The sequence below is a fragment of the Zingiber officinale genome, chromosome 3A (genome assembly GCF_018446385.1).
Source record: "Zingiber officinale cultivar Zhangliang chromosome 3A, Zo_v1.1, whole genome shotgun sequence".
Taxonomy (NCBI): domain Eukaryota; kingdom Viridiplantae; phylum Streptophyta; class Magnoliopsida; order Zingiberales; family Zingiberaceae; genus Zingiber; species Zingiber officinale.
In genome coordinates, this window is record NC_055990.1 from 7,157,973 (window position 1) to 7,219,067 (window position 61,095).

Below are 61,095 nucleotides of genomic sequence, written 5' to 3' on the forward strand. Positions count from 1 at the left end.
CACATTCAATTGACTATTACTTGAATATGAGCAATTGTTTGCTAAAAGACCCTATGGTTAAACACTCAAATCTACATCAATGTTGAAATTGTCAATAGGTTCTTATAGATCATGATATTATCTAGTCATCCTAACGAATTCAAGGAGGTTGTGTGAAATGTCAACTAACTAAAGTGAATCCATCAAGTAGGTTGTGTTAAAGATCCTACTTTTCAACTCCTCTTTAACACTAGGCACTTTCAATATTAAAACACAAAAAAGCTACAATGAAAGAATCAAGGGAGGTGACTGCTAGGACTGGTATGAGTTGGGTCGGGGCGCGGCCGCCAGGGGGGAGTGAATAGCTCACTTCGTTTCTTCGATTTTGAATGGCAGTAGAAATTTGAAGCAATGCTGACGCCTCAATTTACTTGGTATCCACCTCCTTGAGATGACTAATCTAAGTGTTTGACTCTCTCTCTCTCTCTCATAGTATCCACTAAGAAAATCTCCTTCTCAGAATTCTTCCAAAAGTGGAGAAACCTCGTACAATCTTGAGCACAAGAAATATAAAAAGAAAACAAGAAAGCAAATATGAAATACAATCTAATGCAACTTCATAACAATGAACCTTGCTCTATTTGCTATTTTCTTACTTTGGATTGTCTCTTATTTTGTTGGAAATGCAGCAACATTTCTTCCTCAACCCTCCAAAAATTGGCCTCTCGAAATGTCCACAACCATCCCCCCCCCCCCCAGTTTTCTAGGATTCCTTTCAGACTGAAAAACTCCTGCCAATCAATTGGCCTTACTCTCAATCGATTGTCATGTTAGATCGACCATTAAAAATCTATAGAATTAATGACTCTATTTTGCCCAATCAATCGATTGGTAAGCCATATCAATTAATTGATAATTTCTAATCAATCGCTCCAAACGATTCAGAAGCTTTCTATTATTCGTGAAACTATTTCAATCGATTAACCCCTGCTGAATTGATTAGGCTAATTGATTCAATAATCTACTGTGCTTTGTAAAAAACAACCTTCCAATTGATTGGTAATGCTGACTTGATTGAACTGGTTAATTTAGCAAGCTTCTATTAACAAATCAAAATACTGCTTAATTGATTATCCCACTTAATTGATATTGCCTAATCGATTGCCCCATTCAATTTTGACACCTTTTGACTCTAAAAAAAAGTTTCTAATCGATTATATTAATCAATTACCCAACCCTAAACTCTGAATCCAAGTTTAGGATTCCTTTGCTCAACCCTAAAGTTATACGTAACTCGTTGAGACTTTCCATTTCCTAGCATTCAGTCAACCTTGATTTGCTAGGATTTCTTCACCAAGCGTCCAATCAACTTTTAACCCACTTAGAATTTCTATCTAGTGTCAAGTGTTCAGTCCTCCATGACTTACTTGGACTTTCACTCGTGTCAATTGTTCGGTTCTCCATAACCCACTTGGACTTATCATCTCGTACCAAGTGTCTGATCCTCCTTGACCTATTTGGACTTTTCATCTCACCTAGCCCCGTTAGAATTTTCATTACCTAATTCTCAAGTAGGTCTTCCATTGTCTATAAATTGACAAAGAAGACTTTGTGGTGAGATGAAAGTTTTCTTCTTTTTGGACTAGAGAGTTTGTGGTGTATAAGTCCAAAAAAACTTTCTAACATTTTTCTTCTTTTTGGACTAGAGAGTTTGTGGTGTATAAGTCCAAAAAAACTTTCTAACATTTTTCTTCTTTTTGGACTAGAGAGTTTTCTCTCTAGTCTAACAACAAGACTTTGTGGTGTATGAGTGTGTGTTTTCGGAAAGGAAGTTTTTTTTTCTTCTTTTCAGAGAAAAGAGTGTGTGTGGGATTTTGAAGAGGAGTTTTCTTCTTTTTGGACTAGAGAGTTTTCGGTAGCCATCCTTGGAGAATTAAGGCAACCCCTACTGAGTTGTCAAACCCTTCTCAGAGAAAAAAAGATAAACATCTTCTCCCTCTCTTCCATCAAAAAATCTTATCGTCTTGTTGTTGCTTCTCCTTTTCGAGAAACATTGTTACCGTCCACCTTCTTGCAGAATTTCGGAAAGTGTAACCTCTTGTTGAGAGCTATTAGACAACTCCTTGTGAAGGGGTAATTGGGCAACCCCTTCCTCATCTTCGAGGAAGACGTTTTAACCGTCTCGATGAAAAACAATACTTGATCTCTAGTGCGATCAAGTGTTGGAAAGATGACTCTGATCGTGGACCGGATTAGACAAAGGAAGTACGAGCTCGTGACAACGACTAAGAGTTATTTCGCTACAACCGGAATAGTTGAAGTCATTCCCAAACACAGGTTGTTTGGAAGATATGTTTAAGCTTGTACATTGATTCATATGTATATTGATACATGTGTTAATAATTTTATTTAGATTTTACTTAAATGATCTAATATGTCTATTTTGGATAGTTTAGCATGTCTAAATAAAATGATTAAATTAATATTATATGAATTAATCACATGATAGTTTATCTTTGTTATACTTTTAGGATATTACTTATACGGTTAGATTGTAATGCATGTTTAGATAAAGATCATGCTTATGTTTATTTTAAAAATCATACGAATAATCCTTTGATTTAATTGTTAAATCGTAAATAAAATTTTAAATTTTCGCTGTGCATAGGAGTATAGAAGCACGATGACCGAATTTCGAATTCGGTACCAACAGGCATAGATGAATCATAAGAGTCATGATGGTATTTCTTGTGGAGCTTGTCGCGAGTTCACGGCCAGCTCCGGCCCTTCTACAGAGGAGGCTCGGGGCAGAAAAAAAAAGGTCCAAAATAAATTTGGGCCCTAACTACTCAGGGCCCCAATTACATGCCTAAAAAGATAAAAGTAAAAGACAATATCAAAAAATTCTAAAATATAAATTTGGACCCAACTATTCAATGTCTCAATTATATGTCTATAATACATAATACTAAAAAAAAAAAATTTAGGCCCTCTCAAATTATGAGCTCAGGGTCATCGTCCAATGCCACCCTCCTCGCCCTGTCCACGGCAAGGCCATGATGGTCACGATGAACATGGAGAGGTTGGTCTTGGATTGTGCGTGTTGGCGTTGGTGGTAATGGACCAGGCATGCCAATGCGCGGAGGATCGCCTCACCTCTCGCAAAGGCCACCGTGCACATGGCGAACTCACATTGGCCGTTGATTTTTAATTTACTATAATTTTTTATGATAATCCAGTGTCTATGATTGCGCCTCACTGATTTAGGAGGTGGATGGTCTTTTCCGGGGTTTGTCCATCGAGTAAATTTGGAAGCACCATCAGTTCGGTGCCCAGCAATCGACATTCTCTGCATCCGAGTCACGCTGGAAAATCACCCACAGTCGGGAATTGACATGTGATCCCTTATTTTTCTACCAAAGCATATTACCACTGAGTTATACCTGGTTGTTCAAGATAATTATTAGTAGACGGCTAGGAGGGATGGAATGTTTGTTTCGTCCAATTTTGAGACACACAAAAAAGGAATAAAAAATAATTTCATCCATCAATTATTTTTTTTTATGTAATTAGAGATCGAGTGTTTCAACTATCATTTAATTCATCCTTTTTCAAATCCGTGCTTCAGAGTACACAGGGCATTAAAAAAGATATTAATAAGATGATAATCCAGCGGTTATAAATTAATCTTATAATTTATTTCTCTTCGTACAATTAATGTTGTTAAGGTGAATAAAAATCTCTTCCATTTCTACTCTTAAACTTTCAAAATTCCTTTCGACCTTAGTGTCGGTGTAATTCCATCGTACACATTTTGAATATTATTTCCTCACATATCACTAACACTCCCTCTTCTAGCCAAGGACGAAAGCTAAATCTCATCATTATTGTCCACCAATCGAAGATATTACAATAAATAATCCTTAAAGACTGAGTTGATGCTCTGTCAACAACAACTTCTGCATGATTAATTAATATATTGTTACAGTACTAAGCTAATTAAGTGCTGACATCTAATTAAGTGCTGACATTATTGTCTCTGGGCCGCTTTTTGCAGTTCAAAAGATGATCTCTTGATATGGATTGACGAAGATTAATAATCCCCATCTATTTTATAAATAAGGATTATTCATTTCACAAATTTATGCTAAGAGACCATTCCCTAATCGTAAAAAACGGTCCAGAGAATCTGTCCTCTGACATCTATCAACTAATATGATCTTTACAGGAGATTGTAACCTAATCCACGTCTGAGCACATCTGTCTCATGCTAATTAACAACTTAATTATATATTTATATCTAATTAATTAGTCAATTAACACAAACCACTTGTTTAATTGTTTGCCTTTCTGACGCAGGAAACCGAAAATTGCTGTCCACGTCTTGCGAGCTCAACTTTTATTCTCAGCCGTAGATTATCTCTCAGACACCGAACCCCAAGTATCTAATCCAACGGAAGAAACGACGCCCGCATAATTTTTCGGACGCAGTGTTTCCGTAGCCCGCATGCACCACGGAAGCGTTATCTTGTACTTCGAGAACAATGTAGTCAAAAAAGGAGATTCCTGAGACTTTGATCTGACGGCTAGGGTTTGCCATACTGGAAGTGGCTTCGGATAGTGAGTTGATCCACGGGAGCAACGGACGTTTCAATTCGTGTTCTATGGAGGAGATGAGTCACTTTGCCAATTGCGAGCCAACAGCTTGTGGATCAGCGGAGCGAGGGAGGAGGCCGAATGGCTTCCGTTCTTCGGAAAAATGCGCTGATCTCATTGCTGTTGATTGCCCTAATGCTTGTTATTGTTGCAGGTAATCGATTTTTTTCTTTTGGTTGTTTTTTTGTCGTCGATTTTATTGATTTTTTTAAAGTCGCCTTTATCTGGGTAATGGAAGGTTTAGAGGCGGAGAGCATTGGAGACGCAGGGAGTGACTTGTTGAGAGAGATTCTTAGGGATGAAGCGGTGGAAAGGATCAATCAGCTCGCGAAGGTGCGGAAAGTTTCATTTTTTTATCTTTGTTTTTGTGTTCTTACATTACAGTCTTCAATAACGTTAGATGGACTTGGATGCCAGTAATAGAAGATTCGTCAAAAATATTCTTTAAAAATATTTATAAATAGAGGTTGTCAAGAAGATTCTGCTTGAGTGAATTTTTCATTATTTATTGGTGAAGTCAACATCGAATGCTTTGTACGTGTATACCTCGCCGTTGGTCCCTTGCTCTTTACATATATTAGTATTTAAAATTGATCCACAATACTGGTAACAAAGTGTTGTACGTGTTCTTGAAATACCATTCTCAAAAACAAGTATGATATAAAACCAAAAAAATGATATATTCTTGATTACTTGTAAATAATTATATGTTTGCATGTGTGATGTGTCGAAATAGGCCGTTCTTGTGCCAATTTTGTTGTGCTCTTGTTGTCTGGCTGATTACACATATTGATGCCAGTAGTTGTATGAGTTTGATGGTTGATGTGGACATATGGTTGCTTTAGTTGTTATGAGATCCATCATAAGAAACTATTTGATATTGAAAAGTTGATTCTTTTGAACAGATATCTGATGCTGATGGATATCTTGAGAGGACATTCCTAAGTCTAGCCTCGAGGAAAGCTGCAGAACCAATAATCAAGTGGATGCAAGATGCTGGGTTGAGGACGTATTATCTGGCCTTTCTGCTTGACATCATAATCTCTTGATATGAGCATCTGACTTAATAGTTTTGGCATTTAGGTGGGTTGATCAAATGGGAAACATACATGGCCGAATTGAGAGTGTTAATAGAACTGAAGAGACCTTGTTAATTGGATCTCACTATGTAAGCCTTCATGAAGATCTCTTATCCGTTTGTGTTTTTGAGTTTTGTGAATATAATAATCATTTTTATAGGTTTTCCTGGCTGTAACAGGACACTGTTGTTGATGCTGGAAGGTTTGATGGATCATTGGGCATTATATCTGCAATCTCTGCTTTGAAAGTTTTAAAGATAAGTGGGAAATTGCTCAAACTCAAGAGACCAGTAGAGGTTAGTGTATCTTTCTTCTTTGTTGTTTGTTCATAACATTATAAATTGCTGATATATGTAAGAATGCATGCCAACATAATGGAATGAAAGAGTATACAAGCTATCATGCTCTTTGATACTCATCATTCTTTTTGTCATCTCTTCGCAAGTAGCTGATTTAAAATATTATCGTAATTTTTTAAACAAACACTTTTATTTAATTGATGAATCCCCTCACTTTATTTTTCGCATGTATCTTTAGTATTATAGATGTTAGAATGGCCCCCCTTAAACTATTATTCTCCTTGTAATTGTGCTTTAAACCATTTAAGGTGTTAGCATCTCTTATTAGTTGAATATGAATCTTATTCTCCATTTCAACTCAATATTGTAGCATACTCTGCTCAAACTGCCATCCCCCATCCTCCTAGAGGAGATAACATTACTGCCAATCTATAAACTGTTCATTGTGCTATAATACTATCACTATATACATATAACTAGCCCCAAGGGCATAGCTGAGTTGATATCCAAGTAGTAGATTTGCATCAATGGACAAGGGTTCGAGTTGCGGCTACGGCAAATAACCCTCCCACTTAGGGGGTCGTACCTGATTTACCTCCCTTAATCTCACCGTGGGGCCGGCGATGAAGGGTGCTTAGCTTGAGCGTTATCACGTTTTTGCATCGCTATATACATATAACTCCATGGATAACATGTACCCTCGCCACAGCCATATCATTCTTCTTAGAGGAGAATTAAGTCATTTTTATGCAAGTAATGATCAGTACATGTTAAGATAGTTGCCCTAATTTTGACGCATGATCATGTCTTAATATATTTGTTAGTTTGTTAGCTAAAGTGAAGGCTATTTTGATAAAAACATGACCTTTTTTGAATAAGCACAATTTGCCAAAATCAAAATTATTGAACCAACTACTGAATGTTGGACAATTGTTGAGGTTAAACTAGAAAACCAATGACTGGAACCTATCTCACATAGGTTCGATATGAAACAAAAACTGGATGAAAAAGATGTCCCATCATATTTACGAATCAATTGCATGGTAAATGAAAATTCATAATAATCATTTTTAATTATAGTAGAATATAGATGACAATTTGAAAAGTTACACACAATTTGAAAAGTTATGCAGACATAATATTAGGAAATTGCACCTTTAATTGTTTATGGTTTATGAGAGGACTTAGGCAAAATATTCAAAGGGAAGACAATTTATTTTTTGTCTACTTTAATAGAGGAAGCTTATTATATACAACCACGAGCATTAAAAAAATTATAGTGTATGCTGCTCTGTAGAATATCCCAAACACCTGCGTTATAGACAATACCTAAAGGCGCTATTGGCTTAAATATAAAAAGCATGTAACTTAACCCTAAATGTATCTTGTGACAAGTTGTCCTTTAAAGAACATGCCCACCAACTTATTATAAACAATCTTACAATCTCACCATGTGATACCTCTCCTGATCTCACCAAGTGATATCTTTCCTGGAATACAAAACACTTAATTGAGCCTAGGATGACCTTAGAAGATTGTCTTGATGACTTTACCTTAGAATATTTCCTTCTAAACTTAACCCTTATAAAACAATATCTAATATTACTGATCATGACTTAATTTTACATATCATAACTTCATTTTATCCTAAGATACCAAAACAAGAAATTGAAAAAATGAAATAAAGATGCAGGACAACCATTTGAAAATTAACATATTAGTTTAATTACAAATCTAAGCACATATGCCTAGGGAGATGATTTTCTTGTGTACCAGCCACCATCCTGAAACTTATGTTGAGCTAATATGGGAGATGTATTCTGATACATAGAAACTAAGTAAATAATTACTACAAAATACTTAGTGCTGTGATATATTATTTTTTTGGATTCATGAACTTTGAATTCATACTTACTTCTGACATCTACTCTAAAACCTTTATCTTCATTTTATTCAGAGTATCTCATTGAGAGAAAATTGAGTCTTTGTTTTTTTCATGTTGACTTTGTTATAGGTTTCCCTTTTATGCTAATGTTCTTATCATTTTCAAACTCCTTGAGAATTTTGGGTATGCAAACACCATTTTTTCTGTGTGTTAGTTGCGACATTTTTTATTCATTGAAAGAGACAAATGAATAGGAAGAAGATGCCAACAAAGTCAATGTTTAGTTCCTCTTCCTCAACATCCCAAAACAGAAACCAAAAGGAGATACTTGAGCACCTTAGTATTGGAAATGATGACCAAGGAAAAAGTTGATAAAGGAACCATGCTAAACATAGTTGGTGAAACAATTATTAACAAGAGCGAAAAACAAAACTCTCCTAGAGTCAAGTTCTACTTGGCAGAGGAGATGATAATTCGTATGAAGAATTAATTTCAAAAGATCTAGACTTTGTAAAAGCTCATTTTGGTAGATCCTTTATATTGGTAGATATTATTTAGTCATTATCTTATTTAGAGAAGAAGATATTGGACAAAATTCAAAAGAGCATCTGCGTTATGAAATTGTTGATAGACACTCCTTTTGATTTATCATTGAAAGGTTGCCCCACTAAGTGTATTATGCAAAATTTACCCTTTTAATCTCATTGCACCACCCAAAAAAAATTAAACCATCCGCCCAACCGTTCTAACCCGCTTGCCTAAGTAAACTCATGCTACATTAATTATAAAATTATAAAAAATATATAGAGAGCAAAGTGATATAAATTTTATAATATAATTTAAATTTTTTTTATATGAATTATAAATTAAAAAATTAAACATAAATTTAAAAAATATCACAAAAAATATTTTTTTTAAATAACAAATATCAAATGCAATTTTTTGAACAAATTATTTTTTTAAAAAGTGAAATATAAATTCAAAAATGAGATAATTTTAGTCAATTTAGCTATATAGCAGTAGATTTATCAAAATTAAACATGTAGCAATTTTGATGGAGTTGTCTTAATCAAAACTTCTTGGCCAAAAGTGTTATATAGCTATTTTCACATTGTTTGGTTATTTTGAAATTGGGGAAAACTCCAATGACTTCTTAGAAGGCATTTAGCTATTCAAATTCAAAATTTAAAGAAAATAACCATATAACAATTTTGACAAAGCTTTTATATGACTATTTTTAGTCAAATTTTGAATTTCAATTTACCTGCTATATGGTCATTTTCTCCTTAAATTTTAAATCTAAATAGATATATCCATGTTAGGGAACTATTGCTGTCCACTCATGCTTTTAACATAACCAAATAACCTAAAAATAATAACATTTTCAATTTTAGTTAAAATTTTAATTCGAATAGATGATGTATTTTAGGACCATTCGAGTCTGCCCATGCTTTTAAAGTAACAAAAAAAATCTAAAAATGATGATATAACAATTTTGTCCAAAGCTAATACACGGTTATTTTCTCCTTAAAAATGACTATGTATCCACTCTAATGGCCATTGGAGTTCAGTTTATGATTTCAAAGTGATCAAACGACTCAAAATAGTTTACTAAATATCTATTTTTTAATCTAAAATGCACTTTTAAGGTGGCCATTGCAGTCCATCTACTTTTAAAGATGCCAAACAATTCAAAAAATGGTCACCTAGTCTTTCCAAAATTACTTACATGATCAAATGACTATATGCACCCTTCGAGGTGGAGTCCACATGTTTTGAAAATGATCAAACGACTGAAAAATGATCATGCAGTAATTTTGAATAAATTTGTTATATGACAATTTTTTTTAAATCAAATTTTGAATCTGAAATATATAGATATATTCATTGGAATCCACCCATGCTCTCATAGTTACCTTAATAATCAAAAATAGTTTTGGTCAAAATTGCTATTGAGTTTAATTTTGAATCTGAATAGATAAATGTATTATAGGATGCTATTAAAATCTACACATATTTTTAAAGTGACCAAATCCATGTCTATTTTGCAAAAATCGCTACACTACACATGATTCCAAAGTGAACAAACGACTCAAAAATAGTCAGGGTTGTTCAAAATTGTCACAAGGATTTTATCATTTCTAACCAAGATTGCTACATGGCTAGTTTTGACAAAAAATATCACATTTTCAAATTTATACTTCACTTGCTTATAAACTTAGAGAATTTATATCATTTTGATAATTATTATTTTTTAGAAGTTTATTTTACATTTTATGATGTTAAGGTGGATGTGTGGACATACGAGGATGAACAGAATAAGAAATGAAAGCATTAAAGGGAAAGTCGAAGTTGTATCTATTAAGAGAAAACATTGAGAGACACGTTTAAGATGGTATGACTTATGAGTATGAACTTAAACAACCAATAAATGCTCCAGTTAGGCGATGTGAAACCATGACAAACACGCACATCAAACGAGGAAGAGGAAGACCAAAAAAGGATTGGTTAACAATAATAAAACAAGATAAAATTTATTGAAGTATAGATGATGATATAGTAGGGGATAGAGTAGGGCTGCAAACGAATCTAGCCGGTTCGCGAGCTTTTCGAGCCGGCTTGAAAAATATTCGATTCGTATTCGAAATTATTAAATTCAAGCCGAACTCAAACATGTTCGAATATTTTTTCGAGGTGAATTCGAACATATACTATTTTGTTTAATTGTTCACAAGCTGCTTGCGAGCCAAACTTGAATTGAATTCTAATTATTTTTACATAATTTTAACTTAAATATATTTAAATTAAGGTTCGAATAATTTGAACCGAATTCGAAAGGTTCAAATAATTCGAATTGAACTCGAGCTCGAATTTTATTTTGAATCGAGCTCAAGCCAAAACTATTTGTATTTTCGAGTTTCGAATATCATATATATTTTCAAGCTTGAATTCAAATATCAATGTTTTTATATTATTCTGATCAATTCAATTCGTTTGCATCCTAGGACAAAGCCCAATGGCGTACAAGGTTCCATATAACTGACCTCACCTAGCGAAATAAGGCTTGGTTGTTGTTGTTGTATTTTATATTTTATGATATATTTTTAAAATTTATAACTCATGCAATAAATTTTAAAAAAAAATTGCTGATTTTTTATTACTTTTCTCTCTACTTTCAAAAGATTTTTTTTAATAGATTTTTTGTTTTATATATATGTATGAATTTTAACTAAAAGTGATGTATGATTTTGCTTAGGCATGCATGTTAGACCAATTCGGTGGCTTTTCTGCTTAATTTGAGCGATTAGGTGAGCGTGTAGCATGAGGGTAAAGGAGGATTTGAAGGGTGAATTGGTAGAATATATCAAGTGAGATGCCCTTTTGATGATAAATCAAAAAGGGAGCTGCTCTGATAATTCAGTAAAATGGGGCATCCTGTTGATTTTGGCTAGAAGATATATTTCTTTGATTGAGTCCTTTTGAACATAGAATTATTTTTCAGAGAATATTTGGTTTATTTTAAATTGTATTTGGCTTATAGTCTTTAAAAGGGATCGCAATCCCCCATTTGTTAATCGAGAGGGAGATGGCACTTCAGTGTGGGTATCGAAGGTAATAACTAATCTTAACCCTCTTTGGTCTTAAGGGTCAGATAGTTAAGATGTGAAAGTGCCTCCCGAGGCCACTAGGATGATTCCAAAGATATACCTTCCTTGCCTTCAAAGCAAGCAAGATATTTAGATTTTCTTTCCTTATTAGTGTTACCTCCCTCATTGCTAGACAGGGAGGGATTCTTACATTTTAATGATATTTCTTTTCGTCAGTTTATTCTATGCATAATTGATGTTTCTCATGTGGCATTAATAATATTTTCTAAAGCTTGAGGAAATGGGGATGAATCATATTCTTTCACCCCTTCACTAATAATAATAAACCATGAGAAATAAAAATAAAAGAATTTGTAATTATCAAATTTCCTTTTGCGTTGGATGATTCTTTTAGCCCACTCACAAATATTATTGATTCTACTGTTTCATATTAAGACAATGCTTTATCTTGATGTCTATGTTGCACAGAGTTTACCAATAGGTTCTCATTCTCCAGCACATTCAAATCTTCTAGCTTTGTAGCTGCTGGAGAATCTTGTAGTTTCGAAGGTTGAGCCCCTACCTTTTATCCTTCATGCACTTATTATGGCCTAGCCAATCATTTGCCCATTTGTTGGTAAAATATGCTTTGGTTGTTTCTCCTCTTACAGCTTCCGCTATTTTTGCCACTGTCCGAGTGATATCTGTTGGGACCTTGACGTCCGCTATAGGGGGGGTGAATAGCGTCTCACCCAAATCGATCGCTTCCTATAATGTTAGTTCACAGCGGAAATACAAAAACAAATACTAACAAGAGAAAGCAAACCTAACACGTTGATTTAACGTGGTTCGGAGATAAAACTCCTACTCCACGGCTGTCCGTAAGGTGGACGATCCCGATCCGTCGGTGGATGATTCCCCGGAAAACCTCCGGCTAGCTCAAGCTCCTTGTCGGTGGAGAAACCTCGCCACAAACACTTGAATACAAGCACACCGATCGCACGAAGGCTTGGGAGGGAGACTCTAATAGGCTTTAACCAAGTCTATTTCGTCAACCATGCCCAAGCACCTCGAGCTCTATTAAATAGAGCTCGAGAGGAAAACACTGCTGTTTTCCCGCTACCAGTCGACTGGTATATGCACTAGTCGACTGGTCCTTTAAGTGAAGCCGACCGTTACCCAACGTTCGGCTACCAGTCGACTGCTACAGTGTACCAGTCGACTGCTACAGTAACCAGTCGAATGCTACAGTACTGCTACAGTGTTACAACAGATCTACTACAGTATCGCTATAGTACTACTACAGTGTCGCTACAGTGCTGCTGCAGTAAATCCTAAACCACATAGAATTTTGCCCTGAGTACAATCACTCAGCACTCGTCCTCGCCCGACCAACCTAGACCTAGCCTTCTAGCCTCCTCCATCAGCCTCGCGTCCCTCGGATGTCTCCCCATCCTTCACGTCTTGCCTTCTGGAGCTTCCTTCGGCCTGTTCATATTGTCGGGTCTTCCTTTGCCAAGAGACTCCTCACCTCCGGGACTTCATCCATTGCCAAGTCACACTTGGACTTACGTTGCCAAGACTACATGCTTGAACTTACACCGCCAAGACTCATTCTTGGACTTTCCTCATTTGCCAAGATCACACTTGGACTTTCCTTGTTGTACCTGTATCCTGCACACTCACAATGCATATCAAATACAACAATAAACCTAACTTAAACCTTTGCCCAAACATCAAAACCTAGGGCACCTAGATTGCTCCAACAATCTCCCCCTTTTTGATGTTTGGCAACCTGTTTAAGTTAGGGAAACATAAATGCAATACATATGCAAATCAACTCATGCATAAATAATGGAACCTAAATCCCTAGGCTCCCCCTTCACCTAAGCTCTCCCTTGAGCTAGAATTTCCCGCAAAGGTAAACTTCTCCCCCTTTGGCTAAACAATCGCTCCCCCTTCACCTAAGCTCCCCCTCGAGCTAGGATTTCTTTCAAAGGTGTATAGGTTTCCCACTTAAATCTAAACTTCTCCCCCTTTGCCATACATCAAAAAGAGCTCCAACAATATCCCAATTGTTGAAAACATGTCATCCAAATTGACCCTAAACTCATGTATTTATCCCCCCATGGATCTCATACATTTAAACGAGTTGACACGGTCAAGAACAACGTTGAAAAACACTTTTAGGCTGGTATCAATCGACTGAACTAGGTACCAGTTGACTGCCCCTTCGATTTCCACTCACAAAACTTTTTGTGTTCGAAATACACTGTTACCAATCGACTGGTATCGGAACCAGTCGATTGGCCTCATCAAAATGAGCTTACAGAGACATTCTGTGCTCAAAAACATTGTTACCAGTCGACTGGTAAATGTACCAATCGACTGGTAACTGTACCAGTCGACTGGTACTCTTTTTGGGCAAAAATCAGCCTTTTTTACTTACTTTCAGAAATGCGCCAAAAATTCCACAGACCTCCAAAAAATTCCAAATTTTTTGGAGAGGTCTATTTTATCCATGTCTACTTGGGAAAAATATATATAAAAATATATTTATTACAGATCCCAAGATTGACACAAAATTCAAAACTAGCTAAATAGTTCAATTGAACATTAACCTAAAGTCCTAGTTTTTGCTTCCTCTTGATGTATCTGCCCATACTAAACCACAATACTTCCCTAGCATGAGTTTATATGACATCTATACATCAAAAACTAATTTTTATGCAATATGACCCCCAATATCATATTTTCATGCATGAAACACATCCCAATTGTGCTAACCCACTAGGTTAGAGACTTAAGTCCGTCTCCTAACCACTTGGCACATTTGATAACCCATCTATCATGGGTCTCAAAGCTCTTCCTAACCTTAGGAATCTTAACCTTAGTCACCTCCCTTGGTGACTCATCCACTATGGCTAGGCCACTTCGGTGCACCTCGGGTGACACTTGGCCTACTAAACTCACCTTCTTAACCTTAGACACCTTGTCTTTGATTAATTTCTTCTTGTCCTTAATCTTGGACACTTCATCCTTGCTATAATTATATGCTACCCTAGCATATTCCTTCTTATTGGCCTTGGATGACTCTCCCTTGTCCTTGGTAACACCTCCCATACCAATGTCATGTGCTACCTTAACACTTGACCTCCTTTTGGTCTTGGAAAAGATTTTTATGTTTTCAAAGAGTAACTCCCCCTAAAAACATGGTCAAACTTCTATCATTGCACCAACAATGACTTGGGGTTCCTAAATAATTAGGAAAACCAAAACTCGAAGTTTTGAGGTTCAAAATTCAATAATGAAACTAAACCTCAACCGAAACTTCACTTTGGTTTTTCTTAACCAATCCATACTTGTTTTCATCATGAAAACTCATGTTGAAATTATTTAGGGTATACTTTATCAGGGAAAATAGTTTTCTATGAAAATACTTCCTATTTTCAAAGATTGACACAAATTTGAAAACTCTTGAAAACTTCAATGTTTTCTCCTAATTTGTGTCTAACTTTTCAATGATGATTACTATCAAAAGATAATCTTCACCAAGGTTTTTCAAAAGCATTTTGAAATCATTTTCAAAATCAATATCCAACCACGTTCTTTGGGCTCAATGCACATGACTTGTACATTAGCTTTCCCAATGATTGGAAGGCACATAACTATGTGTTTTGATGAACCTAAAACTCAACAAGATGCACTAGATCAACATCTTGAGTTTTGTTCACCATCTTAACATCTCACTTGTATCTAACGTGTATTAAAACACATACAAGTCGCCTTATAGTTCTTTGTGAGATGTATATTTGGTCTTGCCCCTAAACTAAGGGATCATGCATCTCTATCTAGGCATTGTAAAAATCATGATCATCCATCTAGGATGTCACTTGATATGATCCCTCTTGTTGGGACACTTCCATACATAATAAATGTCTTTTGTCCTTAATTATAAGGAAATTGACATACTGCATGATGATTAATGGCATACATCAAAATAAGCAATTTTCAAAAGCAAAGCATGCTATAGCTACATGATGTATGTATGACATGACATGATATTTTTGTATTTTTCATAATAAAATGTGAATGCAAAATATGATGTCATGGCATATGATGGGCAAACAATCATGGCAAGTTAGCATAAATAAAATTTACCTAGATTACCTATCTAAGTATTCTTAACTCTAGCTAACTCAAAATTTAACCCTAGATTGCCCAATTTCATCAAGAAAATGTCAAACCCCAACTTGACATTTCTTTAATGTCTTTCTAAATTTGTGCCATTTTAAATTAAACAAATTCCTCAAAGTATGACACATTTTACTCTTTCCAAGAGTAAATGAAATCAAATTAAGACTTAGATTTGCTTTTAACTTTCTAAGAAAATGTCAAAACCCCAACTTGGCATTTCTTATCCTTTTCTAAATGTGTCAATTTAAATTAAGTTCAAAACCTCAAAGTTTGGCACATTTTACTCTTCCAAAGAGTAAACATCTTACATTAGGACCTAGATTTTCCTTTAATTACCCTAAGAAGATACCAAAACCCTAATTTGGTATTTCTTATGTTTTTTCACATTGTGCCAATTTAATTCCTTAAGATTTGGCACATGTTACTCTTTCCAAGAGTGACAATTTGGATTAAGGTTTACATTTCCCTTAATTCCATAAGAAAATGCCGAATTCCAAATTTGGCATTACTTTTGCTTCTCTCTAGTGTGTCAATTTAAATTAGATTTAACTCCTCAAATTTTGACACATTTTGCTCTTCAAGGCTGTAATCACATTTGATTAAAGCATGAGTTTTCTCTTAATTCCTTAAGAAAGTATCAAAATTCTAACTTGATTTTTCTTATACTTTTCTTAAGTGTGCCAAGTTAGATTAAATTCAACTCTTCAAATTTTGGCACATATATTACTCTTTCAAAGAGTAACCCTACAATCCTTTTCATTTTCAAAGGTTAACAATAACCTTGAAAATGCTCTCAAGTGTCAACTTTAACAAGTTTGGGTTAACTACCCTTCCAATTGGAGTTGACACTCTCTAAACCTATCTAGGGTGTAGAGAATATGCTCCTAGGAACCCACAACCTATTGGTGCTCCTTGGATGCTCTAGGTACTCACTGTTGGTGCAACATCCCTCAGGTCAAGGTTGACCTGGTTGACCAAGCTTGAGTCTTGGTTTGGGTTTCGATGTTTGACAATACAAGGTTGATTGAAGAAGAGTCAAGTAGGTCAAGGATGACCAGATACTTGACTGGGAAGTCCTAACTGGGATGTTAGGCAGAAGGAAAGACCTAGTGAGTGAAGCTAGGCAGTGAGGAGAATCCTAGTAAGTGAAGCTAAGTGAAAGTCCTGGTGAGTGAAGCCAGTGAGTGAAGCCAGGTGAAAATCCTAGTGAGTGAAGCTAGGTGAAAGTCCTCGTGAATCAAACCAGATGAAAATCCTGGTGAGTGAAGCTAGGTGAAAGTCCTGGTGAGTGAAGCCAGGTGAAAATCCTAGTGAGTGAAGCTAGGTGAAAGACCTGGTGAGTGAAGCCAGGCAGAAGAGAAGTCCTAGTGAGTGAAGCTAGGCAGATTGGAAGTCCTAGTGAGTGAAGCTAGGTAGATTGGAAGTCCTGGTGAGTGAAGCCAGGCACGGGGAAATCCAGATGGGTCAAGGTTGACCAGACATCTGGTGAAAGTCCAAGTAGGTCAAAGGATTGACTAGATACTTGGCACGGAGAGATCCAGATGGGTCAAGGTTGACCAGGCATCTGGTGAAAGTCCAAGTAGGTCAAGGTAGTGACCGGATACTTGACAAGATGAAGAAAAGTCAAAGTGGGTCAAAGGGAGTGACCGGACACTTGGTGAGGGAGTCCTAGCAGGTCAAGGGTGACCGGATGCTAGGCATGATGAACCAACATGTCAAGGTTGACCGGATGTTTGTTTGGGAGGCTTGGGACTTGGTTTTTGGCAAAAACCAGAAGCCGAATCGATCAGCCGATCGATTGGCTGGAGCCCAATCGATCGGTCGATCGATTGGGGTGTCCCTGCGAGAAGCCTTCGTCCCAATCGATCAGTGGATCGATTGGGAGGAAGTCGCGAAAGCACAGATCGCCACGCGATCATAAGGTCCCAATCGATCGATTGATCGATTGGGAAGGTGTCAGTATCGCGATAAGCCTGGATCGATCGGCGATCGATCCAGCGTATTTCCGAACAGGGCGCTCGGATCGATCCGTGGATCGATCGAAATCTCCGATCGATTGGAGCAATCCAATCGACGGATCCGTACCGCGCGAGATAAAGGTCGTTGGCGTGCGTCTTCTTCGGCAGAACTTCTACTGTTCAATCACGATCTTCACCAACAACTCCACAGCTCTCACTAAGCTCCAGATCGCCAGTTCTTGAAGGTTCTTGGAGGTTCTTCCAAGTCAAGAGGCAGATCAAAAGCAAGAAGAAGAAGCTAGGGTTAGGGCTTTTGTACTCATTGTAAGCTTGTGCTTGTATTTCATTACCTTTCCCTTTCTTCTTGTATTGAGAGTCTTGTAGGGCTTCTCCGCCTTTGGTAGTTACCATAAAGGAGTGTTTCATAGTAGAGGGTGCGTGAGTAGGTGTGGATCCTTGGACTAGTCACCTCTTGTGAGGTGGATACCAAGTAAACCATCCTTGTTAGCGTTGCGTGTTTTTGTTTCTTGTATTTCCGCTGCATATCTCTGAAGAAACAAGCAACGACGAGCACCTAGCACGCGACGAGCTATTCACCCCCCCCCCCCCCCTTCTAGCTACTTTTCGGTCCCAACACTCACTAGGGATGACTTCCCTAGACACCTTCCTAAGGACCTTTCTAGGCTTCTTAAAAGCATTGGTCACCTCTACTAGGTCACTTCTAAGAATAACTTCCCTTGTAACTTTCTTTGTGACTTTATTAGGCCTTTTTGGAGCCTTAGTCACCTTTACTAGATCAACTTTAGGGATGACCTCCCTTGCGACCTTCTTTGTGACTTTGTTAGACTTCTTATAAGTCTTAGTCACATTTGTCTTATCAAAAGTACTCTTAGGGATTCCTTCCCTAGTATCTTTGACTTGATCTCTACATTTAGGGTTGGCCCCATAGCTATATGGAACCCTATGAAAGGAAGTCACATCTTCTTTGGCTTTAGGTTTGTATCCCAAACCCCTATCGCCATTGGATGGTTCTTGTCTAGCTTTTCCTAGGTTATGCTCATTTTGATCCCTAAGCATGTTTTCCATTCTTGCTAAGGTCCTTTCTAAATTATCAAGTCTTGTCCTCAAGACTTGATTTTCACTCCATAAATTCCTAGATTTTGATTTTTCATTGAATCCTTGAGCATTTCTATTTTTAAACATATATCTAAAATTCTTGGTGTTATTGCCTAAATTGTTATTTACCTTCCTAACCTTAGGTGTGGTAAATCTAGCATGAGGAGGAATATATCTATCCTTAAGGTTATCATGCCTTCTATTCTCATGATAAATAGCATTAAGATGATAAGAGTTATTTCTAGCATGCTTTTTATCATGTGTCAATGGAATGGATTCATTAAATGATACCTTGGTTTTTACCTTGGAAGCTCCCTTCTTCTCCCACTTCTTCAAGTGCACCAATTTCTTGAGCTCTCCTCTCCTTGGACACTTTGTGTGGTAGTGGCCCCACTCACCACATGTAAAGCACCTAATGTGCTTCTTCTCCTTCTTCTTCTTCCTACAACTCACATTAGTTTCTAAATTAACTTTAGTGAGTTTAGGGTTTATCTCCTTTACCTTCTTGAGCGAAGGACACCTACTCTTGTAGTGCCCCATCTTACCACACTCAAAACATTTGATGTGGTCCTTTGTGCTCTTCTTGGTAGTTGAGGTGGAGGGTTGAGCTTCCAAGATCTCCTCTTCCTTGGATTTCTCTTCTTCTTCTTCACTTGAAGATGTGGATGATTCCACTTCTTCCTCCCTTGAAAATGTGGATGATACCTCCTCATCTTCCTTCTCCTCAGATGTTGAACTCGTGTCAACATTCAATTGGTCCTTCTCTTCTTGGACCAATGAGTCCTTCTCCTTGGGTTCCTCCTCTTCTTGGATTTGTGTAGGACTCTCATGAAGTGCAATTACCTTTTTCCAAAGGTTGTTTGCATTCTCGTACTCACCTACACTCAAAATTATGTTAGAGGGTAATAGATTTAACAAAATTTTTGTTACCTTCTTATCCGCCTCCGCTTGCTCCCTTTGTTCCTCGGTCCAATATCGAGGTCGGAGGCACTTCCCCTTTTTGTCCTTTGGAGGCTCAAATGGGTCACTCAAGACAACCCATTGGTTCAAATCCATTTGGAACCATGTCTCCAACCGCTTCCTCCAATAATTGAAGTCTTCTTTGTCGTACGGAGGTGGAATTCAGATATCCCATCCGAGCGGTCCTTCGGACTCCATCTTCCTCTAGCTTTGCTCTCTTGGCGGTTACTCCGTAGAAGAGCGACCTCACTCGATACCACTTGTTGGGACCTTGACGCTGCTAGAGGGGGGTGAATAGCGTCTCACCCAAATCGATCACTTCCTATAATGTTAGTTCACAACGGAATACAAAACAAATACTAACAAGAGAAAGCAAACCTAACACGTTGATTTAACGTGGTTCGGAGATAAAACTCCTACTCCACGGCTGTCCGTAAGGTGGACGATCCCGATCCGTCGGTGGATGATTCCCCGGAAAACCTCCGGCTAGCTCAAGCTCCTTGTCGGTGGAGAAACCTCGCCACAAACACTTGAATACAAGCACACCGATCGCACGAAGGCTTGGGAGACTCTAATAGGCTTTAACCAAGTCTATTTCGTCAACCATGGCCAAGCACCTCGAGCTCTATTAAATAGAGCTCGAGAGGAAAATACTAAGCCATTTTCCCGCTAGACTGGTGTATGCACCAGTCGACTGGTCCTTTAAGTGAGGTCGACCGTTACCCAACGTCCGGCTACCAGTCGACTGCTACAGTGTACCAGTCGACTGCTACAGTCACCAGTCGGCTGCTACAGTGTCACAACAATACTACTACAGTACTGCTACAGTAAATCCTAAAACACATAGAATTTTGCCCAACCTAGACCTAGCCTTCTAGCCTCCTCCATCAGCCTCGCGTCCCTCGGATGTCTCCCCATCCTTCACGTCTTGCCTTCTGGAGCTTCCTTCGGCCTTGTCTATATTGTCGGGTCTTCCTTTGCCAAGAGACTCCTCACCTCCGGGACTTCATCCATTGCCAAGTCACACTTGGACTTACGTTGCCAAGACTACATGCTTGAACTTACACCGCCAAGACTCATTCTTGGACTTTCCTCATTTGCCAAGATCACACTTGGACTTTCCTTGTTGTACCTGTATCCTGCACACTCACAATGCATATCAAATACAACAATAAACCTAACTTAAACCTTTGCCCAAACATCAAAACCTAGGGCACCTAGATTGCTCCAACAATATCTACCTCCAGGTCTTCCCTTTTTGCTACTACTACTATATTGACGTCAGATGTGGCATCTTGCTACCTTTTGAACTGCTTTTCTCACCTCATCCATTACACCTTATTAGTGGCACTGCCCTGGTCACTCAATTTTGAGCTGGTGAAATGTCTTAGTTTTAGAGTTAGATCCTATTTTTGTTTTGAGGCTTGTAGTGTTAGGTAAACATCATTTTACTTCTTTCCTCTGAGAACATAAATGAAGAATTCTTCTTTTGCTCATGTACTCTTACTTGAATTCAAGTTCAATTTGCTGTTGTACTTGTTCATTTTGTATTATTCTCATTCAATGCAAAGCAGAGTGTAGCAATGGCTCAAACAATTTTTTGTAGGATGATGCGACTACTTGCACTCTTGTAGCAGTTTGGATTTATAGCCATATAGATTCTATGATTATGCACTTTGATGACCAAGCTTCTATCAGCATTGCCAATAAACATATTGAAACTTCGTTTGCCACTTCAGAGAGATGTTGTGATGACTAGGAACTTTTCTATCAGTTTTTAAGATTAACTTGGTAAAATTTTCCTCTAGACCACTTTGACTAATATATTCTTCTACTGTGAATTTCAAGCTGGAAATGATTGATATATATTCTCAGATTGGGGATTGTGTTTTTAAAAGCAAATTATTGTTATTTTAATTTCTTTTTATTCATTAGATTAGATCACATAAGGTGGGTGCATCATAGCATCTATTAATAACTGAATAACACCATCTTATCCTCAGCTATAAGTAAAACTAGAGCAAATACCTAATTAAAATTTCAATATGCTTAAAAGTTTATTCTTGATTACTTGAGCGACTGAACCTATAGCCTCTAGGAAAATGAAAGATTTTGCCTCTTCTACCAATCACTAGGTTATATGTACAACAGAAGTGAGGATCTTTCGAAATATGATTTCTTTGATGCCTATCAATTCATTAATCTTCAGTCAACAATGATGACATTGGTTTTGCTTGAAATAAACAATATTGATGTTTGTTTAGTGTATTTGATGAATCCCTTGAGTCTTGTTTTAGCATAGTTTCATCATATTTTATTCTGGCTTCATGAATTCAAAATCTAAACTAAAACCTGTCCTGTTTCATTGGTTTGTGTAAATTCTAGATCATTGCATTTAGTGATGAGGAGGGTGTAAGATTTCAGTCTACATTTCTAGGCAGTGCAGCTATTGCTGGTCAGCTCCCTGCATCAGTGTTGAAAACATCTGATAAGAAGTGATTTTCTCAACTACAACTTGTTTCATCTTCATCCATTACTTTTTCCACTTCCTGATTGTGCAAAACTTGTAGTGGTGTCACAATTCAAGATGTGCTGAAAGCAAATTCTTTTGAAGGCACTGATGGAAGTCTTCTTCAGGTCAAGTATGATCCTGAATCTGTGTGGGGTTATGTGGAGGTACATTCTAGCTACACAAGTTCTTTATTTTTTCTCATATTCTTTCTTTGTTTTAAAAGACATTTGTGTATGACTTGGCATTATGTGAAAAATACTTTGTTCTTATTTTTTGCCACAGGTGCACATTGAACAAGGTCCTGTATTGGAATCTCTTGGTTATCCTCTTGGCATTGTCAAAGGAATTGCTGGACAAACACGATTAAAGGTATGCATAATATATCATTTTCTTTTGCTATAAACTATAGTACAGGTAACATAATCTTTCAAGTAAACTTCTATGGGTTGAGTAGGAAATTAGATCTTAAAAGAAGTTCCAGTATCCAAAATGTGGACTGATTAGCAAGTATATTCATATCAGAACATTGTAAGTTACCTTGCATCGCAAAGCTGAAATTTCTCTCATCAGTACAAAAAGCTCATATATCAACAGGAAATGACCATAAAATTTATGTGGGGGATAAGGACTATTATATAACACAATTCAGGGAATTACATGCAGTAGAAAAAGATTTTGCCCATTATAGTGCAGGTTTATATCTTTACACCAAGAAATGAATCATAAAAAAGTATTAAAGAGTCTGAATATTATTGCAGCTAGTGTTCTTAAATATCTCTCTTTTTACGTAGAAACTAGAACTTGAAACTGTAGTTGATGCTGACCTTGTTTTTTTGGTGTATAACTTCGCTAAACTAGGACTATTTTTGTACCTTTTAGTTGTATGCTCTTTTTATGATTATTTTATCTTTTATATTCAGTTTTGACCATCAAGCTCATTGTAACTTATGCTTTCATAAAAGATATGATTAAATGCTTACGAATTACTAAGAAGTTTGATTTTGACCTCATCAAAAACTCAGTTTGGCTCCTTAAATATAACTTTTATTAATCAATTTCTTAAATTAGAACAAACATCACTTTGGAAGTTGCTCAGGGGCTAATCTTAGTATGATTAATCAGAAAGTGGCTATATTCTTCAGTCTCCCTATATATTCTACTCAAGTGAATATTTATCCTCCAATGTAGCTGGCAAGTAATAGATGGAACGTCTACTCTTCAGGTAAAAGTAACTGGTTCTCAGGGGCATGCGGGTACTGTTCCAATGCTAATGCGTCAAGATTCATTAACCGCAGCAGCTGAACTTATTGTAAATCTGGAGAGTCTATGCAAATATCCTGATAGAGTCTTCACCTGCAACGAGCAGTGTGGATGCTATAGCAAAGAATCCTTTTCAGGATTGGTTTGCACAGTGGGGGAGATATCTACCTGGCCAGGCGCCAGCAATGTCATCCCAGGCCAGGCAAGTTACATACTTAATCATGATTCGTACCTCCATAATGGACTGATTTATGATAATTTGATGTTTGATTTTTGCAGGTAAACTTCACTGTTGATGTACGAGCAATGGATGATGAGGCAAGGGAAATTGTAGTTTCAGAATTTTCACGCCAAATCTATCAAATATGTGACAATCGGATGGTTAATTGTACTATCGAGCGTAAGGTACGTACAGGATTTGTCCTTCCTAATTTTATTTAGAAAGTTACATTGACACACCAGTTCCATCAGCATAATGCAGAGGCAGTACATTGCGACTCTGAACTAAGTCGACAACTCAAACAAGCAGCTCACTCAACCATGAAGATGTTGGGAAAAAACATTAGGGAAGTCCCGATACTGATGAGCGGAGCAGGGCATGATGCAATGGCAATGTCTCATCTTACCAAGGTAACTCTTTGCGGTCTTCAAACAATGAAATCATCACTACAATCATCATTTTATCAATCTTGTTGGTATTAAAGCAGGTGGGGATGGTGTTTGTTCGATGCCGCGGAGGTATCAGCCATTCTCCCGATGAATATGTAATGGATGATGATGTCTGGGCTGCTGGTCTTGTTCTTTTAAATTTCCTCGATCAACAAGTAATTGACGACCACATGAGCTCATAGAAAGACTCATGAGATGTGGCTTGTAAAGTTGTTGCCTCGTAGTGGACCATGAAAGACTCGTGCAAATGCAATGGATACTCAAAGTTCTCGTGCACTGTTTGAGTCAGTGATCTGATGAAAAGAAAAATCAGATCTTCATTAGCTTGTAAGCAACAGTCTCTTTATCATCATTGTTACTATGGTACACACATAATATTATTATATAAACTTTACATGGTTTCATTCTTAGTGTTGTTAAAAACGACCTATGAAATGATCAATTCTTGAAGACCCAACAAAGTGAACCAAGCACTAGTCTATTGAGCCGAGTAAAGTTAAATCAAGATTTAGGACTAGCTAAATTGTTGATTTCTAACAATGTTTTTAATTTTACTTTATCCTGATAAAGTTTGCACAACGATTCTACTTGATCGACTTGATAAGTAATTAACAAATTACACCATAGAGTGGAACGTAACCACTTGCAGTGCTTTTAAGTAATTAAATTAAAGCCTAGCTAACAGTCTCTTTCTCTCACTCTCCCTTTATCAAATCAAGAAAAGGAACTTGATGGATGTATCCTATTTATTAATTATGCAAAGATGCTTTCCAAAAGCATGTTGATCATCATTATGGTGGTCATATGGAAGTTCACACTACAATTCTAAGTTAGTTAACCCTTCATTACTTTTCATCCTTGTATTTAAAATGTAGAATTAATATCAAATAAAATGAGAATGCTCAGTGAGTAAGAGTGCCAAATAATTAGTTGGTATTGACCCTAAGATATATTGTCAAGGTCTTAAAGTAAAATTTGTCTTCATTGAAAGTAGAAACTCGAAACTTACATTGTGTGTTAGCTAAACAAATATAAAATGAAGTGGTCCAGCAGTTCATATCACATTAAGCTTAATGTAACTAATAATGATTTGATTTAGTGAACTTTGCCATAATAAGTTTTATTTTTTTTATATTTTGTACATTGTCTTTGTGATGAAAAACTTCTCAATGATACCAAGGTAATCATGATCTACAAATTAAATGTTTATGTTAATAAACATTAATTATCATTTTCATACCATTTCCTTTGAAATTTTAAATGTTATGTTGAATCATTCTTTTTTGTAGGTTTTAATGTTTGGAAACATAGAACAATGTTTTGATAAAAATATTATTGCATGAGGTAGAGTTGTATAAATGCTGCAATTCTTAGACTGAAATAATGTAAGGAGACATGAATACAAAAACCATATAAAAATTCAAAGGGAAAAGAAATGATAGTAAAACATGTCAAAATTTAATAATAATAATAATAATATTCAAATCATATGCAAAATAATTTTTATTTATTAAAAAATACTCTAACCTAAATATAAATTACCAGAGTTAAAATCTCTTTTCATATAAGATCTCTATAATTTTTATTGATATTTTTGGTGTCCTATTGATAATTTAATTTCAATGATATTTATATTCAGTTGACTAAATGTTATCATTTAGTTTAAGTGCCACATTCAATTTTTATATTAAATTGTAGTTTTATATTTTACATATATGTCTTCATTTAATTTAGAGGAGGATTCTAATGTGTTTTTAATTTGTCATTTGTAATATATATGTCCACATCCTTAATGCCTAAGTTTTAATATGATTCTATTTAATTGCAAAAAGGAGGAATGTTTCATATAATAACATTTCATGAATGAATCCCTTTTTGAACTGATTGGATGGACATTTTCATGCAATTGCACCCAAATATTCTCTTTAATCTTACTATCTTACTATTTAATTAAGAAATTGAACTCTTTAATAACTAATTTTGATGAAATTCAAAATTAAATTACGTTAATATCTTTTTTCGCATTAAAAATAAATTTAAGACTTATTAGTAATTTTTTCTGGTTATTTTTTATATAAAAAATATGCGCTATCATAGTTTTTTTTAATCCCCACATCTTTGAATTGACAACAGCGCAAGTGGAGAAACTTCTATAAATATTTTGGGTCGGCGACGTTAGTAAATATATTTCTCAGTTTTTTTTGACTAAGATCAAGTATAGTATCTATTCTTATCAGTTTAATATTTGATATAAAAAATTAAATTAAATTTTTTATGAAGGAGAGTCCGTTATAATAGTTTGCTGTTGGGATTCTTAAAAGTCATTCTTGTGTTACACTACTGCATGGGCTTGACACACCCTTACCAAGTCCAATTTATTGGTCTGAAGCACTAATCACCATATATTATACAAATCACAAAAAAAATCGTGCAGTGATTGCGCGGTGCACGACGTAACCCTCACAATGAAAACAAACTCCCCTGGGGCATCCGGACGTCTGGACAAGGTCGCTTAGGAGTATGCAAGGTAAGGATGGGTAGGGTGTGTGTGTGTGTGTATATATATATATATATATATATATATATATGTGTGTGTGTGTGTGTGTGTGTGTGTGTTGTGTGTGTGTGTGAAAATTTTACAATGAGGACAAATATCAATAAGACAGCAAAAAAATAAAGTAGACATTGAAAGCTATATCAAAGAGGATTCAGTCAATAAGAAAGAAGAAAAGAGAAGACAACCAAAACTAAAAGCAGCACAAGAAAATAACCTCAGCACACAAATACAAGACCATTATTATTATTTTCCATTTAAATATAATTTTCTTTTTTGAAACAAGAAAAGAAGAAAAGGAGAGTATAATATGGCTGCATGCCCAAGGCCATATGGGGCATCTTCACTGTTGCTCTACTCATGATTTTTGAAAAGGATGATGGAAATAAAAACTAGAAGAATAATAGCCTTATCATGTGCTATTCCCCCTCTTTCTTTTTCATCACTCACATATGAGTGCATGTCTCTCAAAGTAGGGTTTCAAGCGTGTGGCTTTCCAAGTGTATATGTACCATGCACCCATCTCCTCAAAATATAGAACCCTATTCCTTCAATTCCCTCATTTGTGCTCCCTTTTTGTTCTTGAATCTCAACTCGAGCAATTCTTTTGGTATAGTAGAAGAGTAGAGAGAGATCAAGATTTAAAGAGAGAATGTTCCATGCTGCTTCTGAGAATTTCACAATGAATAATTCTCAAGAAAGGCAGATGTGTGTCGTCCAAGCTGCGGATTCCGGCCTAGTCCTCACCACTGACCCCAAACCTCGCCTTCGATGGACCGGGGAACTCCATGAGCGCTTTGTCGACGCTGTCAATCAACTCGGAGGCCCTGATAGTATACTTAATTATATGCTATTTATTAATCTTCTCCTTAATCCTTCTTCTCTCTATATATATTATGATGATTAATTGATCTTGTAGAGGCCACACCAAAAACCATCATGAGAGTCATGGGTGTCAAGGGCCTCACTCTCTACCACCTCAAGAGCCACCTCCAGGTATATGGTTCAAAGATTGTAAGTTTTCTTTCGATATATAGGAAACCGAAGATCCTACATATACTCAAACATGTGAAAAAAAAAAAAATTGTGCAGAAATTTAGACTTGGCAAGCAACCTCACAGAGATTTCAGTGCTCACACAATTAAAGATGGTCAGGGAGTGTACATATATACAAGCCATGATCTTGATTAATCTTTCCTATTAGTTATCACTATCCTTATAGTTTCTAAACATTTCAAAATTTATGGCGGCAGAACTGCAAAGAAATGCAGCCTCTTCATCCATGTTGATGAGTCGATCGATAAATGAGTGAGTTTTATAAGTTAGTTAGTTAGTTAGTTCCATTTTGTTAACTTCTTGTTTACATCCGTGCATAATTTAGATCTTAATTAATTAATAGGAGTTTGATGGCACAAGCTATAAGGATGCAAATCGAAAGGAGATGCCATGAGCAATTAGAGGTAAGAATTCTTTCAGTTATTGATGTATTCATAGAGAGAAAAAAGAAAGAAAGAAATTAAGAAAACTTTATTTAATTTGAACTCTTGTTTAGATTCAAAAACACTTGCAACTGAGGATCGAGGCAGAAGCCAAGTACATGGAAAGCATGTTGGAGAGAGCATATCAAACACTCTTGAAAGATAGTATTGGAGATCACCATCAAGGTCTTGCCCAAAACCTTGTTGCCCAAAAGAATTTGGATCCTTCGAATAATCGATTTCTTTCCCTTGACACACAACTACAAAGACCTCCATACGTTGGAGAAGAACAATTGCAACTAAGCATGCAAGTGCTACAACAGAAGCAGACAACCACACCACTTGAGGAATTTTTGCTAAACGATGACAATGCATATAATGAAAACCCTACTAATGTCGGGTGGACAAATGCTTATGAGCTGGAGGTGCAAAAAATGGAATCATTTGTGGCAATGTTGGATCAAGAGGAAACCTTGTCGAATAGCAACGATCAACTAGAGATGATTGTTCCAACCCCCACGGATGGGATCAATGGCGCCGCGGGGAGCATCGAAGAGAAGAAGTATGAAGCACTCGAGAAGTTCAATAGCTCAATTGCAATATCTCAAATGACAAGAGGCCAAGCAAGAAACATGTCTTATGGATGAAGTGCATAATTCTACAAGTTAAGAAGATGAGCTATATATTAAAGATTGGATATCATCGAATACATTCTTGATTAAAAATCAAACAATGTTTTCATGGAGATTGTACTGATCGAGTGTCTCGAGAGTAACATCAAAGACCCTCTTATTGAGATACTTCTAGACATTGTAGTTTGATTATGTGTTTAATTAAAAGTAGTTAATTAAGCTTAATTTCTTATAATGAGTGATTTGTTTTCCTAGAAACTTTAGATATAGCTAACATTAATTGAAATGTTTATACATTATTTTTTAAAAATATATATAATATAATATATTTTGCATGTAAGGCAACACACTTAAGGCATCTCCCATGCAAGGTTTATGAGAGGTTTGTAAAATTAAAAAAAAAGTTGAATAAAAAATCTTAAACCATTGTAAAGATAAGGTCTGAGATCTATAGTTTATGAACAGTAGTGAAATTATATTGATTTAATATGCATGAAATCATATAACTCATGCTAAATCTCATTTAGAAACTTTAATTATTGGAGATATTTCAATCGGTTTTCATATTATTGATGTGATATATTAAAATTATAAAAAAAATTATTTAGAGTTCTAATTATTATTGGAGATGTTGAATCCAACCCTAGTAACCCTAGTAGATAGGGAATTAAGTAAGAGGAAGTAGCAACAAAAGAAGGGAAGCTTCCCCTTGGGCCTAATGCATATGCATGGTACTTTCTTATCCCCATGCACTTTCTTTCACTGTCTTTCTCTCATGGCCTCCAAATTGGTGGATGTCGCCCACATATCTCTTACTCCAGCATCCAAGGTGCTATTCTGGATCATGCACGCATGCTTTCTTCGCCATGCCTGGCCTGGCCAGCTTTTGAAGTTGCTAGCTACCCCATCTTGCATCTTCTCTCCTCTCCTCAGAGAAGCTTCCTCGAGAGTCACACCTCTAGCTCCCTAGCTTTAATTTCACCAACTTACTTACTTTCTTTCTTTCTCTTTGGGCGGTTGGACTCGGACATGTGGGATCAGCAGTTTGAGATCCATGTTTTAGTTTAATTTATTAAGGGACAAGATCTTGTCTTGCACCTTCCTTGTACATTTACCTGAAACCGATAAAGGCATGTGAGTCACCACCACCTTCGATTCCCTCTTCTTTTATACCAGCTGACCAAAAAGACATATATATATATATATATATATATATATATATATATATATATATATATATAGAATTGACATATATGAGCTAGCTATTCTTTGATGCAAAAAATGACATGTCTTTGATCAGTTTGGTATAGAAGCAAGACCTACACATAATTAACTTGGCTATAGTATGTCATTCAAGTACTCAATTATTTCCAAGAATGCGGGAGATTAGCTTCATTAGTTTCATGTTTCACAGGACACAAAAATGACTCAAATTAATGTAGCCCAAATCTTGGCCAAAATGATAATTGAGGTCTAAAATGAATTGGCACTAATTTGAGAAGGTCACATTGTTGCTTAAGACATCAACTACATAAATGAATTGAAGATGTGCAAAGTGATGGATTATTGGCATCATCATCCTCATCATGACAATATTGATAAAAGCTAATGATAATTAAAATCTAATAAATTTGGTGCTATTCTACTCAATCGTGTGATAACTAGATATGACCACTTCCATCCATATGAGAATTAATCCTCCATATCTCCATTAATTTTGTACTCAATCCTTTGCACAATTTTCTATCATGTCATTTCCACAACACCCACTTTTGTTTGCAAGATTGGTCTCTCGCTCTATAGATCACCTAGAAGTCCTCTATCCCCACATTGTCCAATCCTTTTGGGATGCAACCTTGTCTTTGTGAGAATAGATCAAAAAGGTGACTCGACTCCCTTTTCCACCATGAACCCTCCATAGATATTTCCCTCTTGATGCTGCCACTAATTAAAAGCCATATGATCCCTCATTCTTTGCTTTATTCTCTTGCTCACCACCTCCACTACCCTTCCTTTAGACCTAGGTCAATAGTATAGATGCTGTGATTTGTTGTACAACCGCAAGTGTGACTAACCTTCCTTTTTTCTTTGAGTGGAAGCCACATTCGAAGAGGAGAGCTGTCGCTCGGATGAACAATAGAGTTACTATGATTGTTGTGGATACTAAACTTGTTGTGTCTTCTCCATAATTTTTAGCTTTCGGTAGCATTGTGGATCGGAGCAACTAAAATGAGTTAATTCCCCTTAACTTCTCCTTTCTGATCGAGCTACATCTCAATCAATCAACAAGGCCATTGAAATTTAGTTGATCACTATTCTTATCATTGTAAGTCCCTAAAACTCTCGACTGTAAGCATTGATTTAGAATCATATTTTGGTGTCAATGGCCCAAAGCTTTGAAGTATGTTCTTACCTTTGGTTGAGTTTTGAGTCCATTAGGCAGATGGGTAGAAAGAGTTTATATATGGTAAAATTTCACAATAAAAATGACTATCTACTTTTTTTTTCCTTACTCGTACTGGATGTAAGTTGGGTTGTCTTATAAATTGTTCTATCTAGTAAAAAATCAAAATATGGGAGGGAAAATTTTCTTGAAAATTAGAAAGAGATTGAGGGAAAAGTTTGAAAGAGAGATTGAGGGCATGCTTGAGGTGGAATATAGACCCCAAATGGTGTCAAGCTAAACACCAAAAGCTCAAAGCCTAGTTGTAAGTCAATACCTACTTAGGATTTGTTGTATCTTTTTTTTTTTTTTAATCTGTTAATAATATATATATATATATACTTCTGATATGCATGTTGTTTGACTCTTTATGCATGCATATTGATTATTTTTTTTTATCATGTTAGAGATTAATTTATTTGCTGAGGCATGGATTATTTTTCATTTCAGTTAGAGATTAATGGGCTATTGGATCTCGGACTATGTGGGTTGGATTCATTGCACTCAGACGGCTCCTGCACATCAACACTCGTCAGCGGACACCGACGTAGCCGATGTGTCCCCCCTCTCACGGCCAAGTTAGCACTAGATTGAGAAAGAAATGAAAAATAAAAGAACAAGAAGAGTAGTGTTAGCTCCTTTACCATAACATTTGTTGTCCTATTTATAAGGACATGCTCCCAAGTCCTAATATAAGGGGCTATCAGATCTTAGATCTGTTCCATGTGGGTTGGATCCATTGGGTTGGAAGAGGAGCAAAGTTCTTTGATAGCAATAGTCCCTCATTCGAGTTGGACTGAAGAGAAAAGTTGAATAAAATCCGATTTAGGAAGTGTAGGGTACTTGGGTTGTTGAGCTATAAAAGTGATCTAGAAGGTCCAGTCGAAGAGCCGAGTCATTGAGTCGGATGGAGACTAGTGCTACTGAACGTTCGTGAAAGACTCAAAAAGTCAAGTCAAAAAGCCCGCACTAACTTGGAGAAGCTCAATCCCGTCGAGATCATGGAGAGTAAGAAACTCAATCCTGCGTTATATATCCGGGGAGAGAACTCGATCTCGCTCGTGGGGATAATAAGAAAATCAATCCTGCGTCGACCGGAGAATAAAGCGCAATCCCGTCAAGGTCATGGGAAAAAAAAAAATCAATACTTCACCGACCGAAGAGAGGAGCTCAATCTTATTGAGGTCATGGGTATAATGAGAAAATCAATCCCACATCAATCAGAGAGAGAAGCTTGATCCCACCAAGGTCGCGGGGATAGTAATCTTGCTAAGGTCGTAGGGATAATAAAAAAATCAATACCATTAAAGTTATGGGAATAATAAAAAATTCAATCTCACACCAAGGAGAGAAGTTTGATCCCGTTGAAATAGTAAAGATAATAAAAAAAATCCAATTTTGCACCAACCGGAAAGAGAAGTTCGATCCCATTGAGGTTGTGAAGAGAATAAGTCTCACACCGATCGGGGAGATAAACTTGATCCCGTTAAGGTCATGGAGAGAATAAAAAAACCAATACCGCGCCAATTGGGGAGAATAAGAACAGAAGGGCTGAGGAATGTTCCATAGTAAATAAGTAGAGAGGGGATGTTCTTAGTCATGGATGTTTTCATGAATGCACGATTGATGACATGTGTAATCTTTCCAGAGATGTTCCCAAAGTGACGTGATGTTAGACAAAATAATATGTTGTCAGAGATTTTTGTGACTTAGCTGAATTAAAAATTACATAGAATTTAAATTCAACTTACAATAGAAATGACCTGAGCAGATGATCTCAGGCTGCCAGCAGGGGCTGGTTTCTGTTACGTATAGAAGAGCGGACTGAGTCGCCGAGCGGGCAGATCAGCCGAGCAACAGGTCTGTGTTGCCGAGCGGGCAGATCGGCTGAGCTGCAGGTCTGCGTTGCAGAGCGACTTGAGCAGGTCTATAGAGCGACAAAGCATGTCTGCAGAGCAGGTCTTGACAGAGCAGTCTGCAGAGCGACAGAGCAGATATGCATAGCAGGTCTTGAAAGAGTAGGTCTGCAGAGCAAGTCTTGACAGAACAGGTCTGTAAAGCAAGTCTTGACAGAGCAGGGTCTTGATAGATCTGGCGAAAGGCTGGCCGGTCGGACGATAAATCGTTGTCTTTGAGCGCAATAGATAACAGTTCTGTAGTATTTAAAAATCGTTGTCTTTTAATACCAAAGACAATAATTTTGTAACGCTTTAAAAACTGTTGCCTTTAGATGTTATGTAAAAGAAAAAAAAAATATGTCAACTAAGATTTACAAAATTAACTATACACAGCAATAAGAAGAAGAAATTTACCTCAATATACTTTTTAAATAATCTTAAGCTTTAGAAAATTAACTGTATACATCACTAACCAATCAACTAGTTTATGATTACCATCACAAATTGCAATAGACAAAGCAATTATAACATAGAAAATAGAATGAAAACTTGTTGGAAGATTCATATTTATGAAGCTTGTTTATCCTCTGTAGCATGTTCAAATGTCTCTCCGAGCACAAGCTCTAGTGCATCATCATAATCATCATCTTCTATACCTTTAGCAGCAGGAGCAACATAGGGTGATTATTTTGGGAATTGCTTAGCGAGCCTCCATAGGTTCTCTAAATTATCAAAACCTGTGTAACCACGTGAAGATCATAAAAAGCTGATTGTTTTCATGAAGCATATAGAAATATTACAAGAGCAACCTAAAGAAGATTATAACTAGTTACATATATGGTTCTGAAGTACAATTGATGCATTTCACAGAAGTTAAACATGAAATCATATTATAATGAAAAGACGTATAATGAGAAGACTTACCGAACTGGTTGACGATTGTAGGAGCAATTCCTAAAGTTCTGAAACCAGAAAAATCATAAGGTTACACTTTCAAAAAACTTTCATAAGAGAAATTATAGGAGAACATCATATTGAGTTAAAAAGTTGTTATTTAAATATATTGTCAAGTTAAACACATATATAGAATACTAGCTACTTATTAATAATCTACTTAATGAAATTTCTTCTTCTATTTTTCCTTAATTTATGAATGCAGTCTCCTACTCATACAAAATAGTTAATATGAGAAGGAAAAAACTGTACTTTTAATCTGAGGAGAACTGCTAACCACCCATGTATTTGCTGCAATCAAAGTTTGTACCAAATACAAAACAAAAGGAGTTGAATATCATAATATAATTTTGTTATATAATACATGAAATCATTAGCTTGCTTAATCAATTTCTATATTGGTTTACGTTTGGGATTAAATGACTTAATAGGTTTAAAGAACCAAATATCAAATTAAAGTCTAGCTAGTTCAGGAGGACCAGATAACTAGTAGGAAGCCTAGATAAGTCAGAGAAGACCTGATATATGACAGGAAATCTAGTTGGATCCGCAGGACCTAACAATTTGTTGAAGTCCAAATGAGGCATTTGGCAGAAAGACTTGGTGGCTCAAACGTCGAGTCAAGTGATTCTGTAAATGGTAAGTTAGGTAAGTAATTGGAGAAGAGAGATCCAATGAGGAATGAATCCAGTAAGACTATAGGCGATGGTCCAATTTATATCCATTTTAGAAATCTAAGTTGAGACCAAAACTAGATCCTGATTATGTTAAACATGATCTAATTTATAATTTTATTATATGTGCTAACTCTATTTTACAGATATTTTTATTATTTTGGACTAACATGTTTTATAAGAATGAAGTTCGAATAAACAGTGTTCGAGGTGTCTTAACTGATTGGAGGTGCCTTGAGTGAAGGATTGGATGCCCCTTAGATGGATGAAGACATCCCAGAGGAGATAAACTTCGAGGATAAAGTTTCAACATTGGAGGCGCCCTAAGTTGATTGGAGATGTCTCGGAGCTGATAAGCTCAGAGACTGAAAGCACCCTCAACCACTTGGAGGTGCCCTGAGTGGATAAACGCCACATATTTTGAATCAGATCAATTGGAGGCGCCCTAGGTTATTGGAGGAGACCTAGGTCGTTAGAGGCAGCCCCAATACAGTATAAAAGGAGGTTTCAGGTAAAACATTCTTCACTGTTCCTACTTGATTAATGTTGCATCGTCTTCCTACTGCTATCGTGTTATGACTCTGCTACGCCCAACTGCTACAGTCAAAATGACATTGACTTCCAGCTATGATCTTCAACTACTACAAGTATCGATAAAATATTGTTAATTATTTATTACTGTATAAAGAATGTGTTGATTATTACACTTCTTTCATTAGTGTATTCATTACCTCTATCCGAAAGTTTTAGAAAGAGGGTTTAGTGGATTGTCTAACGGAAACATTTCAAGGATATATCGTGGCAAAAAGATGAATACACTTGCTCCCAGCGCACCTGCCAATCCGTCCGAAGGCGAAGACCAACACGAAAGAGATAAATCATGGACGGCTATTAGCCTTTGATTCCAAGAATATATAAACCTTGGAATAGTAGTCATTAGAATATGAACTAAGTAATCAATTACTATATGTTATTTTATGTTACTCAGTTTTCTTCCGCTGCACACTTAAGCTTTAAAAACCGCAAAAGATCAGAGTTTTTTAAATACACTTGATTTACCTTTTCTCATGTATATATCGATCGTATAGATACTTATACCTTTATGAAGTATAACTTATACCTCTATGAAGTATAACTAATACACGAAGATCCATATTCATATCTAATAAATTAACATAATTTATAGCAAAAGAAAGTTGGCTTAAATTAATCATTTATAAGATATGAGCTTTAAATAAAATAATTAGCTGTAAAGATTTAAAGTAAAATAATAATAAATTTAAATATAAAAATAAAATAAAATATAAAAAAAAACCTAAAATCTAATCTCCTACGAGGACGTTTTTTCATTTCTTTATTCGTGCTCCCCTTATAACATCATGTTTAATTTATAGTAATTGATGCGGTGAAAAATAGGAGTTCATCTGTCACGGGTCGATTAATATATATTGATCAGAGTCAAGATGATCAACATTGGAGGTTACGGAAAGAGCTCAGGTCAAAGATGGATGTCTGGTTTTCCCGATCGATAAATAAGTGGTCGAGTGGATCATCCGGTAGGTCAAACAAATGGACATCATGGGTCGGGCGGATGAATGGACAACCCATAGTTGATTGTTTCGGTCGGCAAGAAAACGAGCCGCTCGAACCGCCCGTCTGACAAGAAAGCGAGCCGCTCAGACCGCCCGTCCAGTGCAAGAAAGACACTACACAGGAGGAGACGAGAAAACAAAAAAGAACACTCCGTCTATCATCAATAAATATGAAGAAGTCAAGACCAAAAAGAACACTCCATTTATCATTAATGCACAAAAGTCAAGACAAAGAAATCTTCCTCTGGCAATTAATATCATTAAATAAAAGTAGATAAATGATCACAAAGAAATGTATAAAAAAGGTACGTCAGGTATGAAGAGAGGTAAAATTCATATATCTCTCAAATACTCATTTTCTCTTCTTGATTCTATCTTGAACGTCGGAGGACCAACGCTAGAGACATCTTCTCTGATTTTGTTTTATTTTGCAGGATTGAAATTTTCATCCCGTCAGTAGTGGCCTCATCCCCATATTTCCAGCTTATTGTTTTGGTTAAATTTATTATTTTAAATTGTTTAATTACTTTAGTAAAATTAATATGTTTCTATAGTATATCTATATATTTATATTAAATTAATTATATAATAATCTTGCCAAAATTGTTTTCATAAAAATTTTCATATTTTTATTTATATTTACCATTTTTAAAAAATATCTATTAATTTTTAAAAAATATTTCTGATATTTTATAATTCATTTATTTCCTTTTCATATTTTATGACAGAATATATATGGCTTTGCTCTCTAATTTTGCAATATCTATTTCATAATTTTTTAAAAAATATAATTTAGATAGTAATTTTGATTAAATTATAAATAATTTATTTGAGATGCAATAATTGATTTAAAATTATCTGTGGCAAAATAATTCAGATAATTTGAACGCTCTTTTTATAATTTTTTTAAACACTTCTTAATATTTTCGAAAAAAAATACAGGATTTTATAGGAGTGTGTATTACTTAATTAATTATTAATGTGAGGTGCATATCGCAAAATGAAATTATGAAAGGGGGACCGATAGCCGCTGTCTCAGAAGAATTACGGACCATCCTAATCTAGTGGCGGCGATGGCCACCCGACGCCTCGCCGGCGTCCAACTGGGATTCAAACGCCGACCAAAGATATTTCCTCCGACACCGTCACCATCAGAAACACTGCCACAAATCGCCGCCGCCGCCGCCTCCTCCTTCCCCCTCCATAGAATAGTCCCTTCCTCGGAACTCTCACCGGCCCGAGACTCCTCCCCCGCCGCCACAGTCACCCCCCTCTCTTCTCTCCTCCCTCTCTCCCTCAACCCCTTCAACGTCGCCGTCGATCGCATCACCTCCCGACTCAAACAGCAACAGCACCGCGACGAAGCAGAAATAGGCGGCGAAGCAGAACCGTTTCTGGAAGCCCACCTCGTCCCTTTCCTCCGCCCCGAAGATGTCTCCCGCGTCCTCCTCCGCTGTCAATCCCTCCCCCTCCCCTCTCTCCGCTTCTTCCGCTGGGCTCAGTCCCACCTCCTTCCCCCCGCCCACAGCTTCGCCCTCCTCGCCCACCTTCTCGCCTCCTCCCCCGCCTCCTCTCCCCACACCCTCCCCCTCCTCTCCGATCTCGTCCGCTACTACCCAGACGACGCCTTCCAAGCCCTCTTAGCCGCCGAATCCTCCGTCGCCTGCCCCCGCCCAGCCATCACCTTCGGCATGCTCGTCAAGGTCTACGCCAGCCTCGGTCGCATCGCCGACGCCATCAACGCCTGCCGTAGGGCCGCTGCCGCCGGATTCTCCCCCAACGCCGACGCCTTCAATTGCCTCCTCCACTCCCTCGCCAAGGCCGGAAGCCACGACCAGTGCTGGAACTTGTATGGCGAAATGAGGACCACCGGCGTCCTTCCCAACACGTACACCTTCAACATACTCATCCTCTCCCTGTGCCGCGGCAGCGACGGCAGCGCACGCGCCGTCGAGTTCTTGGATGAGATGGAATCGGAAGGGTTCGATCCCGACGTCGTCACCTACAATACCCTCATGGATGGGTACTGCCGGAAGGGCATGCTGAGCGACGCCTTCTACCTTTACAGAGTCATGCAGCCGAGGGGGGTTGAACCCGATCTCATCTCCTACACCATCCTGACCAATGGGCTATGCGGAGAGGGTGATGTCTTCAAGGCACGGCAGCTATTCGACGAAATGCTTCACAGAGGCATCTGCCCGGATACCTACTCATATAACGTTCTGTTGAACGGGTACTGCAACGGAGGGAAGCTGAGGAAGTCGAGGTTGCTGGTTCAGGAGATGATCGCCAGAGGCTTGTCGCCGGACAATTTCACGGTCGGCAGGATTGTGGAAACTCATGTGAAGAGTGGAAGATTGCTTCCATGTTTGAACTTGATTGTCTTGCTCAAGAAAGTGAAGGTTACTATCCCCTTTGATGTTCACAAGTGCCTTATCGATGCTCCGGAGGGCAGGCCGAGCGCGGCAAGGAGTCTGTTGAAACAGATGCAACTTGATGGGCATGAACCTGACACACAGATGTATAATTTGCTCATCGATGCATTTTGCTCATCAAATTCATTGCAAGCAGAAGCATTCGGTTTGAAGGATGAGATGGTTGGTTGTTAGCCTGATATATCGTTACATACCGAACTCTTATTGAATACCTGTGCAGATCAAGCAAAACCTTGGAGGCCGAGTGCTTGATGGAGGAAATGATCGAGGGAAGCATTCAACCAGACTCAACCATATGTGCTGCCTTGGTCGGTGGATGGTGCGAGATAGGGGATCTTCACAGAGCAGAAGCAGTTCTGGTGTTCTTCGCCGAAATGTTTCAGATTCATGAGAGCAACAGCTACAACTCCGTCATGAAATTGTGTTGCATGGGAGGAGATTCATCCAAAGCATTTGAGCTTCAAGATAGGTTGCTGAGACTAGGGTTCATACCCGATGGCGAAACATGCAGGTCGCTGGTTCATGGACTATCAAAAAGTAGAAATGTTAGCTAGCATTGTGACCATATGCACAAGTGACTGTAAAACTTGGATGAGTTAGCAAGTTTCAGCTGCGGCAACAGACAGAAAATTTTTGCGAAAATTGAATGAATTGATGAGGATCTTGTGTTACTTGCTGGAAATTCTGACCCCGAAATACTGCAGCTAAATGTGCTACAAGGAATCAAACCAAGCAACTTGGTGATATGAAAAGGTTGGAATTCATAACTGATGCAAACTTAGAGAGAGATGTTCCACCATAATTTGATGATCAATTGTATAATAAATTTATGAGGCTAGAATAATCATAAAATGTAGTAAAATACTTATCACAATTTGAAAATTTATGCAAGCTTATGATATTAATAAAGAATTTAGGTTGATCTTTCAATTCATTATGGATTTAGACTAGAAATTCAAAGGAAAAGTAAACAAAAGAAAAGGAAAGATTGCATGTAACCTTGAACATAAGAAAACAATACAAAATAATTATCAAAAAGATAACACCTGCTCTACAAATAACATACAAAGCTCCCACCTTACTTACCTGAAATTCATGAACATATATATATAATTGAACTACAAAATTTGACATTAAAAAAATCTTTTATTGACTTATACATAAGAATCCTTCAAATGATTTGAGACTTGACTATAAGATATTTCCTTGATGACTTGATCTTAATGGAGCCCTTCGATGATATTATAATCCTAGAAGATTTCCTTTAAAAGACTTCTTGATTTCTTGACTTCAAAAAAAATTCTCTTAATAGCTTGATCTTAAAAGAGTCATCTTAGATAAACTCCTTAATGTTATAATTTTTGAAGAACCTCTCATTAATTTGTCTCCTTATGAAACCAGTCATCTCTATTTAAGCCTTCTAAAGATCCTATGATCATCAGTACATAACTCTTCTAAAGAGTCTTCTAATGATCTTTCACTTGAGCCTTTGAAAATATATTCTAATTGAAGTGAAATGTGTCTGGTTAATCATTTTTTTTAATTGAAGTAAAATATGATAATACTCATCCTAAATGGTCCGATATCGTTAGCCCCCAACTAAATATAGACAGATAAATCATAGAGATATTAAAATATCTTCTAATGATTCTTCACTCAAACCTCCTAACCCCTTATCAATCCTTTATTTGAGTCTTCCTAAAGAGATTCCCGACTATCCTTTACTTGAGTCTTTTGTAAAGTCGTCTGATACCTAACCAAACTTTTAAAAAAAAATCCACATGCTATTAATCATGTTTTAGGCCTATGATTGTCATACAACCTTAGAGACACAAGAGAACTAACTAAATTGAAAAACAAAATAGGAAATAAAAAGTTAATTAATAATGCTAATAATAGTTTTAGAAAGACATCAAAATGTATACATCTATTCATAGTAACTTTGAATTTGTCCAGATTACTATGCACCTAATGTTTGTATATTTGCATTTACATCCCTCCATATTCATAAGGAGGTCGTTAAGGTAGCGAATCTACCTTTTTTTTTAAATTTGCTCGAATTGATGTAGTTGATATTTATATAGGTGTTTACTCCAATATATCTTGGAGTCAATTCCTAACAAATACAAAATATCTCATTAAGTGTCTGACCTCCCTCATATAAAGGGTCACTGCGCTAGGACAAAATGACCCCTATAATTTACCTGCCTGTATCTTATCGAAGAGCTGATGACACGGATCGTTTGAGGTGAACGACGTCATATTTTACTCCATTAATAACTTTGAGTTTAAATCTTGTTAGTGTTGGCAGAAGATTCGAAACGTTGCAAACGGACGTTTGTAATGTTAAACGTTGAGGAGATGATTGGTTCATCTCCCTTAACGTTTAATGCAATAAAGGCCATCAAAGAATCGGTATAAACCGATGCTTTCTTCCTATATAATCAGGTGTCCAAGAACAATCAAGACGACGAGAGAACAAGAGAGCAGGAGTGATATCGGTGAAGAACATTCGAGCAGCAGAGGGTTTTGGTTCGTGAACTTTACGGAGAGCTTTTCGATATCGGTTCATGATCTCTCTTCCGACGTCAAGCAGTGACCAAGTTCATCTCGGGAGATCACAGTGAGTTGTTTATAGTTTTATTTTGTGTTTGTTTCATGCTGTTAGATACTACATTGGTATCAGAGCCATTAGTTCTAAGTGCATGAAAACCCCTAGAATTTCCTCTGTTCTACCCACGCTTTTGTTGACAAAATCGTGATATGTCGTCGTTAAACAAAATCACGATCTGCGATTAACGTCGGCAGACTACCGACTTTCGTGGCCAGTGAACGCAGAGAACCGTGTTTGAAAGGTTGGCAATCCGCTGCCCACCGTATTTGTTACGAGAAGAGGAGCACGGGCAAAAAAGAAAAAGCGGAAACGGGGAAGATGAACAGTATTTTTGACAGCACAGTAATTTTTTTTTCATGTTTTAATCAACTACTCAGTCGATTCATTCATTTGAATCTATTGAAAATAAAATTTAAATCGATTAATTTCACGACACAGTGATTCATGTGCTTAATCGATTCATCAATTGATTGAATGCATGCCAAAGTTTTTTTTTATCATGTTTTAATCGATTAATCAATCGATTCATTTCGATTGAATAAAATCTCAATCGATTCAAAAGAAAAAGGGATGAACAATGTGAAGGATAGTGAGTGTAAGAAATTTTTTGATTTTTATAAATCAAAAAAGAAAGTCATTAGTCAAGTTTTTTATTAGTTAAAAAAAAGGTAAATGATGTTTTGATTAGATTTTGAAAATATTTAATTAATTAAATGCATGTTTAATTAATTTATGATTTAATAAATTACAAATTGAACTAACTCTTGGTCCAATCAAACATAGGTCTGGTTCAAACTATTAGTTGGTTTAACGAGACTAGTTTAATTTAATAATACCTAGGTATGGTTCAATCCATTAGTTAGTTTAACTAGAGCAATTTATTATTGAATTAATTGGGATAATTTGATTGCATGTGTCAAACTAATCAAATCAGACCAAATTCGTTCTAATAGGTCGGATTTGATCAAATAAGTCAAATTGCCTAATGAGTCAAGATTTGTTAAAATGTGTTAGATATAAACCAGAACAAACATAGATAAGACATCCTTGTCCAATTAGATTAGTTCTGATTGGAAAATCGACCGAACACAGGAGCTGGTCAACAGATCCAGTGTGTCAGTCACATGAGACTCCCCAAATAAAGAAAATTTATTTTTTTCTTATTTGCTTATGTATTCTGTATATATTAGTTCTATGTATATGTGAGAAGAATTAAATTTGATCGGTTTTTGTTACTGATTTGTCGATTTTGTATTGATATCATTATTTTCAATTTCAGATACCAAGAATAATATACACGATGACAAGTCAATATGAACGACAACATGAGCTTTGAGAGGAGATCAAGGAGCTGGAATATGACCCGGATCATGAAGTCAGTTGGCTTATTGATCGGCTCGATCGGATGTTCTGGAAACTCGAGTGAAAAGGGTATCTAGTCCAAGACAAAGACAGAAGATGGACTCTTGTTCAGTCACTGCCAGAACATCTCAGTGATATAGCACAGTAACTATGTGATTATTTTAAAGGGCGCATCTCATATTCCAAGATGTGCTGATATTTACTTCAATTAGAATGGAATCCTGAAGAATCCGAAGAGGATCCAGATCTCGAAGAAATAGATCCTGCAGAATTTGAGGAGGATCCAAATCCCGCAGAATCTGAGGAGAATCCAGAAATGGATCTCGAAGAATTTGAAGAGGATCCGGAAATGGACCTCGAAGAATTTGAAAAGGATCTAAAAATGAACCTCAAAGAATTTGAAGAGGATCCGGAAATGGACCTCGAAGAATTTGAAAAGGATCCAGAAATAGACCTTGAAGAATTTGAAGAGGATCTAGAGATAGATCCTGAAGAATTAGAAGAAGATCCGGAAGAGTGTGTAGTAGATCCAGAAATGGATCTAAACATGGAGCTAAAGGATGATTCTAAGGCTAATCATGCCATCGTCGAGTCTGGGATGAATGGGATATAATTATTCGCTGCACTAGCATTTATCCTAATGGGAATGGTGATAGCTTATCTATATTACTAGTATTATGTTTACTGTCGTTATGTACGAATAGTATTAACCCATTTAGTTTTTTAGTTGTGTAATAATTTCTGTCGTTATGTACGAACAGAGTTATACTATGAAAAGTTATGTTACGTGTTAACAAACTTGAAAATGATTAGTTCATTTCATGATTCGTTCATGTTCAATTCAATGATTAGTTCATGTTTATTTTATGATTCATTTATATATATATGATTAGTTCATATGAAAATGATTAGTTCATTTGATGGGATGTGTGTAATATAATTGATCAATGTTGATTAGATTATCACATACAAATGATGAGTGGAAACAAAGTTATCACTTGATTTTGTAAACCAATTTTAATTTATGCTGAGTCAATAATTAATTACATACATATGAATTACACTGAAATAATAAATAATGTGTTTATTTATGTAGATTATGACAACTAAAAACATCATAGCTGAACTCAATAAAGAAGAAAAATTATATGGGGATAACTGCAAACTATGACACCTCAAGATATAATACGTTATTGAGGAACAAGAAGTTCTAGGGATTGTAAATCAATTCATGGTTGAACCGGCTAATGATTCCACAACGCAGCATACACATGACCTTGATGCCTATAAGGCATGGAAAAAGAAGGACTCCATTGCTAAGGGAATATTGATTAGTTCAATGGTGAATGACCTGGTATTTGAGTATAAGTTATTACCATCGATTCATGTTGTCTGGGCAGCCCTTAGAGAGAAATACAGTGGAGTCAGTCTCAGTGAGCTCCATCAGCTAACAATTAAGTTTGATAGCTATAAAAAATGCTTGAATGCTACCATGGCCCAATATCTCAAGGATATGGGTAACATGATTCGAGACTTAAAAACTACCGGTCATGAGTTGACCAATGAATAACAGGTTTAGGCAGTTATCCATTCCCTTCCTGATTCTTAGGAAACAATGAAACAGAATTTGACTCGTAGTGAAAGTATCAAGATTTTTATTGATGTTTCATGTCATGTTGAACTTGAGGTGGAGAGCATTGAATTTGCAAGGATCTCTGGTCAAGCTTTTGTAGCTGAAGGTTCTGGTTCCAAGAATAAGAAAAGATTGTTTAAGAAAGAAAAGGGAAAAGGAAAGGAGGTTAGTGTTGTTGATGTTAAAAACCAAATCAAGAAGAAAGGAAAGAAATATGGACAAAGACCTAAGAGCAAGTTGACTTGCTACAACTATAACAAGAAGGGTCATTTTGCTCGAGATTGTACTGAGTCTAAAAAGGTAGATCCATCTTTATCTTCTTTTCATGAGCATTATGTTGCAAGTATAGTGTTGTTAGCTGATTCTTATCCTTCGTGGATTGTAGATTCAGGAGCAACTAACCATATAGCTCGTGATCGAGATAAATATGTGGAGTATCGTCGGGTACCAGCTGACAATAAATGGATATATGTGGGAAACAATGCAAGAATTGAAGCCAAAGGAATTGACACTTGCAAGCTCAACCTACATGGTGGACGAACCTTGTTTCTACATGATGTCCTGTATGCTCCTGAGATTCGACAGAATCTAGTTTTTGCCACTTGTCTTCTTAATTTAGGTTATTGTGTAAATTTTTATAGTCATTGTGTGGAACTTCAAATTAACTCTGTGTTAATTTGGCATGGTTATATAACAAATGATTTTATGGTTCTTGATGTAGAACTAAATAATAATGATGATTATTTTTCAAATATTGTTCTTACTAGTAATGCTGATGTTAATGATGAAATTTGGCATGCTAGAGTAGGATATATAGGATAAGAGCAAATGAATAGATTAGCTAAGGAGGACCTTTTAAGCACTCATGCTAAGATTAACTTATCTATATGTGAGCATTGTCTTGCTAGAAAGGCAAGTAGAAAATCATTTGGTAAGGCTATTAGGGCTGAATCATCATTATAATTAATTCATTTGGATATTTGTGGTCCAATGAATCTGAAGGCTAGAAATGAGAGTTCTTATTTCATTACATTTATTGATGACTTCACACGTTTTGGTCATGTGTATTTGATTTCTCACAAATCTAAAGCATTAGATTGCTTCATTCGTTACTTGAACGAAGTTGAGAATCAATTGAAACATAAGGTTAAAACCTTGCGCACTAACCATAGAGGTGAATATTTGTTTGATCAGTTCAAAACAATGTGTAATGAAAAGGGGATTATTAGACTGCTAACTATCCTTGGAACTCCACAGCAAAATGAGGTTGCTGAAATAAGAAATAGGACTCTTCCTAAAATGGTTAAGTCTATGATGATGCAAGCTAATTTACCAATCTCCTATTGGGGAGATGCATTTTTAGTTGCGGCCTATATACTTAACAAAGTGCCTTCAAAGTCAGTTCCATCTACTCCACATGAATGTTGGACAGGGAAAAAGCCAGATTTGAGTAATCTAAGATCTTGGGGGTTAACTGCCTACGTTCATGATAACACTCACGAATATGGAAAATTATGTTATAGAGGTAAAAAGTGTATCCTTATAAAGTATTCTGATACTTCTAAGGGTTATGTCTTCATTGATGAGCGACAAGATGAAATCATCTCTAAAATAGAGTCAAGAGATGATACTTTTCTTGAAACTAGAATTTCCAATACGAGGTGAAGTTGATAAGATCATTCCTTTATATGAGATAGAGGAGGAGAATAATGTTCCTTTATCAACAAATCAGGAGATGCTTGAATCTAGTTAACGTAATGGGAGTAATTTGTCACTAAATGAGTCAGTTTCTCAACAGTCTAAACTGCGAAGAAGTAGTCATCAGATTATTCATCGGAGAAGGTTTAACATTGAGAATGAGGCATTGATGATTCTCCTAGTTGACAATGAGGAACCTCGGATAGTTGAGAAAGCTTTGAGAAGCTCAGTAAGAAAAAAAATGGAAAATTGTAATTGATGAGAAGACGGAGTCAATGAGAAAGAATCAAGTTTGGGATTTAGTCGATCTTCCTCCATGATGAAGGGCTATTGGGAATAAGTGGATTCTCAAGATAAAGAAGAAAGTAGATGGTTCGATTAATCGATATAAGACTCATTTAGTTGCAAAAGGATATACCCAACTAGAAGGTATTAATTTTGAAGAGGCATGCTCCCCAGTTGTGAAGTTTGTGTCTATACGTGTCATCCTAGCTATAGTAGTACAATTTGACATGGAATTACAACAGATGGATGTAAAAAACACCTTTCCTTAATGGTAATCTTGATAAAGAAATATATATGGCACAACCAAAAGGTTACATTACTGAAGGCCAAGAAAATAGAGTATGTAGATTTAAGAAGTCTATATATAGGCTAAAGCAAGCGTCAAGACAATGGAACATAAGATTTAATGAAGTCATTTTGTCTTATGATTTTGAAATGATCAATGAAGATTATTGTGTTTAGCTAAGAAAGAAAAAAAGAAAAGTTTGTCATTTTACCATTATATTGATGATATGCAAATAACTGGAAGTAACATAAAGTGTGTGATAGAAGTAAAATCCTGGCTTTTATCACAATTGGACATAATAGATATGAGAGAAGCAGAGTACATCTTAGGAGTGAAGATCATTAGAGATCGATTTAAAAGGCTTTTCGATTTATATCAAGAAGCTTATATCACTAAGATACTACAATATGTAAGATTGCAACATTGAACAGACATCTATAGCAAGAGATACTATTTTGAGCAAAAGTATACATCCCAAGACTCCTAAAGAAATAGCTAAAATGAAGAAAAAATCATATGTCAGTGTTATTTGTAGTTTAATGTACAGTATGTTGTGTACTCATCTTGATATAAGCTATGTTGTTGGTTTAGTTAGTCATTTTCAGTCAAACCCAGGATCGAGACACTGAAAAGTGATGAAGTGGATATTCAGATATCTCAAAGGGATAGCAGATTATTGCATCTGTTTCTAAGGATTAGATATGAGTCTAAGTAGCTACACAGATGCAGATTGGGCAGGGGACCTTGATGATAGAAAATCTACATCTGGTTATACCTTTTTGCCGAATGGTGGTGTCATCTCTTGAAACATTAAGAAGCAGGTTTGTGTAGCCTTGTCGACAATGGAAGTTGAGTATATGGCTTGTACAGCCACTGTGCAAGAGGATATCTGGCTAAGAAGGTTACTGAAGCATCTGAAAATTACTAAGGACAGTGGAAGACCTATTACAGTGTACTGTGACAGTCAAGCTACTATAGCTTTTTCTAAGGATCCCAAATATCACAGTAAAGACAAGCATATAGAAATTAAGTATAATTTTGTAAGGAATATTGTTGACAAGAAAAAGATAGTTCTTGAGTACATCCTTACACGTTGTATGTTTGCCAATCCTTTTACTAAGCTATTGACTAAAGAGTCATTTCAAGTATATGTGAAGTTTTTGGGGCTTTGAACAATATAACTTATTGTAAAGACATTTTGATAAATGAAAAATATCATAATCTATTCAGTGTATATGTCTTTGTTACATTCGAATAAAAGTCTCGATAAGCATGTTGGCAGATTGAGACTGGTCTATTCACATGGACAATCATCTCTATTTATTAAGTATAATTAGAGATAAAACTGTTGCTTATGGGATATCTTATGTAGCTATGAATAGAGACATACTCATAAGTTAAGGTCGTCTTGATAATTGTGTCAAGATCAGATCATTTTTGTAATGATCAGACTAAATGAACCCACCATTTACTAAATTTGCTTAAGGCTAAATTAGAATTCATATGTTGAATTCATGATTAGACATTAGGTATGTCTAGATCAAAATTTGTACGATGTTAAATTTTAGAAAAAGCATACGCTCTTTTTAGTAAAGAGAATAATATCATAGCATGTGATTCATACCACATGTGAAATGTCGACAAGAATGGTAGTAGGAGAATGGATTCTTACTTCTCTACTATGTGAGACCTTTGAAATTATAAGTTAATCTCAATTTTACCCTAAGTGACTATTTAGTTGTCTACTTGAAGTTCTTATCAGTGTATGTTACTTTAACATGTTTCCTATTAGCTATGGGTGATTCGATCTATGGAGCATAACTAGAAAAGTGATTGATTAAAATTAATAGATTCTAGCTAAAAGGAAGATTAAGATTAATTTACATCTGTGACATTTATTCATTGGTACCAGTTACATTTTTAGTTCAGTACATAAAATGTAATTATGAATAATTGTATTGATGGGAGATGTTGAACATGCTCTTGACATAATAGTCATTATAAGGGATTTGTGATGTTCATATTAATGTAAATAATTTAATGTAGGGTAAACGCAAGTTATTGATGTCTCTGATTCGTTTTATGGAACAGTTATGTAAGGTGTAACAATCTTCTTAGCAATTATTGCTCAGTGTGTTTACTGTCGCATGAACCATTTACCTTATAGTATGGATTGAATGTTCTTATTGAGTCTTTGTGACTAATTAAGGTTTTGCTCTGGTCTTTGTGATATAATCATCTTGTAGTCTATATAACTGACATGGTCTATGTGACCATTATGGATTGACTTGGACGAGTGAGAGATATTGACAGTTCGTTTGCAACGGTAATTCATCTCCTCAACGTTTAATGCAATGAAGGTCATCAAAGCATCGGTTACAAACCGATGCTTTCTTCCAATATAATCAAGCGTCCAAGAACAATTGAGACATCGTGGGAACAAGAGAGCTGGAGCAATATCGGTGAAGAACATTTGAGCAGCAGAGGATTTTGATTCGTGAACTTTGCAAAGAACTTTTCGATATCGATTCATGATAGCTCTTTCGACGTCAAGCAGTGACCAAGTTCGTCTCGAGAGTTCATTATGAGTTATTTATAGTTTTATTTTGTGTTTGTTTCATGCTGTTAGATACTACCGTTAATATATTGATTTTTTAATTTATTTTTTTACCCACTATTATTCACAAAGCTAAGAGTTCTACTATCTATAGGAGTGAGACATGATGATTCTTTGAATTTTGTAATGACTATATATATTACAATTTGTTTATTTTGTTTAGATTTTTAGAAAAAAATCTATTAAAATTCTTTTGGATAAAGTAAGTCATTATTTTACAAAATAATAATTGTATACTAGCTTTATAGAATGGGATAGGGACACCAAGAACCATCACATCTGAGCCAGAAAAATGAACGCAACATCTCCAATTAAGAGTATAAAAATTAACTAGGCTCAATAGCATACACACAACCAACAGCAACAAATAGGGAGAGTGAGACAAAAAATACAAACACAATTAAGCAAAGTGTTCAACAACACCCTCTCGATCAATAGTCAGTTGACATTCCTAACTATTCTGATCCATTACATTGTCAATCCAACAAGAAAATATTGACATGGTCGCATAGACTACAAATAACAGCACGAAAAAGATCAACAGTGCTATAGCTGAAACATATCTCTAAACCTTTCCCAGCAACTTCAGTTTTCAAGCACTGAAATCCGCATGACTCAAGCTCTGAAATGACTTTGTCTATAACTCCAGAAGAAAGAACTCCTCAGAGGTCAAGGAAGCATTAACGAGCAAGACGTAGTGAATAGGTAATAAAACAAGATAAAATAAAGAGAGAAGTGGTTTCAAAATCATGGACATGATGCCATATCAGTAAGCATTTGTTTATACAAAAGCACCTTCTTAATAGAGCAGTATGCATTACTGAGCCCTGATAGGTCAACCCTTATTTTTCAGAGCAGTTAAAGCACATGTAGATCATGGTTGGGTTGGAGGATTCTTATCCTATGAGTTTCACTATATACCAGAAATTGTTACTGCAACATAAAATACATCACTTGGTCAACTGTGTATTGCAACTTCTAATTAGTTATTGAACAGTTCAGAATCTTCAAATTGTTTCTAAGAGGGTTTTTAAACCCATTAAGATATTTTACCAGTTTACCTAATACATATGCAAGACCTAACACAAGAAAATGATATATCTCATGTACGTATAATCAGTTTATTATTCTACCTGTCCTTCCAGATAGCCATTTCTTCCTTAATTTGACAGTTATAGCTCTGAAGATACAATCAAATGTATCATTTCATCTGTAGGCTTTAACCTTGAACCCTAAACCTCGAAAGGCCATAAAAATTATAACATTTCAATTGTTTCCATGAAGCTCTATTTATTACTTCTTCTAGAGTTATTGCCTAATATGTAAATGGATCAACTTCAATTTAATAATTGTTAATCACCAAGCGGGAATGGATTCTGCAATTCGTTGGAACTATCTTCATGTATCAATGCAACATTATAAAGGCATGTGCCTCCAAGCATCATGTTAAATATCATATCGAAGAACCTATTAACATTCCTCTTCAGGAACAAAATGGATTTCTTTCTACTTTAAGTTGCACAAAGTCAAAAAAGGCACTTTGTCAACAGGTGCTCATTGGCCTCATCACTGTCAACATTTAATAAACATTATAGATTTATTTACTTACGTATTCAAACACTTACACTGGATTCGTCACATCATGGATCCACTAATCAAATTTCTTCTAAGAGCTTAAAGAAAATGCTTTGCAGATTGGCCTAAAACAATTGTATAATAAACTGCATAAATGAAATTTATAACAAAATAAAATTTAAACAAAAGCAGGAGAGCTATATTCACAGTCAATTTAGCAAATTAAAGAAGTTTCTCTTATGAATCACAATATAATTCACAAATTGTGGTCCATATAATTAATATCCAAAATCGGAATTTAACCAGGCACAATATAAACCTGAAGAAATAAGTTTCACAATGTAGATCCAGAAAAAAGGACTTTTAATAGGAAAAAAAAGGTCAAAAGCTAACAGTAGATAGGATGACATATAACTGGAAGGATACGTGTAGGTAGCAGCGTCAACACACACCCACCACCACCAGCTCCAGTCAGCTTGGATGCTAGTTTGTATTTAAGTGTTGTCCGAAGCACAGTTTGTATAGAAGCATGGCTCACCCCCATGGACTGTAGTAGACCCTGGTTCATTTCCATTAATTCCTCTATTTTCTCTTCTCTTGCAGTAACAGATCTGTCATCAACAGCAGCTGACTGTATGATAGCAGATAGTTCCTTGCTGATAGAGTCAACTGCATTGAACACAGCAGCCATAGCATCCTGATGCCTTGAGGCTCTTTCAGATACACTGGCAACCAGTGCTTTTTGTGTTCCTCCCAACCTTTGTATTTGTAATGAGCATTCTTAGGGGTGCACTAGATTGAATATGGGTCAATTCACCAAACCTAAACTGAATCATGCTACCTGTGATACGGGCACTTTTAAAAAATGATTAAAAGAGCGAGTTTCCAAATTAACAATGCGAAAACATATCATAGTTTAGACAATTATGATTCGACAAATCACCAAGCAGACTAAGTAGAACATAAATAAAAGATCCCTATATGATGAAAAAGGTAGGTTAGAAAGAAGGTTTGTACCAAATGTGCTCACAGTGTTATCAATGCCAGATGGTTTCCCATGGATAATCTTTCCACCTTCGTATGCCCATTTATTCACAAGTTCAAGATCATAATTGCACAGCGTATTCCATCCACTTTTTGATTTATCGATCACAATGACATCAGACAAAGCAAGCAGAGCTGCTACAAGTGAAACACACAGAACGACGCAGACGAACCCAAGCCGGAGCCTAGTGGAAGATCAGAGGAGATAACCACTTTCCCAGCAGGTTTGTAATTAACTTCAGAAATAGTTATAGAGAAGAATGAGTTAAATGGGTCAGGTATAACATTCGCAAGCAAAGAAAACAGTAGGAAACGAATGAAGAAGAAAACAGAATCAATCTAAAGTGGATATACCCATGGATCGAGGTGTAGAGATGAAGGCAAAAAGCCCAGACGAAAGCGAAATCCTTGCTTCTGGAATGGCCTGTTCTTCAACTAGAGTCGCAATCAGTTTCATGCGTTCTTCCGTGCATGAAACCGGGGACGACGAAGCAGTAAAAGAATCTCCCAGACTCTTCTTCAACCTCGAGAGCGGCCAAGAGAAGACCAAGTCCATATCTTTCAGCTCTAAACTTACCGATCGATCACCATGGTCTACAGAAGGTTGCAACTTTTAAGACAATCGCGAAGCGAATGACTGAAACGCCATCTAAGGGAGAGGAGAGGTGCCGAACCTGAAGGAAGCGACGGCATGCTCACCGGAGAGAATGATCTTGCCGGGAGATCTAGCTCGGACCTCCGTCATTGGCGGTGCTACCACGAAGCACGACGGCGGAGAGGAGGAGATCCAATCCAACAACCACAGTGGCAAAGAATTAAAAAGGCATCGTCGGATCTGTGTCGTACTGCCCCATTAAGCTCAGACTCAAGCTCGACTAATCGCGCCTAACCAACTTGTTTGGGTTAACTGTACCAACTAGCTTGCTGAACCGAGCTAGATCAATCAATTTGCCCATCATGATTAAACCAACTCGATCGTCTGTCCCTGAGTTCATTTAGCATGCTTAACTTCTTTAAATTGCTTGAACTAACCCACCCAACTAACTTGCCTGAACCAATTGGCCTACCAGACCAACTTATTTTGCCCGTCAAACTTGTTTAACTCACCCTGTTAGATCATCCCTTCGGACTAACTAATCCATCTGGATAACTTGGTCATGCCAATTGATTAGTCTGCTTGATTTACTTTATCCAACTCACCCAATCAAACATTTTACTAATTAGTCATCGCAAAATATTAAATTAAAACAAATAGATACTATATCTAATCTTAACCAAAAGACTAAAATAGATATATTTTCTAATCTTGTCAGTTCAAAATATAAAAAATAATTAAAAAAGATCCTAATAAATTTTAAAATTATTTCCATTTTTTTTAAAAAAACACTATTCAATTTAATTTTGAATTTCATCAAAATTACTTATTAAAAGTTGAGATTTTTAATTATATAAAAAATAATTTTAAAAAATTACTAATAAACTTTAAAATTATTTTCAATATTAAAAAAATATTAACATAATTTAATTTTAAATTACACCAAAATTAATTATTAAAAATATTAAAAGTACTATATTCAATTTCTCTACCACACAGAAGCTGCGCCCGAAGCTCGTTCTGATCTCCTCCGATTTCTCTTTCACAGAGAAGTTACGTCCAAAGCTCGCTTAGATCTCCTCTGATTTCTCTTCCACCAGAAGTTGTGCATGAAACAGAGATTCACCACCAGCGAAGCTCCTCCACGACCAACCGAACCCAAGCCTGGCCCTAGAGGAGGCCCACACTATTTAATATTATGTATATGCATTAAATTTTAAAAAAAATTTCCTTATTTGCATTAATGGCATGCCTTTACCTTTAACGCTTTTAGGTTGCAGTTTGCTGTTTCCCAAATGATGAATGGAAAAGTGACGACCACCTCCTCCTCCTCCTCCTCCTCCTCCTATTATTTGCAAGTTGCTGTTAAGTGTGTGTCTCCTTTTATTCTTCTTTGATTTGCAAGCTGCTGTTAAATGCATCTCATTTTCTTCTTCTTCTGCTCGTTTCAAATCCTCAACAGCTATTTTTAGTTTTTTTAATTACTACCTCATTAATTTCTTTTTCTTCTCAAGAATTTTTTTACCGTTATATGTAGAATTTCTAAAATACAACTTTTTTGCATTTACAAAGATGATAAATAACAACTTATTTTTTCTATTTATGTATCCCTTAACTCATAAATTCTAATCTTTAATCTCTATTTTTTAGCATATTTGAAATTCCAACAAAAAAGTGCCCTAAAATTTTTTTGTTGAATTTGATTCTTTGGTTAGAAGAGAATGTTGTTACGTCTACCGACTGCAATTTTAATTTTCTAGTACAATCTCCTACTTTTTCTAAACTCATATTTCACCGATCTACAAATTTTGGTAAGGTTCAATTCTTCCTTCATATTTCATATTTGACAATTTTATTTTTTTATTTTTTAAATAAGTTTCAGAATTATGAAGTTGAAAACTTGAATGGAATGATTTGCTTATTTATCAAATATGCTCAGTTAGCCATCAATTCTAGAAAATTGTGAGACTAGGGATTCTTAAATAGCTACCATCAGAAGCAATTTTATTCCATAAATTTATAGTATTATTGTTTCTACTCCATCAAACTAAAAATTTAAAAATAAAAATAAATAAAAAAATAAAATATAAAATAAAAATAAAATATAATGATTATGTGATTACTTGATAATCACATAATCAAAATTATATACATGATAACTTAAATCAAACGCACCCTTAAATTAAACGAGCACACACTATACAGATTATGATTAGCCCAAGTCATCCAGTGACTCTTAAATTTATACCTCTCTTGGTTGTGAGAAAATTGATTCTGAATCTTATTTAGATATTGATTAAAATGTTCAAATTAGAGGATGTGCTAACCTAGGGAGATATTCGAGCTTTCTTGTCATAGATCATACCTTCGAAATCTTAGTGTTAGTATTTTTATCCTTTGCACTCTCGTTTTCATTATATTTTACAAAGCGGAAGCTTAACTGTGTTCGTTTATTTGTTAAAATTGGTTCTCAATGAATTTTGAAAGCTTTTTTTAAAAGTTTAAGTTTTCACACGTGATAAATTCAAAAAATAATTAAATAAATAAAATAAAATAAAAGCCGATTCCCAATGGAATTAGGAATGACAGCCGTTGATCGACTGTGTATATATACACACAAACGCTTTCCGTTGAGACTATATTGTCATTATTTTCTTCGAGAGCGACCATCGGCGAAAAAGCGACGACCGGAATGGTGGCGACGAAGACGACCGCGGGGAAGGGGAAGCAGAAGATCGAGATTAAACCTATTCAGAAGGAATCATCGCGGCAGGTGTGCTTCTCCAAGCGTCGCGCCGGCGTGTTCAAAAAGGCCAGCGAACTCTCTGTTCTGTGCGGCGCCGAGATCGCTGTCCTCGCCTTCTCGCCCAGCGGCAAGCCCTTCTCCTACGGCCACCCCTCCGTCTCGTCCATCTTGGGACGGTTTTTCGGCGGCAGTGCCGGCGCCGCGCCGGCTACCCCGCCGCGGCACCCCCTGGCCGCCGTGCTGGTTCAGGATCTCGGCCGCCAGGAGAAGGAGCTGCAGGAACGGCTCGAGGCAGGGAGGAGGAGGAAGGCGGAGCTCGAGGAGGCGCTGCGGGGGCCGCAGTGGGGCCCTGTGGGCGAGCTGTTGGGCGCTGAGGTGGAGGAGCTAGGGCTGCCGGAGCTCGACCTGCTGCACAGTGCGCTGGAGTGGGTGCGAGCGGAGGCGTTGAGCAGGGCGAATCAACTGGGCGTCGAGACTTTACAGGCGCCTACCGAGAAGGAGGCGAGCGGCGGGGGCTTTGCCCTCTGTTCTGCCCCTTTCTCTTGTGGATTTTAGCGTTAATTCGGCAGCCGGAACCCTAATCGGAAAAAACCGATTTTCGTTTATGTAAATGAAAGCATTACATTAGCAGATTTTTTTTTTATTTCAAATGGGTTGGGTCTTAGACGGATCTGGCTGAAGGCAAGCCGAGACCTCAGTTCGGGATTAGGCATAGGTTACCCGAGCCGAGATCTTCCTTCAGGATTGAGACCTCGAGAGTCCAGACCTAATTCTGTTCTTTAGATGGATAATTAATCCAAATAATAAAAAAAATGCTGAGTGATATTTCCATCTCAGTCCTTCAATTTTTAAATTTTGAAATTTATGCGTGTTCTCCGGGCTCTTCACAGCCAGGGTCCATCTCCAGGGCTTATTTTAAAAATCTTGCCAAACTTTTAAAAGGTCAAAAGTTGATGCTTTCTTCTCATCCAAAAAAGGCATTGTTACCCCCATTTGGTTCCTCTCAATCACGTAGAAGAACTAATTGGATGCCAGTGGAAGTCAAATAGTAAGTTCGATATGTGATCAAGGATCAAAGAATATTCACAATTTTTTTTTTTTTTGCTTTTTTCCCTAGTGAATTGTTTTTTGATTAAGATAGTAATTTTGTTTAACAAAGACGGATTTAAAATAGGGCTGTCCTGGATTATAATTCAGTCGAAAACAAAAATTGATGTGCTCTTTTGTTTTTTCTTTCTTTTTCTGTTTATTCATTTTGTTGTGTGTTTAGCTCAACGCTCAAAGTCAGCCCACTCTCAGTTTTTGGATTTTGAATTAATCAAGAATTAAAGAGATGATAGGGCAACTAGTTATTTATCTAATTTTGAATAAATAAATTATAAAGTGAGTTTTTACTAGAATGTCTTATATTTATATTAAAAATTTTGGATGATTTTAATGTGAATGGTTCAATAAAACTATTCGCCTTTTAATAAATAATAATAATAATAATGATTTTAACGATTTTAAAAAATAAAGGAAGTTTGTTCTATTTTTAAGTAAAAATAAACAAACGGACAACAAGGAGCCTAAAGTGCCTGTAGAGCCTGAGGAACCCGAACCAGTACAAGAACAAATGCCTACTGGTGAAGAGGTTTCACCATATCTAGCTCACTAGCTCAACCTGTTTGATTATCTTCGGGCTTGGCACATCGGCCAGCAGCCCCCACCCTCATTCAATTAGATCTGGACAGTCTACCTAGGCGTTATCTATTAGCTTTATGACTTATTTGATCTCTAGTTATGTTTGACTATTAGGCACTTGGTGCTTTAGTTTTATTTGATTTTGACTTGTCTATAATATGCATAATTAGTATCTTGTGTTTTCTTGACATATTTAACTGACTATCATGCATGCTTGACTTTAGGTAAAATTAAAAAGAAAATGTGGGGCAATATTTTTTGAAAAATCTTTTCTCATTGAAAATTCTTTTCCTTTAAATTTTCTCTTTGAAAATTCCTTTTTGAAATTCCTTTCCTTTAAAAAATTCACTTAGAAAATTCTTTTCCTTTAAAATTCTTTTTGGAAAATATTTTAAACAATTTGAAAAATGCATTTCAAAAAATTTTACATTTAATACTTAGGAATATTTTCAAAAATTATTTTACCTTGAAGAATATTTTCTTAGCAGAATCTTAAATATTTTTAAAAATTGTATTTTTCAAATACAATTTTGTCCATCTTCCAAACCTTTGTGCAAAATCCTTTTGCTAATATTTTTTAAGCATGTTCAAAATTTGTACTTAAAATATTTTTGAGAACTATACTCACAAATATTTTTTGAATCATTATATTTTTGAAAAATACCTTCTATTTTGAAAAAATTGTCAGAAGCATAAATATTCTTAAATAAACTATTATTAACTTGAATATTGCATTGTTATATTTCAAATCTCTATTGAAAATTTATGTAATGATCCCATTCTTTTTTTATGTGGGCCAAAGAGAGAGATGAGATTCGAAGTTAAGAAATGTTTTCTTAAACAAACTCGGAGATGTTAAATTCGGGTTAATTTGAGAGTGAGCTGTTTTAAGAAGATATTATGTTTAGTTAAATTTGGGTTAACTTGAGAGTGAGTTGTTTTAAGAAGATATTATGTTTTAACTTAACTTTGAACGAGGTTGTTAAATATTAAAGGGAAAATTGTTAATACAAAGTGCACTAGAATCGAACCTATATTTTGATACCGTCAAAAATTCAAGTTAAGTTACGTTGTCATCTAATGGATTAATCAAGTGTGCAGGTTGCTTAACTTGGAAAGACTTAGTAGATCAACTGGACTAGATACTAGGCAATAGAAGATTCGACAAATCACAAAACCAAGCAGCAAGACCAGATGAATTAGAGACCAGCATATAGCAAGATGAATTCAATAAGTCAGAGAGGACAAGATATCGAATCAGAAGAAAGCCTTGGCAGACCGATTAGATGTTGTGTGAATAAAGTCTAAACAACTTTGAAGGACCAAAAGTCGAGCGGATAAAGTCCAAACAGGTCTTGGAGAGGACTGGCTAAAGAAGAACAGTGAGGTCGTGTCTCAATCGGGGCAAACCTTATGCAATGATCCTATTGAAGAAATCAATGAAGATTTTTAAATCGAGATCAGTCCTATCTGAAAAATCAAATCTATTTATTTTTCCTTTTTGGAGATGGAGCTTTAATTAATAATAAAATAATATTACATGTTTGATCTTTTTAAAATAATTTTAAAATGAATTGTTTTATCTGTAAATTATTTTAGCAAAGAAGTTAATTTCATGAAGCATTTAATTATAATATTTTATTTCATGAATTAGTAATAACTATAGTAAAAGTAATAAAAAAACCACTAGAGCAAGAGATGATGAAAAAAGAGAAAAGAGAAAATCCTTGTTACTTCTTATCAAAATGATATTTATAACTCCTTATTTATAGGGTGAGTAGATACAGTCAACATTAAAGTTAAATACATTTGAACAAATCTAAGAGTCATGTACATTGCATTGGTAAGACACATTTAATCTTACACTTTGAATACATTCACTTGATTCATTAGATGTTGAAGATAGATTCAAATTTATAACATCCACATACATTCATAATACTCTCCCTTGGATGTCATTTATAATATTGTTGTTAGGACCAAGGGGAGATAGGGGTGAATAGTTCGCCGGTTTCATTGATGATAATTTGCAACGGATAATTGAAGTGAATAATTCTCCAATGCTAACATAAGGATTTACTTGCTATCCACATCAACAAGATGACTAATCTAAGGATTCACACTCCTCACTCACAGTACACTATGATTAGATATTGGACAATATAGAGTCTCAACAAGGATGACTAGATGTTGAGCAAAGAGAGTCTTGGTAGATTGAGGTCAATCGGATATCAAGAAAGACATAAATTCAGTCTTGAGATGACTGAATTTAGTGTTACCAATCTATTGGGGTGATGTGCCAATTGATTTGTAAACCCTAAACTCGAATTTCAGATTTAGGGTTGAGCAATTGATTGACCCAAAGCAATTAATTAGTGTAATTGATTGGTTGTGTTTTCACGAGAGCACATAAGCCTTGGAATCAATTGAGGCTATTGATTCAGGCTTCACTAATCGATCAGCCTAATGATTAAAGGTTATTTCACGAGAGCACAGAAGGCCTTGAAATTTATCAAGGCAATCGATTAAGACTTTATCTATCGATTGGGCTAATCAATTGAAGATCTTTTCGTGAGAGAACTGAAAGTCACGGAATCGATTGAGTCAATCGATTAAAGTATTTTCATGAAGAACAAAAAGTTTCTGAATTGATTAGGTCAATTGATTAAAAGCTACCCATCAATTGGTATGACTCACCAATCAATTGAATGAGTAAAAAAGAGTTGTTCTGTAGGTTTTTAATGATCGATCTGACATTGCAATTGATTGACAATGAGACCAATCAATTGGAAGGCGTTTTCTAGTCCGAAAGAAACCATAGAAAAGGAGTTCTCGTGAATATTTTATGATATTGGTTCTTGAAAATTTTGAAGTGAAGTGCTGGTGCATTTTCAAATCAGTAAGAGACATTTTCAAGCTACAAGAGATCAAGGAAGATGCTCATTGTATTTTGTATTTAATTACTTTTTTATTCTTGTAGTATTCTCGTATTCAAGTTTGTACGAGACTTCTTCACCTCTAGAAAATTTTTGAGAAAGAGATTTTCATAATGAAGCTATGAGAGAGAGCTAAACTCTTAGATTAGTTAACTCATGGAGATGGATATCAAGTAAATTGAAGGCGTTAATATTTTGGCGTACTTTGCTCTCATACCAGGTCTAACATGTAGGTCATAGGTCAAGCTCGAATGAGACTTGATCTAAAACTAATCAGATCAATAGCCCATTGATCTAGTTCAATAATTTATACCACAACTTGCTAATTTTTTACTCAAATTTATTGTAAATCGGCGATTTAAATGGTTAGTTCAAGAAGTATTTTTTAGATGGTCATTGAAATTGAGATTAATCGATTGATTCGACCATTTGAAAGGTTTTTGGAATGATCCGAATAATTTGATCATTTTCCATCAATAATTATGATTAATTAATTATTATTTCCTAAATTATACATAGGCTACTTCATTTCATTATTTTTACAATAAATTTTTTATTCTTGTCTTGTGATTCTCAAAATATTTTTAATTTAATATTAAAAATATTAATTTTTTTTGTCTTGTGATTTTCAAAGTTCAATTATTTTCAACATCTTGTCTTCAATTCAAATAGAAGAAAGCTTTTCTCAATCTCAAGAGCACAAGGAAAAGACGATTTGGAATTTGGATACTGATAATATTGAGTTTACCGATGATGAACTAGAGCTATTTTCCACATTTGAAAGACAAGAACACGTGTAGAAATTTCTAAATGTTTGAGATATTCCCCTTTAAAATTATTTATGTTTACTAAATATTTTAAAAAAATTACTCTTCTATAAAAAAAATACATATAAGTATTACTACACATCTAATTATAAATTTCAATCGATAAGTTAAGAATTATTCAACGACGTAATGAAACTAAGTATCCAATTGAGTTTGCAGTTGATCATTCTTGAACACATTTATCTAAAATTTCATGGACAAGTGGAGGCACCAATTTTATTATTTAAATATTCTAATATTAAATTAAAAAATTATTAGGTTGATTTATTTTTGTTGAATTTCTTTCTTTTAATATTGATTCTAAATATACATTAAGAATTTTCCCTATTTATCTTAATGTAATAGATGTCCAATATTTATTATCTTTTTCTTCTTTT

At 35.9% G+C, this 61,095-nt stretch overlaps 4 protein-coding genes and 2 pseudogenes across 5 annotated transcripts; 5 read left to right on the forward strand and 1 right to left on the reverse strand.

Annotated features, from left to right (window-relative positions):
- Positions 1-4,648: 4,648 nt before the first annotated feature.
- LOC122051116 (probable allantoate deiminase) lies at positions 4,649-24,567 on the forward strand. 2 transcript variants are annotated; one of them, XM_042612073.1, is made up of 12 exons: positions 4,649-4,789; positions 4,874-4,968; positions 5,541-5,644; positions 5,719-5,803; positions 5,894-6,010; positions 22,102-22,211; positions 22,287-22,392; positions 22,511-22,597; positions 23,451-23,690; positions 23,768-23,893; positions 23,960-24,118; positions 24,196-24,567. In XM_042612073.1, exons 1-12 carry the CDS (start codon positions 4,717-4,719, stop codon positions 24,337-24,339), a joined length of 1,446 nt encoding a protein of 481 aa, XP_042468007.1. In that variant the 5' UTR covers positions 4,649-4,716; the 3' UTR covers positions 24,340-24,567. The 2 variants fall into 2 exon arrangements, with proteins under 2 accessions (XP_042468007.1, XP_042468009.1); XM_042612075.1 differs by having other exon boundaries at positions 4,880-4,968.
- A 1,776-nt stretch (positions 24,568-26,343) lies between these two features.
- LOC122054255 lies at positions 26,344-26,521 on the forward strand (annotated as a pseudogene).
- Positions 26,522-27,178: 657 nt separating this feature from the next.
- LOC122053538 (myb family transcription factor IPN2-like) lies at positions 27,179-29,053 on the forward strand. Its single transcript, XM_042615585.1, has 6 exons — positions 27,179-27,544; positions 27,631-27,707; positions 27,804-27,861; positions 27,965-28,019; positions 28,111-28,171; positions 28,264-29,053. The coding sequence occupies exons 1-6, from the start codon at positions 27,364-27,366 to the stop codon at positions 28,834-28,836; spliced, it is 1,005 nt and encodes a 334-aa protein (XP_042471519.1). The 5' UTR covers positions 27,179-27,363; the 3' UTR covers positions 28,837-29,053.
- An 8,343-nt stretch (positions 29,054-37,396) lies between these two features.
- Positions 37,397-39,488, forward strand: LOC122051118 (pentatricopeptide repeat-containing protein At5g40400-like). Its single transcript, XM_042612076.1, is given in 2 exon segments — positions 37,397-39,003; positions 39,006-39,488. Coding segments are annotated over 2 exon segments (1,914 nt in total). The 5' UTR covers positions 37,397-37,455; the 3' UTR covers positions 39,372-39,488.
- Positions 39,489-49,740: 10,252 nt separating this feature from the next.
- Positions 49,741-52,728, reverse strand: LOC122051119 (annotated as a pseudogene).
- Positions 52,729-55,066: 2,338 nt separating this feature from the next.
- LOC122053539 (agamous-like MADS-box protein AGL62) lies at positions 55,067-56,102 on the forward strand. Its single transcript, XM_042615586.1, has one exon. It carries the CDS (start codon positions 55,219-55,221, stop codon positions 55,825-55,827), a length of 609 nt encoding a protein of 202 aa, XP_042471520.1. The 5' UTR covers positions 55,067-55,218; the 3' UTR covers positions 55,828-56,102.
- Positions 56,103-61,095: the final 4,993 nt, after the last annotated feature.

Bases quoted from the DNA above. Each gene is read 5' to 3' on its own strand.
- LOC122051116 (XM_042612073.1), top strand. From the start codon at position 4,717: ATGGCTTCCGTTCTTCGGAAAAATGCGCTGATCTCATTGCTGTTGATT. The intron at 22,212-22,286 runs GTGATTTTCTCA...CAAAACTTGTAG, and splicing joins TTGAAAACATCTGATAAGAA to TGGTGTCACAATTCAAGATG. The intron at 22,393-22,510 runs GTACATTCTAGC...TTTTTGCCACAG, and splicing joins CTGTGTGGGGTTATGTGGAG to GTGCACATTGAACAAGGTCC.
- LOC122053538 (XM_042615585.1), top strand. From the start codon at position 27,364: ATGTTCCATGCTGCTTCTGAGAATTTCACAATGAATAATTCTCAAGAA. The intron at 27,545-27,630 runs GTATACTTAATT...TTGATCTTGTAG, and splicing joins TCAACTCGGAGGCCCTGATA to AGGCCACACCAAAAACCATC. The intron at 27,862-27,964 runs GTCAGGGAGTGT...TTATGGCGGCAG, and splicing joins TGCTCACACAATTAAAGATG to AACTGCAAAGAAATGCAGCC.
- LOC122053539 (XM_042615586.1), top strand. From the start codon at position 55,219: ATGGTGGCGACGAAGACGACCGCGGGGAAGGGGAAGCAGAAGATCGAG.